General features: G+C 35.5%; 3 protein-coding genes and 1 long non-coding RNA gene across 4 annotated transcripts; 3 read left to right on the top strand and 1 right to left on the bottom strand.

Annotated features, from left to right (window-relative positions):
- Window positions 1-6,032: 6,032 nt before the first annotated feature.
- On the top strand, window positions 6,033-6,575 carry LOC130590571 (uncharacterized). Its single transcript, XR_008968421.1, has 3 exons — window positions 6,033-6,117; window positions 6,219-6,317; window positions 6,480-6,575. It is a non-coding gene; the product is annotated as an uncharacterized LOC130590571 (long non-coding RNA).
- Window positions 6,576-15,374: 8,799 nt separating this feature from the next.
- On the bottom strand, window positions 15,375-18,352 carry LOC130590331 (uncharacterized). Its single transcript, XM_057392502.1, has 3 exons — window positions 18,160-18,352; window positions 17,978-18,091; window positions 15,375-16,062 (listed from the first exon to the last, which is right to left on the bottom strand). The coding sequence occupies exons 1-3, from the start codon at window positions 18,301-18,303 to the stop codon at window positions 15,607-15,609; spliced, it is 714 nt and encodes a 237-aa protein (XP_057248485.1). The 5' UTR covers window positions 18,304-18,352; the 3' UTR covers window positions 15,375-15,606.
- A 10,072-nt stretch (window positions 18,353-28,424) lies between these two features.
- LOC130590570 (uncharacterized) lies at window positions 28,425-29,127 on the top strand. The gene is made up of 2 exons (XM_057393075.1): window positions 28,425-28,763; window positions 28,853-29,127. The coding sequence occupies exons 1-2, from the start codon at window positions 28,442-28,444 to the stop codon at window positions 28,867-28,869; spliced, it is 339 nt and encodes a 112-aa protein (XP_057249058.1). The 5' UTR covers window positions 28,425-28,441; the 3' UTR covers window positions 28,870-29,127.
- Window positions 29,128-36,798: 7,671 nt separating this feature from the next.
- On the top strand, window positions 36,799-40,843 carry LOC104887300 (jasmonate-induced protein homolog). The gene is made up of 3 exons (XM_048639845.1): window positions 36,799-36,860; window positions 39,515-39,911; window positions 40,314-40,843. The coding sequence occupies exons 2-3, from the start codon at window positions 39,519-39,521 to the stop codon at window positions 40,509-40,511; spliced, it is 591 nt and encodes a 196-aa protein (XP_048495802.1). The 5' UTR covers window positions 36,799-36,860; window positions 39,515-39,518; the 3' UTR covers window positions 40,512-40,843.
- The last annotated feature ends 31,246 nt before the right edge of the window (window positions 40,844-72,089 follow it).

The raw sequence follows: 72,089 nt of genomic DNA, 5'->3' as shown, positions 1-72,089 counted from the left end.
TTCCTCGACCTCCAATGACCTGAACTTCGGGTCGTCTACTATCATCAACACAAACTAAACACTAAATATCTTACACAAAGTTGCCTATCTTTTGCACACAACACCACAAATTTGCCATATCTACACCTAATAGCTACTTTGGCAGATCCGAAATTTAGTTATCACATTATGTGGCTGAAATTCAGATATTGAGTGTCCAACAAGGGTTCAGATCCGAGTGTCAGGTTGAAGAAATCTCAAAGTCAAGGACTAGGGTAAGTTGTACAAGGTTCCAAATTTTGAAATTGGACTTAGTGACCACAGCAATTTTCGAAGTTTTATTAGTAAGTTTCCAGATTACTAGTCAATTAATTAAGCTTTTTCCAAAGTCTTAGGGGGTGTTTGGTTGGGGTATTTTTAATGGAATGGAATGGAATGACATCCATTACATTGTTTGGTTGGGCATATTTAGGGTAGAGTCTCATACCTTAGGGTGTCTATCTCCACCCCATCCCCCTAGAATCCCAATCTCCCCTCCCCCCCTAAGTTTCTAACTCCATTCCACCCAAGTTTCAAACCCTAATTTTTGTGGAAGGGGAGAGAGAGGATAAACCCTAGACAAGAGAACCTAGCAGTCGCCGACCACCCATTTCCGACCACCACCGTCGCCGACCACCCTTTTCCGACCACCGACCGACCGACGAACATCTTATTTGCAGAAGGTATGTCCTCTTTTCGTCTCCAATTTCTTGTCAATTACAGTAATGTTGTTCTTCAATTTCGTAAAGATTTCTTGATAATTACAGTGTTTGCATCTTTCATCTTTTTATCATCTTTCATCTTTTTGCATCTGTTTGTCCGAGTGTTTCAATGGTTTGGTGTAATTTTCATCTGTTTGCATCTGTAATTGAAAACCATATTTTTTTTCAAGCATCTTTTTGCATTTTTTTGCATTAATAACACTGATAAATGATTTTAGGAACTTTCTTTAGAAATTTCGATGATCCAATATAGGATGTAGAATTCTTTTATATCACTTATAACTTTTTCTATTTCAAAAGTTCTATCAATGGCTTGTGCTTGGTGCTGCTACCATGAATCTTTTTCTATTTTGCATTATCTTTCAAGTTTCACAATCTTGCATCTTTTTCTATTTTATCCTTCATATTTATATGTGTGCTCAACTGCTACCAATAATATACTTTGCTTTGGTCGAACACTGATCTGAAATTTCCTAAAGGTTTTTCTTCCTGCTTTCTTGGACAGGTCAGATGTATTCAGTTTTGGTGTCATCCTATGGGATCATAAATTGTTATATATTTATATATTTCTATAATAACTAGTATGAGTTCAAGTATAGTTGTATTAATATAAATTGTATGTTATTGTCTACAGAAATGGCTCCATCTCAATTGACCATAGTAAGGAGATTGAAGAAAAAACAAATAGAATTGTTGTTACTTTTCATGGTAGTTAACAATATTAACACAATAATGTATTTGGTGATGTGTATGATGGGTGTAGTTACCCATCAAATTGAGCGACCAAGATATAGTAAGAGTGAGAAGAAATTTCTAAGACAAGAGCATTTGAATACATTAATCAAGCATAGTGATATAGCTTGTAAAAGTGAACTTCGCGTCAATAGAAAAACCTTTTATGTCCTTTGTGAAATGGTTAGAGATATTGGAGGTTTAAACGGTACTCGAAATATGTCTTTAGAGGAAATTGTGGCCATGTTTTTGTACACATTGGCTCATCATTTAAAAAATAGGACAATTGAAAGTCATTTTTTTCGAAGTGGAGAAAGTGTGAGTAGAAATTTTCATCGATGTCTTCTGGCTATTCTGAAGCTACATACACACTTGCTTAAAAAACCGACACCTATAACGCAAGAATGCGAAGAGAATAGATGGAAATGTTTTGAGGTAATAAAATTACTTTTTTTTATCATTCTTTAAAAAATACATCATGTTGTTGATTGTGAACTTATTCCTCTTAATTTGTTGTTATGTAGAATTGTTTAGGAGCTTTAGATGGAACTCACATTAGTGTTCAAGTGCCAAGTGAGGATAGACCAAAATATCAAACGAGGAAAGGTTATATTGCTATGAATGTTTTAGGTGTATGTAATCCTAATTTGGAATTTATATATGTGCAACCTGGTTGGGAAGGATCTGCTCATGATGGACGTGTCCTTCGAGATGCTATTAGTAGGCCTAATGGTTTGAAAGTGTCACAAGGTATTCATATCTAGACCTAAGATTTTATGTTGTAGTATCCGAATAACCAATGTCATGACTAATATTTTTGTCGTATGTCAAGGTGCCTACTATTTGGTAGATGCGGGATACACAAACTTTGAAGGGTTTTTAGCACCATATAGAGGTCATCGATATCACCTTAAAGAGTGGGGGGACCGACAACCAATTAGTGCAGAGAATACTTCAACATGAAACATTCTAAGGCCAGAAATGTTATTGAGAGATGTTTTGGACTTTTGAAAGGAAGATGGGGTATTCTAAGGGCCCCTTCCTTTTTTCCAATACGTACTCATGGGCGTATAGTTCAAGCATGCCTTGCTACACAATCTTATTCGAAGCATATGCCAACAGATTACACTATGTATTTTGATTCTGATAGTGATGAAGAAAGTGATGATGAGGATGATCTTGATGATGAAGTTGAGTATATTACTCATATAGCGACTTCAGATGCTTGGACTAATTCTAGGAACAACTTAGCACAAAATTTGTTTAACAATTGGAGAGCTAGGCGTAGTAATCAAGCATAAGTTGTTTGTTTGTTTCCAACTTTTGTTTAGCATCGATTTGGTTGTATTGTTATGGTGTAATTTTTTCCTTATGTTGTAAAAGAATTATTCTAGTATCTTTTTTTTGTATGACAATATTTGTTTCTGTCATTAGTATGCAAATACTTTTTCTATTTTTCTTAAGCTTATTTTTATATTTATCTTGTTTGTTCATATATGACATTATTGAATAGGATGGATGTTGGTCAAATTATTCAAAGTGGAAGGGGAAAAAATAAGCGATCATGGACTAAACCCGAGGAAGAATGTTTAATCAATGAATTGGTAGAAATGAGTGCAGACCCATCATGGAAAGCAGATGGGAGTTTCAAGAGTGGTTTCAAAAATAAGTTGGAAGAGAAAATGAATGAAAAATTCCCTGGATGTGGGTTGAAAGTCGTTCCTCATATTGAATCGAAAATCAAATGGTTCAAGGATAAGTACAATGTGCTCACTGAAATGTTTCGTACTTCTGGTTTTTCTTGGGATAATGAGAAGAATATGATTGTATGTGAGAGACAATCATATGAAGATTTCTGCAGGGTACTATTATATCCTAGTTACTTCAATATGTGTAGTTTTAATTTCATCAAATATTAATAATTTTTTGTTCTTGTTTCAGCAACACAAAAATGCTCAAGGATTGTGGAATGTTCCTTTTCCATTCTTTGAACAGTTGGCGGTTGTTTTCGGTGTTGATCGAGCTACTGGACTACAATCTGAGACTTTTGTCGAAGCTATTGACAATCAGGAAAAAGAGACTATGAACTAGATAAAGATGGTAGTGATGAAGATGATGAAGCTGATGATAATGAGTCTGTAAATCAATCAAAGCAATCAACTCCAAGTGAACCTTCTTCAAAAAAACGAAAGAAAGAAAAGACTCCAAAGGGACAAGGAAATAAGAGAAAGACTCCTGAGGTTGTGGACTTGACTTCTTCTTTTAACAATATGTCTTCTAGCTTTTCAGGTTATATGAATGAAATGAACGTGCACATGTCGACTATTGCAAGTGCCTTCTCACTACACAACAACATGAGCAAGCCATAATGGCTCGTGAACAAGTTAAGAAAATCAAAAGAGTAATTTGATAAATGAATTGCTTAGCATTCCTGGGTTGACAAGATTTGAAGTAATGGAAGCTTCCAAAAGATTGGCCTCTAATTCAAGTTAACTATCCCTCTTGTACCAATGCCCAGATGATCAATGGAGAAAAGATTTTATTGTCAACCTTATTCATCCTAACTTGGGAACATGAAGACACAAAGATGCTTGGTTTAACCCTTGTTTAGATTTCATGTTGGATTTTTACTGTTGGACTATTATGTTTTGTGGTGCTTTTATCTTGGTTTGGACACTTTATATTGATGTTTTAAATGCTCTTGTAGAACTTTGATGTATTGAATTTGAGCATGATTTAGGGATTTTGGACACTATATTGATATGGCTACTTGGATGCAAGTTGTGAAGTATATATATATGTATATATATATATATATATATATATATATATATATATATATATATATATATATATATATATATATATATATATATATATATATATATATATATATATATACATATAGCTGGTACAATTATATTAAAATAAAAACTGGATGTAGAATCCATTCCAAAAGTGAACCAAACAGCAGAAATGGACATTGAATCCATTACAGGATTGAACCAAACAGTTTGAAACTGGTATGGAGTTCTGGATCCATACCACCCTGGTATGGATATCCATACCATTCCATTCCAGTTCACTGAACCAAACAGGCCCTTAATGCTTTGTGGTTGAATTATTAAATATATGCTTTCCTTTGAGAAAAGAAAGAGCTATAAAAAGGTTTAGTTACTATACATGTACAATAGAATTTTCCGATATCCATACCATTCCATTCCAGTTGACTGAACCAAATAGGCCCTTAATGCTTTGTGGTTGAATTATTAAATATATGCTTTCCTTTGAGAAAAGAAAGAGCTATAAAAAGGTTTAGTTATTGTACATGTACAATAGAATTTTCCGATTTAAAAATACTTCCTCCTCAGTGGTCAGTTCAACCAATGCAAAGCTGCATTGAATTCCTTGATTGGCTTCATCATTATCAATATCTAGGATTCTTTAATTCTTGAAGAAAATTAATTTAGATACATTATGTTATTGAAATGAACATGCATTTCTTGCTGCGGTAGTAGGGGATTCAAAGCATCCCCTTCTATTTAAGATGTTAAGCAAAACACAAAATTCAATTAGGTGATCCAAGGTTTGGGTTAATTACACTAATGTATTATTTAATAAACGTATTTGGCCTATCTAGAAGCTTAACTAAAAATATGTATATTCTTCCATCGACTTAAGAATTGATGGTAATGTATTATTTGATGAACGTATTTGGTCTATCTAGAAGCTTAACTAAAAACATGTATATTCTTTTATGGACTTAAGAATTGATGCTAATCTTGTATGGGGTACATTGTGAAACCAAATCTGCAAAATTCCACGAACCGGTCAAACTTTAATCATAATAAAAAATATATGCTTGTGATTTTTAATAAAGATGAACGTGTATGTCATGTTAATAATGTTATTACTTCAATCAAAACAACCGTGTGTTGAGAACTCTTAATCCCTACTTAATAATTTTTATGTTATTTTCAAGATCAGAGTGACTCACTTGTCCATTTTCATGAAGTAAGTTAAGTTCAGTTGTGTTTTTAGTTGTTCTTTCCTAATTTCATTATAATATAGAACTTATTATATATATATATATCCAAATTAATGTGCAAGATAGTTGAGCGAAAACAAGGTGGTGTATGTGGGATGTATGGATTTTGTGATTCAAATTATTTATCTCCTATGACACAAACCAATAAAGAAGAGCAATTCGACTATCTAGCTCGTATCTTTGGCCAAAATGAAGGGAATAATGTAAATCAACTATTCTTTGCACATTATCATGAGAAGTAAGTATGAATTATTAAATTAATTATTAAAAGGATGGGAAGATGTTAACTGGATATGCACACACTAACATTTACGGATGTGCAGTTGACATTGGATGCTAACGGTCATTAGTCCGTGGAATGGAGTGGTGTTTTGGCTTGATCCTGCTGGGGCGGAAAATGATATTACTGAGTTTGCTCAAAGGACCATAAACGAGTATGTATACAAAGTACATTATATATTTAACTCATAATATTGAAGTAATCATCTAATTTTTACTTGACAATATTTTAGGGGAATCATAAAATTTAGTCTCGTATATCGAAAGGACATTAAGAAAGTGAAAAAGAATCCGACAATTAAGTGGAAAAAACCTGAGGTATGTTATTCTAATTTTTTATTATTTTGATGCATTTATATTGATACTTATTAAAATTAATATGTAATATGAGTAATTGTACAATTACCTTTATGAACAAGTGTCCTCGTCAATCCCAAGAATATCTGGACTGTGGATATTATATACGTCGATATATGCTCGAGACTATAGAGAAAAGGCGACAAGTGATTCCTGATAAGGTATCAATTCTTTCAAAACACCATTCACTTGATTATTTCTCATATCTATTATTAGTGCTTGAAGTTAACCAAGATTTATACTTATCAAAAATACTTACTTTTATGATTAACAACATATTTCATATCAAATTATTTTTAAATAAATTTATTAATGTTTTGTAGTACTTTGGCGGAGTTACAACTGAATTTCCTCAAAACAAGCCTGACGAGTTGAGAGACTTATGGATCAAATACGTGGAGGAATATAAACAAGCGGAAGAAGTGAAATCTAAAGAAAGTGTCGATTTTGATTAGGTGCTAAGCAGGATTAGATAGGTAATTAGTTAGAACAATGAGTTGATTAATTTACTCTGCATATGAGTTAAAAGAAATAATGGCTGCTTTAGGTATCTTTTGAGAAGTTGATTTTTTGAATCTTCATATATCGATATTATTTTGTAATGAATTATGGTATTGCATCAATGAAATTTTTGTCAAGTTATATAATAATTCGAATTTTGTCAATGCAAGTGGCACGCGATTTTGTAGGAAATATATATCAAAAAAAAATTATAGGTAAATTAAATAAAGCCAGAAGCTAGAATTTTGTCGTTAAAAAAAATGAGGCAAAGACACCATCTGTTCTAATGTATGGCCTCTTATATCAAATTAAATTTAGTACTTAGGAAGACGAAAGAGACCACCTTTCCATCTAAGTGATTTTTTTAAGAAAGATAAAGAGACCACCTATAAATAATAAGTGGTTTTTTAGTACGATGAAAGAGACCACATTTGTTTTTTATGTGGTTCCTTATCCTTCTTATTTTTTCCTACTACAATACATAAAAAAACCACTTATTTAAAAAAAGTGGTCTCTTCTTTCAATATAAAAAACCACCCATAATAAGTGGTCTTTTACCTTGAGAGACCACTGAGCTAGAGACCACCTCTAAAGTGGTCTCTAAGGTGTTTTTTAGGGGGTCTCTTTATGCATTTTTGTAGTAGTGTCAATTCGAAAATAAAACATAATTGCTGAAAATCAGAATCAAAACACAACTTACTCGGATGAACCCGTTTGAGAGTTGGAAGTAGATGATTCTTGAAAGTTTTCTCCTTTATATAGACCTCTCAAAAATTAGCCGTTTGATATGAAGAAATTAGGAGAAATTAAAATTATTTGTTGCTTGCCATTGATAATCAATGAAAATCTAAAATTGGGTAAAAATAATTTTTTTCCCGTTAGAAAGAGAAAAAACCCCCAAATTTCCATAGATAATAGAGAGAGTTGATAAAGAGCCGAAAAAATTGATGAAGAATCAAAGAAGATTGAAAGACTTGAAAATTAAGGAAGGTGAATCATGAGTAATGGAGTGAATCAAGATAGAGAAAGGAGTTTGAGGAAAGTTGCTGAATTAGTGGCTTGAATAATGAAGTGTTATTCTAAGGAAGAAGCGTGAATAGTGAAGCGTGGGTAGGAAAAAAAAATAGTGGGCTAGACTTTCTTTTGGGCCCTCCAAAGTAAACCATTTTTTTAAAAAAATTGGGGCCTTGTGCAAAGGAGCACCTTGCACACCCCTCCCTACGGGCCTGTATAGACACGAAGGAAGTTTGTGTTCCCAGATCATAAACTTTATATCCCTTCTTTAAATAGGGATAGCCTATAAAAATGCATCTCCTACTTCTTGCATCAAGTTTATTTCTCCCTCTATCCTTGTTATAAGCATCACAAAGACACCCAATAAATCTTAAATGCTCATATCTGCATTTATATTGATACATGATTTTAGATTGAATTTTCCATCTTAGAATAGAACTAGGAAACTTGTTAATCAAATAAGTTGCTGCCAAAACACATTCTCCCAAAATCTCTTAGGAAGACCAGCTTGAATTTGTACAGCTCTACCAACTTTCATTAAGTGCCTATGCTTCTTTTTCACTCTCCCATTTTGTTTAGGTGTCCCTAAATAATTCCTTTCTCCTTGAACAAAGGGTCACAATCTTCATCCATAATCTCAGATCCATTATCTGGTCTAATAATTTTAACTTTCACTTCAAACTGGTTTTCTACCATTTGAAGAAAATCCTTCACAATCTTGTGCACCTGCCCCTTGTTATGCAACAAATAGGTCCAAGTGCACTTGCTATAATCATCTATAATTGTTAGGAAGTAAGAAGCTACATTCAATCTTTTGGTCCTATATGGACCCCACAAATCTATATGCACTACTTCAAAACATGTTTTCGCTAGACTTGTGCTCTTGTTAAAAGGGAATTTATGATGCTTTGCTATAATACATACATCACAGTCATATTTATGCATACCAGAGCAATCACATGATTCAATATGTTTCAATTTAGATAGAGAAGCATGCCCTAACCTAGCATGTAAGATGTCAAAATTGAACTTAGTACAATTTGTTTGGCTCGAGGGCATAATTTTGTCACTATCAATACTATCATAAATGTTTTCAATAAGCATCACATTCTTCCCATCAACTTTCACAACATCAATCTTCTCTTCTTTATTCAAGTAGTAAGGACCTCCATTTTTCTTCCCACTTCCAATCACCTCATCAGATTTGAGGTCCTGAAAAACACACTTAGCTTTATGAAACTTCACATATAAATTACCACTCTCCTGTAATTTTCCTACTGATAGCAAATTGTATCTGAAACCTTTTACTTCTAGGACATCATGAAGTATTATTTTGCCATTAATATCTATTATATAAGTCAAGGGTGAGCTATGGTGTCCCGCCTTGAAAAGACTTATATACCGGCCTTAATCTCTAAAGAAATAATAAATTAAAGATTTTTTTAACTCTTTCCTCATTTACAAATAAATATGAATAATAAGGAAAGTTCTACATTATCAAAAAAAAATACATAAAAATGTGTAAAAAGAGAAAACTCACAATTGAAAATAAGCTGATGACAAAATCAGTTTTTAAAGGACTATAAAAGCAAAAATTTACAGAGATTTTTACTATCTAAACTCTTGATTGCAATAAAAATTTCAAATCACATACATTAACAACCCACAAAAAAATTAACGAACTTAGACAATATCATTTTTTTTATTATTTTTGGGGCTCACAATCAGTTAGAATAATAAATAACTAAAGAAATAAACATAAAGCATTAGATAATATCAATTTCTAATTTATTTTTTTCAATTGAAGCACTACTCACCATAGTATGTCTAAATTAACCAATGGAATTAAATTGAACTACAAATAAAATACGCCTCTAAAAAAATATGTATTTTTAAATAAATAAAAAAATAATTACATCATTGTTTAAAAGGAGAGTTGTTGAATTATCTACCAAATAAGATAACATATCATAGCTCGACATGATCCTTTCTGGAAAACATTACTCTTTTACACTAGAGCAATGCAAATAAAAAATCATAAAGCTCATCAATGTTCACCATAAGTATTACATTCTTAAGTTAGTTTTTAACACTTTTTGATGTTACTATTAATATTAATATATTTTCGCACACATCGCGTGTATATAATGCTAGTTATAATAGTGCCAATTGTGTTAATCCATTTTTTAACTTCCATCAGGCAACCTTACCGAGACTGCCTTTTTAAGTCTTTTTCTTTCATACAAAAGAGACTCATCACCAGTCATGTGGTCAATGGCTCCAGTATCTAGTATCCAATCCACTTTCTCCATAATATTACATTTAACATTATGGTCTAAATCATCATAGAGATTATCTGCAGAACTGCTAAAAGCAATGGTTTTTCCTCCTCCAGACAAGCTATCTCCTATTTCTTTTCCCTTCAACATCCTCATTACTTGGTAAACCGCCTTCACCATTTTTGGATCTGTCTTCCCAGTGCCTTTCCTCCCAATGGATGGCAGTCATCATCATCATCACTCATCTCTGCTTGCACATTACCTGCAATCCTCTTTCCTCCATTTTCAGTCTTTTCATTTTTCAGGTCCTCAAACCAATCTGGTTCTCCATTCAACTTGAAACATTGTTCCATTGTATGCTCTCTCTTCTTGCAGTATTCATTTTTTTTCATACTTCTCCTTCTCCCAGTCTTTCTTACTCGCTTGCCCTGAATACTTTGTTGCCAACCTTGCCCACTCTTACCACCCCTTTGCACAACCATTACACTTGCTTCTTGTGAACTCTCCTACATACCACTTATTTCCTTCTTTTTCTCTATTTGCGTAGCAATGGCATAAGCTCTATTTATGGCAGATTTTAGACCTACTCTGATACCATGTAAATCAGTGACGGGTCTCGTAATGCTTCTCACTTATTCACTCAAAATACTCAAGGAAGAGTTTTCTCCCAAAGATGGCGTCTTTATATTTCATACACTCTTAAATTACAAGAAAGCGGTTGTACAAATATTTATATGCCCACAATCTCTAGGGTCTGAAGTAAAAATTAGACACGTGTACAAAATTTAAAAGAGGATAAAAGGACAGCGCTACATGACTTAATAAACCACAAATAAAGAAGTGATAAAGAGATAAATAACTGTATAATTTTACAGAAATTTATGTAAATTCTTGTGTCTAGGTTTCACTTTAACAACTTATGTGTTCATAGCACAAGATTTTACTACTCAGTGGTTTAGAATCAAATATCTCATAGAATTAATGGTTGCTTATGTTTTCCAATTGATATGTCATGATTACCACACGATTTAATACGACATTATAGCATAACGACAACAATAAAAGTCGAACTTATTGTATATATAATATACTAGTTTTTGATCCGTGCATAATGTACAAGAAGTTTTTTTGTTGAATAAGAATGTTGATCTCACTACTACATAATTGACATTATGTAACACCCAAAAAGTGTTACTTAAAGTGCTAAAAGTGTTATATTAGATAATAGGTAACACTTTTTTGAATGTTACATATGCATGTGTTACCTATGCTTTTAGTTAACACTTTTAAAAGCCTATAGTAACACTTTAACACTTTTATCTACCTTTTACATAAGGTATTATATGTCATTCACTTAGTGACATGGGCTAGTTATATCTAGAGTTGTCAGATTAGTCTACGAGTGATCTTGTTTAATCTTTTATGTTTAAATTAAAATATTATCCGTTTTTTAACCTATTTTTTTACCTTTAGGCTAATACTCCCTCTGTTTTTTTTTATCTTTCTCACTTTTATATGCGCATCTGCAATGCACATCTTTGAACTTAAATATCTTTCATTATACATTATTAAAAATTATGACGATTGAATATTAATAATGTACTAATTGAGACGAATCAAACAAGAGTCCACATGACTATATTTTAACTTATAAATTAAACGAAAATTGAGAAGGTTCTCTCTAATATTGAATATTGTCAAGATTCTAAGTGAGAACGATAAAAAACAGAGGGAGTGTGTTTAAATAAAAAAAGTATATGATACAATTGATAGCAATTTGAATATAATATATTAAATAATTTTATGATTTGGCCATTATGGTGCTACCAATATAATTCTTCTAAAAAAGCCGTGTCTTTAGTGTGACATGACATTTCTATGTTGTGCTCTCAATAATATAATGAAATGGTTATTTTAAAGTATGTTTAAGTATTATTATTTTTTAATTGTATATTTGAAGTTACATCTAGTTTATATAATACAATAAACGACTATGGTGATTTATTCAAAACTAAACACTATTAAAGACGCTAATTATCTAATTTTATAACTCTAAATTATAATTTAAAATATATATTGTTACAAAACGATCCTACATGACACTTTTTTTTTGTAAATAAGTAAATTTTACTACCAAAAGAGGATAATACATGGAAAAACTAAGCTCACAACCAACAAATCATAAAATACAAGCAAAGAGAATCACAAACGTAATTCTCTTGTTTTAAACACACCCAATACATAATCTTTATAAGACCTTCGTCGGATGTTAGTTGCTTGGTTGTAAATCTCCTAGCATTACGTTCCCGCCACAATAAGTACATAGTAACAAAGAAACTAATTCTATAATTCTTATGAAGATTGGAATTCCCATTATATTGTCTAAGACAAACCGAAAGCTCCTCACTCCAAGGCCTGACATACCTTTGTAAACCCACCTACTTCAAGATTTTACCCCAAATCTGCCTGGAAAAAGGACACATGAAAAACAAATGATCTAGTGTCTCATCATCACCAATACATTAAACCTAATTTTTGCAAATAATCACAAGTCATCATCCTCTTATGTAGGGCAAGCCAAGTGGTAAACACACACTTTGGAGGAAAAAGATTATTACAAATCATTTCTTCCAAGGTACTCTATCATGTGTAACTCTAAACAGAGCATACATTTTCCTGATTGAGAAATTTGGCTAACGAAGAAGCTCAATCCCACCTTGAACCTTAGAACAATGCCGAACAACTCCAAAAAATTTCCATACAACCAAAAAAAACCTTTTATAAAGTTCTTTTACTTTTTTAGTTATTGAAGGATTTATGTCCTCGACTTAAATGCAATTACTAATGTATAATGGATCATATTATAGAGATAATAAGTTCATTATATTGGGTCGTCTATACGTCTTGCTAGAGAAAGCTATAGAACTTCGGATTAGTAAATAAATAAACCCGAAGCCCAATGTAACGGATCCTACAAGGTCACACATTAAACTTGGATCAACAAAAGAAACCTAGAGCCCAAGAGGGCCCTAGGGTGGCCGGCTAAGAGATGGGAAAAGGGGAGAGAAATCTGACCTAAATACTATTATATATTTGGGTTAGGCAGAAAAATAAACAGTCAGTTAATTCTATTATTATTTTTTTCTCTCTTATTATCTCTCTTCAAAAGTCACGTTATACTCCAAGAAACCAAAGAAGAAGTTTTCTTCCTTTCCAACTAGCATTGGTGGAGTGTTGATCTGGGTTGGTGGACTAAGTAGAGGAATCACATCTGAGATTCTTAATCCAGGTTCTTCAAGCTTTGTGGAAATCACGCTACAAAGGTTATTTCTAAACTTGTATGTGATCCTTAATTGTATATGCATGTGATCCTGATTTAAGTGCTTATGAATTTGATTCATGAAATTCCGCTTTATAGTACTTACATATTCCTACAGTGGTATCAGTTTTAGCCTCTTGCATATAGAGTTTTGGTCATAAAGCTTAGTTTATGTATGATTAATTTTAATTTGATTAAGGGGAGGAATTAAATTATGGATTGAATAACTAATTGAAATTGATTAAAAATAGTTTTAATAACTTGCTTTCTCAATCTATATTAGCCAAAAATTCACCCTAAAAACCCTATATTCGAAATTTTAAAATCTGATTTTGAATACCTAAATTTCGAAAAATAAATTCATGTCATTAATTTAATTTTCATGTTTAAAATAGTTTATGCATGAAGATAAATTCATATAAAAGTAAGGTGTTTTGTATGAATTAGTGATTAATTATATGAATAATCTGAAAATTAATTAAAATAGAGATTTTAAATCTAATTTTCTGTATTAAGCATAAAGAGTTATGTTTAATTTAATCAAGATCACCTAATTAAATTTACAAAAGGTTGTAATTTTAATATCCTTTAAGAAAAGAAAAGAAAAAGATTTGAAAAACAGAAAATTGAAGGAAGAAAGAACAGGAGCAGTGGCTGCTCCGGTGTCTGTGGTCTGCCGGCGAGATCTCGGGGAAGTGCGACGCGAGGCTGGCCACCAGCAGTCGCGTCGGATAAGGGTCGTGGCGGCAGCACGACGCACGTTTGACGTGCGAAGCAGTGCTGCTCGCTGCAGTTGCTGGATGCGCGCCGGCGTCTGGGTCGGTTCGCGAAAGAACGGCGAGTCGCCGGTGAGGTGGCCTGAAGGTCGCCAGTGTGGCTGCCTGAAGGTCGCCGGTAGTCGCTGGGTTTTGCGTTGTTGGCTAATAAGGTGAACTAAGTTCACGGTTCTTCAAGTTTTAAAATAAAATAAAAAAAAAAATAATAAAAATTTTGATAAAAGAACGTGACTAAAAGACTGGGCAGCAGCCAATTTTTTTTATTTTATCTTTTGGAAGTTTTATTTTGAAAACAGATTTTGAGAAAGATAAGTATATTTCAATTATGTTAATTATTGACTTGGTCATAAATTTCAATCCATAATCTGATTTTTTAATCTAATTAAAATTAATTAGGCTAGTTTTAAGGGATAGAATCTTTAGGTGATTAGATATTACTTAAAATTTTATCTTCTTGCTTTAATTAAGAATATTTGATATTTTAATTGATTGGCAAGTATAATATATGATATTATTATGTGGCTTTTATATTATGATATATTTGCTATGTATGACTAGTATGGCCCAAATTAAGATAGAAAATACGATCTGCGTGTCGTTATGTATTCTTGTAATTTTAAATACGATCTGCGTATCGTTAAGTATTTTTGTAATTTATTTAATTTAGTTATTATTTAAATTATTCTTGATACTTATGTAATCCAAAGAAGAGTCCATCAAGAGAAGGCCCATGGAAAAGTGGATGGAGATCCATGAAGAGTCCAAGAAGGAGCCTTTGATGCTTAGTTCTTAGGATTAGGGGCCATACTAGATCATTTTATTTTCGCATTTTATTATTCTTTAAAATGCTTATAAGTTTATTGTATCACAACAAGAATGTTAGGGTTTAACGTCCGAAAAAATCGGACGGTAAAAATGCGGAGTCGGACGCTAAACAGATTAGCGTCCGATAACGGACGCTAAACAACTGATGCAAAACACCTGGTCGCTAATGGCTAGCTTAGCGTCCGATAAACGGACGCTAAAATATAGCGACCGCTTTTCGACATGTAACGTCCGATTTGGTAGCTGACGCCAACTAGCGTCCGTCTGTGGCAGCGGACGGTATTTAGCGTCCGTTTTTAGAAGCGGACGCTAGTTAGCGTCGGCTTCAGCGGACGGTAATTTGCGTCCTCTGCCACAGACGGACGCTAGTTGGCGTCGGATAATCGGACGCTAGTTGTCCAGACGGATGCTAATTCCTCGCCCTTTTCTGTAGGTCCAATGACTTTTAGCGGACGTTAATCTCCAAATGGCGGACGCTAATTCCTTTTTTTTTTTTTTTAATAATTGTAATTTAATAGTTTTTAACCTGTTTCGTTTTCCAATCAAATATATACTCAAGCTGTCCGCTAATGCGCCAAATTCTGCACTAATGACCTGTTTGCATTAAATATAAATTCATAAATACACTAATATAAATTCATACATACATAAAAATAAGTTAACGGTTTTAACTAAATTATATGTTTTCACGTTCCGAAATATAAACAAGATAGATAGTGCAAGCTAATGTAGGATCCTAAGTCGCACACGCATCACCACCGCCGGTGGGGGGGTCTCGAGGCCCGGGAGGGGGGAATGAACCACCACACTGGCTCATCATCTGGCTGTATGTCTCCATAGTGGCCCTCATCTGCGTCAGGTACTCATCATACACCCTGCGATCCTCCTCTCTCTCCTTTTGCCTGGCGATGCGTTCCTCTTCTATCACCTTCTGCATCCGCTCACGTTCTCTTTGCATCTCGGCTCTCTCTTCCTCAAACTTCGCAGACAACTGAGAATACATGGAAGGAGTGCAACTGGAGGACGAACTACCTCCTCCCCTCGAAGACCTCTCAAAATAGAGGTCTGCACTCGTCCCCAAACCAGGAACCCACCCTTTCTTTCTGCCACCAACAGTCTCAAAGAAAATCTGGTTCGGGGCCTTGGTTTCACCTCTTTCTTCACATTGAGCAAGAGTTTTGTCATAACTTTCCTGCAAGAATGGATTAAGCAAGTTTAAGACACTTAACCAATCAATATGAGAAAAACTAAGCCATTTCGAGTCCTTTTTGGGTTTCATGTTCCTATAATCCTACCTCTATGTCTATCTCAAGTTCTTATTGCTTATGCAAGTCCTAGAATAATCATTTAAACTTTCTACTACTTGGTTGTATGATTCTAAGCAAGTTTAAGACACTTAGCCAATTAATATGAGAAAAACTAAGCCATTTCGAGCCTTTTTTGGGTTTCATGTTCCTATAATCCTACCTCTATGCCTATTCCAAGTTCTAATGGCTCATGCAAGTCCTAGAATACTCATTTAAACTTTCTACTACTTGGTTGTATGATTCTAAGCAAGTTTAATACACTTAGCCAATGAAAATGATAGAAACTAAGCCATTTCGAGCCCTTTTTTGGGTTTCATGTTCCTATATATAATCCTACCTCTATGCCTATTCCAAGTTCTTATTGCTTATGCAAGTCCTAGAATACTCATTTAAACTTTCTACTACTTGGTTGTATGATTCTAAGCAAGTTTAATACACTTAGCCAATGAAAATGATAGAAACTAAGCCATTTCGAGCCCTTTTTTGGGTTTCATGTTCCTATAATCCTACCTCTATGCTATTCCAAGTTCTTATTGCTTATGCAAGTCTAGAATACTCATTTAAACTTTCTACTACTTAGTTGTATGATTCTAAGCAAGTTTAAGCACTTAGCCAATCAATATGAGAAAAACTAAGCCATTTCGAGCCTTTTTTGGTTTCATGTTCCTATAATCCTACCTCTATGCCTATTCCAAGTTCTAATGGCTCATGCAAGTCCTAAATACTCATTTAAACTTCTACTACTTGGTTGTATGATTCTAAGCAAGTTTAATACACTAGCCAATGAAAATGAGAGAAACTAAGCCATTTCGAGCCCTTTTTTGGGTTTCATGTTCCTATAATCCTATCTATTCTATTTCAAGTTCTAATGGCTCATGCAAGTCCTAAATACTCATTTAAACTTTCTACTACTTGGTTGTATGATTCTAAGCAAGTTTAATACACTTACCAATGAAAATGAGAAACTAAGCCATTTCGAGCCTTTTTTGGGTTTCATGTTCCTATAATCCTACCTCTATGCCTATTCAAGTTCTAATGGCTCATGCAAGTCCTAGAATACTCATTTAAACTTTCTACTACTTGGTTGTATGATTCTAAGCAAGTTTAATACACTTAGCCAATGAAAATGAGAGAAACTAAGCCATTTCGAGCCCTTTTTTGGGTTTCATGTTCCTATAATCCTACTCTATGTCTATTTCAAGTTTAATGGCTCATGCAAGTCCTAAATACTCATTTAAACTTTCTACTACTTGGTTGTATGATTCTAAGCAAGTTTAATACACTTATCCAATGAAAATGAGAAAAACTAAGCCATTTCGAGCCCTTTTTTGGGTTTCATGTTCCTATAATCCTACCTCTATGCCTATTCCAAGTTCTAATGCTCATGCAAGTCCTAGAATACTCATTTAAACTTTCTACTACTTGGTTGTATGATTCTAAGCAAGTTTAATACACTTAGCCAATGAAAATGATAGAAACTAAGCATTTCGAGCCTTTTTTGGGTTTCATGTTCCTATAATCCTACCTCTATTCTATTTCAAGTTCTTATTGCTTATGCAAGTCCTAGAATACTATTTAAACTTTCTACTACTTGGTTGTATGATTCTAAGCAAGTTTAAGACACTTAGCCAATCAATATGAGAAAAACTAAGCCATTTCGAGCCTTTTTTGGGTTTCATGTTCCTATAATCCTACCTCAATGCCTATTCCAAGTTCTTATTGCTTATGCAAGTCCTACAATACTCATTTAAACTTTCTACTACTTAGTTGTATGATTCTAAGCAAGTTTAAGACACTTACCTTGATTTTTTGGACTTTGTCGTTGATCGGAACCTTCTTTCCAGACTCATCCCTCATGTGTGTGTCCATGAACAAGTCCACAGCGGAAGGCAGCATCCCTCCACGCTGTGCGGCCTACACGTTCAAAGACATTAATTAAATCAAGTTTTTGTATTAAATGTATTCAAACAAGTTACACTTACCAATCTCTTGGCGCGCTCTGCTGAGGAAATAGAACCCTGGACATGAGAAGGAGGTACGCTGCTGGTCAAGTCACCTCCTCGCCGGTTCTTGCTAGCCTTCTGAGATCGTGCTTTGAAATCCTTGTCTTGAGCATTCTTCATCATCTGCTCGTGAATGCTCAGAGACAACCATGTCGGACAAACACCACCCTTCTTCTTTACTATCGATGGTGATTATCTTTCAATCGTTTGGCCATTTTCCTGTCGTATGTAGACCTCACTTGGGATTGAAGTCCTCCCTCCATTTATATGAGCCCTACATGCATATAAGAAACCAATCATAAGGGTTAGTTTACATATTATAAACTTAAGTATAAAGGGTTAGTTTACATATATAAGAAAACTAAGCACAACGAGTTAATATTTTTACATATTATAAACTTAACAAATATGATTTCACCTTGAAAATAGAGAACCAAATTTTTTGTATCGTCATCAACCTGCGAATAGTTCCTCCATGGATGATGGAAATGTTGCTTGAAGCATTTAGTCATGTTGCGAATGACTCCATTGTCTTCAAACCTGATAAAAAGCAATTAAAACCAAGTGAATAACACCAATAAAATCTATTAAAAGTAATAAAGTATTACGCTCATAATATAACTTACCAAAGTCCATTGGGATCCAACTCCTTTTTTTGTCACCTACCCCAGCCTCATGATTATCCTCGTCTCTCTCCAACTCGCCATCACGCTCAGGCTGAGGCTCACTACCCCCATCACGAGGACCACCTCCGGATCCGGTACCTGATGACATCTGCAAAAGCTTGAAAGTAATCACATATTATAATCAATAAACTATGAAATTAATCATAAACAATTATAAAACCGTAGTACAAAATATTGAAAATCACATAATTAATCAATTTGGAAAAAGCTTCAAATTAAAAACATATTAAATGACTAAAACACATATAATAAAAATAAATAATATGTCTTACACATAGAGGTCTGCACTAGCGATAAAATGACAAACATATTGTCTTACAACAAAAGCAAACTACATAAGGTAACAAAATACACTAAACGTCATCAAACAAATCATCCTCGTCATCATCTCGTCACTCAAATCACCAGCCTCGTCGCTGCTTTCAATCACTTGGTTCTCCTTGTTCATTCGGCGCCTCAAATTCCATGATCTCATCATTATTGTTGTCGTCACCAGCATCATAATCTGGTATCTCATTCGGAGCACAAAGAACTGCAGCGGTATCAACTCTTTCCTCCTGGAGAACATCCAAATCAACCGGGGCATCAACTTCGGACCTTGCCTTCGTTTTAAACACAGCCCACCATTGCAGTTTATCCCTCCTAAGACTGGGATACGGCGCGTAGTATACTTGGCTAACTTGGTACGACAATACAAACGGATCATATTTTGGGTATTTCTTGGTGTGATTGACTTCCACAAGTTTGTATTGTTCATGAATGTTCATACCCTTGTCCGAGTCCATCCAATTGCACTTGAACAAAATTGTCTTATAAACAGCCAAATTACCATGGTACACCAGTTCAATAACCTCCTCCAAAATGCCAAAGTAATCAGCTCTATCAGCAGCTTGTACACATACACCATAGTTCATAGTTGACTTATTCTTGCCATATTCCTGTGTATGAAAGTTATATCCATTCACAAAGAACTGATTCCACTTCTCACTTGTCTGGAAGGACCCATAGCAAGAGCTCGAGTGACATCGTCACTTGTCATGGCACCAAGGACCTGATTTTAGGAACTAAGTTAGTTCATGAAGGAATCTCAATGGTACAAATAATGTACGAAACTCACATTTGTCTTGAACCAACTAGGGAACTCGGCTTCGCATTTGCTCCACACATCATCCTTAGCAATGTTCGGTCTTGAATTGACAATATAATCCTCGAATCGCCTTGAGTAAGTAATGTCACACACGTTAGGCAAAGGACAAGTAGAATTAACACAATGGGTCTACAACTTCACAAAATTACCTTTCATAATCACTTAAGATGCCACTGTTTGCAAGTACGTAAAGATGTGCTCGATCGTACTCCTTGTCTTGCAACCATCGCAAACGTCCATCTGTTCCCGGTCGACCGCAGTCTTCCCTGAACAACTGGGGACACCAAGACCATGTGTGCTAGCGACATCAGGATTAACATTTCTTCCTAAGTCCCTTGATTTTGTGTCAACCCCGGGCTGAAAGTAGTTGGAGCAGAAGTTCGCTATCTCCTCAGTTACGTAGGCATTGCATATTGAACCTTCAACACGTGCTTTGTTTCCCACTTTACGTTTTAAATGGTTAAGCAACCTGTCCGTAAGGTGAGGATTAGCATTTTATGTATGAATTCAGTATTGTATGACACTTAAAACAAATTCAATTACCTTTCGAAAGGGTACATCCATCTATACTGGACGGGACCACCAACTTTTGCTTCATAAGGCAAGTGAACCGGCAAGTGCTCCATTGAATTAAAAAATGATGGAGGAAAGTTTTTTCCAACTTGCATAAGATCTCAGCGATGTTGTTCTCTAAGCGCTTCATCTCACTGACTTTGATTGTGGACGCACACAAGTCTCGAAAGAATTGACTTATTTCGGTTATCGCCTTCCAAACATGCAAAGGAAGCAATTCTTTTAGACCAACCGGCAACAGCCTCTCCATGAATACATGACAGTCATGGCTCTTCAATCCTTGCAATTTACTGCAACTAAGATCCACGCATCTACTCAAGTTCGATGCAAAGCCATCTGGAAACTTCAATCACGTACCCACTCACAAAATACCTTTTTCTGAGCCTTGTCGAGTGTGTAAGGTGCTTTAGGCTTGGCCAAATTCCCCACACCATCATCAACAAGCTCCAGTTCCCGGCGTTTGCAAACATTAGCCATATCCTTTCTTGCACTAAGGGTGTCTGAAGTTTGACCCTTCACATCCATCACTGTAACAGCCCGTTTTCCCGAGCTGCTAGGTAAATACACTTAAGATCCACTAATCACAATTATTGCTGAATAAGCCTCGAATTAAACATTTACTCGCAGCGGAAACATAACCTAGAAAACGATCCTGGACTTGTGGTTATTGGCCACAAACAAAATCCTTTATATAAGACTTCAATTACACTGATATCTCGACTAATATTTCCAAATATTGTATACAACAATATATCAGAAACTATTCCTTAATTGACTATCTAAAATACAAACTCAATCCATAAGCTAACGACATCTTTATCTTGCTTCCTTCAGATCCTGAGTCACAACACCAAACCTGCAACAATGTTTGACTCTGCCACCACCAAGTGACAGCCACAGAAATGAAACACCATCAGCAAAGCTGAGTACACACTGGTAATAGAAAATACAAGTTTAGGTGTATTTTGAAAACTAACACATAGTTATAGTAACAGATAATCACACTCAACTTAGTTGATATATTTTCACAAAATCAAATCGTTTGGCATGAACGCGAGTGGAGAGGGGTACCCACGCAGTACCAGCTGTCTCCAAACTATTGAGGGTCGTCACCCAGCCTTTTATTGTTATGCTTGCAAGACTTACCCGGACATGTCCTATAACGCCAGGAATTTGCCCCTCCTGGAAGGCAACAGCTAGGGACTCTACCCGCCCTAACTCGGGGTGCCTATTCATGCCTCACTTTCATATTTATAAAATAAGATATTTAATGATTCATACTTGAATCCTCAATACTCATAACATAACACCATATTCGACCTTATCTGGTCTTAACTCATATCTGAATCATTTCCTCATTATCATACCAAATCATATTTTGAGAAATATAGTATTTTCGAACGATTTCGATAATTGAACAAAATGATACTTTTATAACAATCCAATAGCAATTCACAACTAACTCACAGAGATGTATCTATAATCATGGCCATTACCACAAACGATATATGATATCCAAAATTCAATATAACGCCCAGGGAGCATTTAAATATATTTTGCTGAACCCAAAGGTTACCTCAACTCTATAACAATTATACGAAACCTCCAAGCATCATAACTTGATTTCCCATATCATCTTGAATTATATACGTCTACATAGCCATTCTCCAACAACCATCTCACGATAACATCAATAATCAATAACCAAACTTAAACTAATTCCCAATTCACAAATTATCAACCTTTAACATTCTAATTTCCTTAATCCTTAATTAATATCTATAACTTCGATGATATTAGCTACATCGACTTGCATCCCAATTCATAATCAAATTCCAAATTATATAACTAAACAAACTAAACATAACTCACAACTGTACCTAAATCAAGCACCTAATTGTGCTACCAACAATTATATTGAGAATATAAAGCTAGCTCGACTCGTAAATAAACCTCAATAAACTGATTTCTATGTTGCACTCAAATCCTTAACCAATATATCAATTCCAACATTATAATCTCCTTCATAATTCCGAATGATACTCCATTCCAAAATCATCCTCCAATAATCACCTCATAACAATAACAATAATCAACAACCAATCTTAACTATTCTAATTATCTTCTTCTAACGCAACCATTATGCTAATAAAACTGAATCCCGCAAATAGAAATTAATGAAGTCATTCCCATAACTCATAACTCGACTTCATACATATCAACTCCAACTACAATAATTATAACAGTTTCCCAATTCTAAGATTAGGACTTCCCTCGCATCATCAACAACGACTATCCAATAAGAACGATACAACAACAACAATAGGCAACAGCTTCACAGCAACTCCACCACAACCACAATGACAGAACAACAATAACCCAACAACACTACTACAACAGAGCAACAACAACAATAACAACTCCACAACAACTTAACCAACCACCACAACAACTCAACAACAACAATAACATAACAACTCCACCTTAATCATCATAATTACTCCACAAGTCCATGTACTAAACACATTCCATTAAGAATCATAATCGTAATACTTAGTGTATAAGTGTTGTTTAGGTCAAATGAAACATCTCTAATGAACCTTAGCATGTTATACTCATGTAATATACTCAATATACACATAATAAAATACACATCATAAGTAAATTCATTTCATAGACATGCTTTACACTAGAAAGAAACAATCACCTAACTATAGGTATGGAAATCTCTAGGGTAAAACCAAACTAAGTGTGTACCTTAACTAAGGATGCTTAAAGCCACGAAATTCCTTAATCCACTTGGTTAACTACTCCTACAGCTTCCCCTGAATGTATAAAATGCTAAAGATTAGTTTCAACAAGCTTATAGATATGAAAAACTAAGCTTAAATACAAGAGGTGTAAACTGTTGAACTTACAGCAACTTATGTGATCTTTCAGCAAGGTTTTCTATATGAGTTTAAGGTCTAAAGATTGGAACCAAAGCTTGAACTCTTTGTATGGATGTTTAGAAGAGTTCTATGTAAAGAAAAGTGGGTGTCCAAGAGGAAGAAATAAGAGAAAAGAGACGAAAATCCAGAACAGCTTTTATAGGCTGTTCTGGCGGTACCCCCAGAGGAGGGAAACCTCTTCTGGGCAAGGTCGGTTTCTTGGAGTTTTTGGGTGATTCTTGCTTGAGGTGTTAGCCTAAGGTGTTGGCTTTCATGCATAAAAAGGTCTTTGAGAGATCGACATTTAAGTAGCTGCTAAGCAGCTTTCTTTGAGGATAGGTCTGAGCTGTAATTTCAGCTGGCCAGGTTTTACTATGTAAGCAATTTACCTTATTAAGCCACGTAATTCTTGGGGATAAATGACCATTTTAACCTTAAGACATCCCAAGCATGTCATATATCAAGTTTGGTTGGGTTCGAGCTCGGATTCAATCCCAAATGGCTCTTTAACTGGAAGTTCATCGCTACCCGATAAAACAATCTCCAAACGATTTTCATAATCTTAATGTTTAAGGCTCTCAAGGACTTTCTAACTTATCTATTAGTTTTCAAAGCCTTCTTAGCTAATAAGAATGATGGTTCTTATCCTCTTTGACCTTTCTTAACCACTAAGAATAATAATGCTTATCCACAAGCTTTCTTAACCACTAAGAATGATGATGCTTATCCACAAGCTTTCTTAACCATTAAGAATGGTAATGCTTATCCACAAGCTTTCTTAACCATTAAGAATGATGATGCTTATCCACAAGCTTTCTTAACCATTAAGAATGATGATGCTTATCCACAAGCTTTCTTAACCATTAAGAATGATGATGCTTATCCACTTCTAGCTTTTAAATAAAGGTTCTTAAAAACAGGGCTATTACAATCACAGTGTTAATGAGTTGGTCGAAAAAATTCTTCTCAACATGCATGACATCTAAGTTGTGACGGATAATCAAATCTTTCCAATATGGAAGCTCCCACAAAATATTCTGTTTCAACCAACCTTTTTTATCCTTCTTCAATCGGTTCAGCGCCTCGGGACCATCAGTTGCTTTAGGTAAGTCCTTCACGCACTGCCACAGTTTCTCTCCAGACATTATGTGAGGAGCTACGCCATTCTCAACCATATTCTTACAAAAATCAGTCTTATTCCTTCGAAATGGGTGGTCAGAATGAAGAAATTGTCGATGACAATCAAACCATGTCACTTTACCCCCATGTTCAAGCCAGAATGCCTTGCTTTTCTCCATGCAATAAGGACATGCCTTCTTTCCAGCAGTAGACCATCCGGACAACATACCATACGCAGGAAAGTCACTAATTGTCCAAAGCAACGATGCTCGAAGGTTGAAATTTTGCTTCCTTGAAACATCATAGGTCGTAGCCCCAATATGCCACAACTGCTTCAACTCTTCAACTAGAGGCTGCATAAACACATCCAAGTTTCCTTTGGGATTTTTAGGTCCCGGAACGAGCAAAGAAAGAAACATGAATGGTTTCTTCATGCACATGGATGGAGGCAAATTGTATGGTGTGAGGATAACTGGCCAGCATGAATATTGCCCTCCAAACTTACCATATGGAGAAAATTATCGGTGCACAGCCCGAGTCTAACATTTCGAGCCTCGGCGGCGAAATCGGGAAAGGTTCTATCAAAGTGTTTCCATGCTTCACTGTCACTTGGATGTGCTAAGGTACCCTGCATTCGAGGATTGTCGGCATGCCATGTCATTTTCTCAGAGATATTCTTAGTTGCAAACAACCTCTGCAACCTCGGTGTGATTGGAAAGTACATTAACACTTTTGCAGGAATAAGTTTGCCCTTAGAAGTTTTCTTGTCCGATCACTACCGCATACACTACATTTATCTAAGTGAGCATCGCCCTTCCAAAACAACATACAACCTTTAGGACATGCATGTATCCTCTCATGAGGAAGCTCCAAACCCTTTAGAACTTTCTTTGTGTCGTAGAAAGTTCTTCCCATGTTGTTGTTCTGGGGTATCACCTCATTCAATAAACTAAGAAAACCATCAACACACCTGTGTGGTAGGTTATACTCACACTTTAAACTTATGATTCTAGAAGCCATCTCCAGCACGGACATCTTGCTCCCATCATACAAGGGATTCTCGGCCGCCTTAAGAAGGTCAAAAAACTTCTTTGCTTCACCATTTGGTTATTCTTCAACTGAGTTTGAACCGGCAAGCATGGCATGATCTTCAGTATTCCCTAAAGCATCCACAACCATATCCACATATGGATTTGACTGAGCAGAAGATGAGGAGGACCCCGTAGCACGTTCACCATGACATAACCACTCAAAGTAATTCGGTTTAAAACCCTTACTGTACAAATGTACTTTGACCGTGTCCACATCAAATAACGCAAGTTATTACACCTCATGCATGGACATTTTATCTTATCACCGTCATTTAAATGAGGATGTTGTAAACAAAACTCAATGAACTTATCAACTCCTTTCACATACTCAGTTCTAAGGGCACGCCCATCAAGTCTTTCATACATCCAGCTACGTTCCTTCCTTTTCATAATTTAAAACTCTACATACAACTAGCAAGTATCAATTCACTATATTCACTACTTGTTAATGGAAGTACGTAAGATATGTAGTGGACAAATAGTAGATAATTTATGAATAATTAAGAATTACTAAACAAATCCAAAAGATTAACAACACTATATAATAAATAAATTCACAAATATATAGTGCACATATACTAAATATACACTAAGTTTATTATACTAAACAATCAATTCAATTCGATACAACTAAATATAAGTGTAATAAATTAATCACTCAATTTATCTAAAGCATGTAACATTAATAACATTACTTCACTAATTATTATGAATAAATTAAACAAGTTGATGAACAACACCAATACTAAACATGTTCTTTTATCAACAACACTTAACATATTCAATTATCAACAACAACACTTAACATATTTAATTATCAACAACAACAACACTTAACATGTTCAATTATCAACAACAAATTCACTAAACAACAACAACAATACAATTAAAAACAACAACAAATTCACTAAACAACAACAATACAATTAAAAACAACAACAAATTCATTAAACAACAACAACAATACAATTAAAAACAACAACAATCATCACACACAACAACAACAACTATCAACAACAACTATGAACAACAACTATACATCAAAAATACCCAAAACCCTAATTAACAACAAGAAATTCAAGCAAAAAATCAACAAAATTAAAGTATAAATCCATACCTTAAACAACTGTAGAAGGGAGAGAAAAGGAGGCGGCGGCTCGGCGGCGGCTCCGCGGCAGCTCGGCGGCGGCTCGGCGGCGGCAAATCAGACCTATAAGAGAGATGCGGCGCCACGTGAAGAGAGAGCCACGCGAAGAGAGAGAGAAATCAGCGGTAGGGGTACGATTGTCCGGCGGCAAAGTCGCGAGTCGCCGGCGAAGAGAGAGAGAAAGCGGTGGCCGGCGAAAATGAAAGAGAGAGAGAAAGCAGTTTTCGTAGATTTGAAAAGTGCGGTCGAAAATTTCTGGGGAGGGGTCGATGAGTGTTTGGTATATCCGCCCAAATAGCGTCCGCCTATGGCCTTTACCGTCCGCCAGACGGACGCTATTTTGCGTCTGGCGTAAAATCATACGCTGACAGCACGTGGCGGACGCTATTTTGCGTCTGCTGAAAAATCGGACGCTAGATCGGACGCTATTTACCGTCTGACTGTATTTCGGACGCTATTTTCTCGGATATCGTCTAATTTTGTTAGACGGACGCGAAGGTCAGACGCTAAAGACGCGGATTGTTGTTGTGTATGTTGGTTATTGATGCGCTAGCGTTCACTAATTCATAACAACATAATAAACTTAGGCCCCGTAAATATTAAGGTTTGCTTTTCCAAACATAAAGTACTTATAAAACCCTTAATTAATAGTAATAGGTCATGCCTCCGCAGGGTGTTATCATTAATTTTGGGATATAAGGTAAAATTGCGAATTTTACAACTTAGTTTGGTTGTCCTTAACAAAATTATCAAAAGCGTTTTGAATTTTGAAGCAAGAGATAGTTAAACATGCGATGTTTATCCATCTAAACAAGAGTTATAAAGTGTTATAATTAGTAAAAGAGTTTACTTACCTTGATAATGTAACGTTAAGATAAGGCCTCCGTCTGCTTAGTGTTACATGTTGATAGGATCTTGTAAAACACTTATTCATAGGGGACTTTAATTTTGAATAGGTGGTCAACCTAGAAACCTTTTACATGTTTTAGGTTGCTTTATAAACATAAAATTGAACTTTGCCTTATTTTTCTGTCTGTAGATATCATGTCTAATAACAACAACAACAACTCCGGTTTCAACATTCGTCCTTTTCTGGAAAAGGACAGACTGAATGGTGAAAATTTCCTTAATTGGGAAAGGACCTTAAGACTCGTTCTGAGGTTTGAGGGTCGAGAGGACGTCTTAGATACCCCGCTTCCTGTAATAACTGATGAATCAACTGACGCTGAGAAACGTCGTGCAAAACAGGCTAGTGATAAGTCTATACCAATCACTTGTTTGATGGTAGCAGCCATGGAGCCGAACCTCCAAAAGAGGTTCGAAACCAAGGATGCCTACACGATCATGCAAGAGCTGCGGGCCATGTTTAAAACTCAGGCCCGAGTTGAGCGGTATGAGACTAACAGGGAGATCCTTGAATGTCACTTGAAGCCGGGTCAAGCTGTTGGCCCCCATGTTTCGAAATGATGGGTCTTTTCGAAAACATGGAAAGACTTGGGTTCCTTATAGGCTCGAGTTGGCTACTGACTTATTCTCCACTCACTCCTGATAGTTTCAATCAGTTCAGAATGACCTACAATATGAATGAGTCTGAAAAGACTTTGCAAGAGCTGCATGGATTGTTGGTCAATGCTGAAAGGAACATCCCTAAGGTTGAACCAAAGAAAGAGGTTCTGTTGGTTCAAAAGGGAAAGGGTTTCAAAAAGAAATGGGCAGGAAAGAAGGACAAAGGCAAGCAAGTTGCCACTGTCGCTGAAAAACCTAAGCCAACCGCCAAGCCCAAGGTTGCTGCGGAAAGCAAGTGCTTCCACTGTCACAAGATTGGACACTGGAAGAGGAACTGCCCGATATACTTGGAGGAAATAAAGAAGTCTGGGGCTTCTACTTCAGGTATATATGTTATAGAAATCAATTTGACTTCTACTTCTTTATGGGTATTTGATACCGGTTGTGGTTCTCACATAGTTAATGATGTGCAGGGACTAAAAAGAAGTAGGAAGTTGGCAAAAGGCGAGGTAGAGCTACGCGTTGGAAATGGAGCACGAGTTGCTGCACTTGCCGTCGGGAGCTATAGTCTACACTTGCCATCTGGGCTTATTTTAGAATTAAATAATTGTTATTTCGTTCCTACAATAACTAAGAACATAATTTCGGTTTCAGTTTTGGATTCTGAAGGTTTTTGCTTTGAAATAAAGAACAAATGTTGTTCCATTTCTTACAATAATATGTTCTATGCCAGAGCTAATTTGATAAATGGTTTATATGTGCTTGATAAATCATTACAAGTCTATAACATAGATAGCAAGAAAAAGAAATCAAATGATTCTAACCTAACCTATATTTGGCATTGCCGAATGGGTCATATAAACCAAAAGCGCATTCACAAGTTACAAAAGGACGGTATAATTCCATCATTTGATTTCGAATCATTTGATGTATGTGAATCATGCTTAATGGGTAAGATGACAAAATCACCATTTACTGGAAAAGGTGAAAGGGCCAGCGATCTTTTAGGACTCATACATACAGATGTATGTGGTCCTATGAGCACAAAGGCAAGGGGAGGGTTTAATTACTTCATCACCTTCACTGATGATTTGAGTAGATATGGCTATATTACTTAATGAAACATAAGTCGGAATCTTTTGATAGATTCAAAGAGTTCCAAAATGAAGTACAGAATCAACTTGGTAAGACAATAAAAGCACTACGATCCGATCGTGGTGGTGAATATTTGAGCCAAGAGTTTGATGATCATCTAAAGGATTGTGGAATTCTTTCACAATTAACTCCACCAGGAACACCACAGTTAAATGGTGTATCTGAAAGGAGGAATCGAACATTACTAGATATGGTTCGATCTATGATGAGTCTTGCTGATCTTCCGATTTCTTTTTGGGGATACGCTCTCGAAACTGCTGCACACACACTAAATAGGAGCCCGTCAAAGGCTGTAGAAAAGACTCCATATGAGTTATGGAATGGAAAACCTCCAAACTTGTCTTTTCTAAAATCTGGGGATGCGAGGTCTATGTAAAGCGGTTACTATCAGACAAACTCGCACCCAAGTCAGATAAATGTCTCTTTGTGGGATATCCAAAAGAGACAAGGGGTTATTACTTCTATAACCGTCAAGAGAACAAAGTGTTTGTTGCTCGTGATGGTGTCTTTCTTGAAAAGGAATTTGTTTCTAGAAAGACAAGTGGGAGTAAAATAACACTCGAAGAAATTCGAGATGAGCAACAACTGGACGTGGCTCACACCATGTCAGAGACGGCCCAACAAGACGAAAGTCATGTTGAGGAGTAACGTATTCAACGCGTGAACCTCCTACCGTCCCATTCGAAGTTGAATCAAGCGAAAATCTTCAAACTGTTGAAGAGAACGTTTCACTTGATGCTCAGACCCCGCGTAGGTCAGTAGACCAAGGATTCCAAACAAAAGGTTGGTTGATTTCCTAATGACTGAAAATTCTGAAATTATGATTTTGGAAAATTCAGAACCTACTACCTACAAACAAGCTTTGACGAGCCCAGACTCTGAGAAATGGCTTGAGGCCATGAAATCCGAGTTAGACTCCATGTCTGAGAATAAAGTTTGGACACTGGTTGACTTGCCTGGTGGGGTTAACCCTATTGGATGCAAGTGGGTGTTCAAATTGAAAACAGACAAAGATGGAAATGTCTATGTCTACAAAGCAAGACTGGTTGCAAAAGGATTCAGACAAGTTCATGGTATAGACTATGATGAGACCTTTTCTCCAGTAGCAATGCTTAAATCAATTCGGATACTTTTAGCGATTGCTGCATTTTTCGATTACGAAATTTGGCAGATGGATGTCAAAACCGCATTCTTGAATGGGTTCTTGAATGAGGATGTGTACATGACACAACCTGAAGGTTTTGAAGATCCAGAAAATCCTAAAAGGGTTTGCAAGCTTCAAAGATCCATTTATGGATTGAAGCAGGCATCTCGGAGCTGGAATCTTCGGTTTGATGAGGCAATCAAACAATTTGGTTTCATCAAAAGCGAAGAAGAGTCTTGTGTTTACAAGAAGTTTAGTGGGAGCAGCTTAGTCTTCTTGGTTCTGTATGTAGATGACATACTAATCATGGGAAACGACATACCAATGCTTGAGTCAGTCAAGGAATGGTTAAAGAGTTGTTTCTCTATGAAGGACCTTGGAGAAGCTGAGTACATACTGGGAATAAAATCCATAGAGATAGGTCTCGAAGGATGATTGGGCTAGTCAAGAAACTTATATTGATAAGGTTCTTACAAGGTTCAACATGGAAAACTCGAAGAGAGGTTTCGTTCCCATGTCACATGGCATATCGCTTAGCAAGAGTCAGTGCCCGACTGAGCCTGATGAGTTAAAGCGAATGAGTAGCATTCCTTATGCTTCGGCTATAGGGTCATTATGTATGCCATGATAAGTACTCGACCTGATGTTGCATATGCCTTGAGCATGTGTAGCAGGTTCCAAGCAAATCCAGGAGAAGCACACTGGACTGCAGCTAAGAGCATCCTTAAGTACTTAAGGAGGACTAAAGGCATGTTCTTAGTATATGGGGGACAAAGTGAGTTGGTTGTTGAAGGTTACACGGATGCAAGCTTCCAAACCGACAGAGATGACTACCGCTCTCAGTCAGGGTATGTCTTTCGTCTGAATGGAGGAGCAGTGAGCTGGAAGAGCTCAAAGCAAAGCACTGTAGCAGACTCTACGACAGAATCAGAATATTTAGCAGCAGTTGAAGCAGCTAAGGAAGCAGTTTGGATAAAGAAATTCTTGACAGAGCTGGATATCGTACCTAGTGTTCTGGAAGGAATTGAGTTATTTTGTGACAACAATGGTGCTATTGCGCAAGCAAAAGAACCAAGGTCACATAACAAATCCAAACATGTGATGAGGAAGTATCACCTTATTCGAGAGATAGTTGACAGGAAGGATGTCAGAATCTGCAAAGTTCATACGGATGAGAACGTGGCTGATCCGCTAACTAAACCGCTACCTCAACCAAGCATGAGTGTCACGCTAGGGCTATAGGCTTGAAGCAAATGTTAGAATGGCTTTAGATTGTACTAGGTTTAGAGAAACTTATTGCAATGTAAAGACATGGTTTTGCTATTTATGTTTATGATAATAAATTTTGTCTTATTTAATTTTGGTTTGGTATTAAATAAAATGTCCAAAATATATCTTGAATTCTATGGTTTTGTCAAATATGTGATTTGATGAATGAAACACCATAAAAACAGAGTTCATAGAATATTAAAGTTCCTAATCTAAGTCATTAAACTGGACATAAATGACTTATTAAAGGGATTAGCATATAAGATTGATTGATAGCGCCGTTTCATGGGCTATGGAAACATAGAGATGTTTAATCAATCATATGGACATGTATAGTTGATACATAGTCGAACTTGACCTACTTAGAAGTTTTATAACTTCGAAATTATATTAGTAGATTCCTGAGACATGAGTAGAACATTATTCAGCCCAATGATTAGTATAGCTTTGATACTGTCAAACGTCATGCCGTAAAAGGGGACTAAAAGGCAGCATTCAGGTTGTGCTAAAGTTGAGGGGAGTATTGGTTACTACAAGATTGGAAAAGTCCTCCTATATGAGATAGGATAGGTGTCTTGGCCCCTTGAAGAGTGAAAAATTGAAAATGCATGGCCGTGCTCAAATGGATCATTCGATGATCATTTGTTGACAATTTGAACTCGGATTTCAAGGAATAATTTGAAAGCTAGTATGGATGATATAGAAATATGATCATACTATCAAATTAAGACATTAAGAGACTTGAGGAATAAAAACATTGCACACTCGTCTCGGACAAGTGGGAGATTGAAGGATTTATGTCCTCGACTTAAATGCAATTACTAATTATAATGGATCTATTATAGAGATAATAAGTTCGTTATATTGGGTCGTCTATACGTCTTGCTAGAGAAAGCTATAGAACTTCGGATTAGTAAATAAATAAACCGAAGCCCAATGTAACGGATCCTACAAGGTCACACATTAAACTTGGATCAACAAAGAAACCTAGAGCCCAAGAGGGCCCTAGGGTGGCCGGCCAAGAGATGGGAAAAGGAGAGAAATCTGACCTAAATACTATATATATTTGGGTTAGGCAGAAAAATAAACAGTCAGTTATTCTATTATTATTTTTTCTCTCTATTCTCTCTCTTCAAAAGTCACGTTATACTCCAAGAAACCAAAGAAGAAGTTTTCTTCCTTTCCAACTAGCATTGGTGGAGTGTTGATCTGGGTTGGTGGACTAAGTAGAGGAATCACATCTGAGATTCTCAATCCGGTTCTTCAAGCTTTGTGGAAATCACGCTACAAAGGTTATTTCTAAACTTGTATGTGATCCTTAATTGTATATGCATGTGATCCTGATTTAAGTGCTTATGAATTTGATTCATGAAATTCCGCTTTATAGTACTTACATATTCCTACAGTTATAACATTTGATTTTTCACAAGACCGCCTACTTTTAAATTATAATTAGACAATGGTAAGCACAATATCAAAAAGAGAATTAGCCCAATAGTAACTAGGTTAATTTCTTTCGATGACTAGTTTATCCATTTATATTAAAATTAGACCGTCTTTTTTAATAATATTTGATGTAGAAATTATAAGAAGTTGTGATCCTCGCATTGAGACGAATTCAACAAGATCTTACCTGACTAAATTTTTTATTATATAACTGTGAGAAGAAGCTCCCCAAATTTTGTTGCTAAATAATTCCCAAATGTGAAATAGTGCAACTAAAATAAAAGGGGAAGTATAGTATCATATTAGATTAGATTACTTTTAAGGAAATTTTGCTATTGGTCACGTAATTAGAAAACTTCGGTTCCTTTAAAAAAAAAAAAAGAGTGGTATAGTTATAAAGCCAGAAGACATTTCGTTCTTATGCCAGCAACTTACATTTTCTTTATTATTAGGATGATGCCTCCAAACTTTCATACTATTAAAAGACTTCGCTAAAAGCCTTTTCGTCACCTTATTTTATTGGAACCGTTCGGGTAGGGACTACGTTATTCAACAAACGTATAATTATTTGTACTAGTTATATGTGTACGCGCGACAACAATGACCTTTGGATTTAATGGTATGACTTGCTACTATTTCGTATATGGAAGATTAAGGTTCAAATTTTGGTAGAAGCAAAATTTTAATATTGTGGACGGAGGAGTTGGGGCTTGTTGGGCCTATGGGTGAGTAACCCTGTGCGAGGGCACCCCAGAGGAATTTCATCTTAGTACAAGTTCCCAAAAGGGGGCCCCAAAACAAATGTTCATAGCGACGTCTGCGCTAATGCTATATGTGCATAGTGATACGTGCGCTAATTTTAAAACTTGTTATTCTATTATATACTTCATCCATATTATAGTTTTGTTGCACTTAAAATGTAAAAGATTAATATTTATCTGAATTTGGATATATTTACTCGCTAATGTAAAAAACTAACAAAGATTGTGAGTGATTTTTAATATTAATTTTTTATAAATGAATTCCAAACAGAAACAATATATATATATATATATATATATATATATATATATATATATATATATATATATATGTATGTATGTATATAAGAAAAACTTTATAAAAGGCTTTTTTGAAAGATTTAAAGTGTCATGTAGGATTGTCGAGTAGCAATATATATGTTAAATTATAATTTAGAGTTATAAAACCAGATAAATAATGTGGTATTTGGTTCTGAATAAACCACCACAATTGATTGTATTATATAAACTAGATGTAACTTCAAATATACAATTAACAAGATTATAATACTTAAACCATTGAATTCGGCTTAAATATACTTTTATTACCATTTCATTATATTTTTGAGAGTGCAATATAAGAATATCGTGTCACACTATAAGATAAGACTTTTTTAGGTGAATTATTATATTGGTAGCACCATGATTGCCAAGTAATAAAATCATTAAATACACGAAAACTTGACAATAAGGGTATGAAGTTTGGGTAATACTCTTGTAAAAAGTTTGAACTATTGATTAATGTGTGAACGTCCCTATTTTATGGGTCTTAACTTTTAGTGGCTTGAAACTAACAAACTTATTTTTAAAATCGCACCTACTTCCTATTTGTCTCCGTCAATTAACCCTTCTGATGGGAGGCACGTTATACAAGTTATGAACTATTAAGCCAGTTCTAAGTCATCGAGGCCCGCTAAAATTTAACAGTTAACACCCTCCTAACATAGCGACCTATATAAGTTAATCAATAATTCAGACCTTTTAAAAATTATCAACCTAAGTTTAGATCCATATTGTCAATTTATCCTTAAATATATTATTATTCAATTTACTATCAATTATAGTATATAATTTTTTACTAACATATTAGCCTAAGGGTAAAAAAAATAGGTTAACAAAGAACAATATTTTAACTTAAACATAAGAGATTGAACAAGGTCACTAATAGGCTAATCTGACAACTCTACATACAACCAGCCCAGGTCTCTAACTGAACTACATATAATACCAATCTTAGGCAAATAGAACATCTTATGTAGGTTATGGCAACTATTGCTGCTGCTGTATATTTGATATGGAGGAATAGGAATCTTGCATACTGGGGTAATGCTGTGATGATGCATGGTTGAGAAAACTGTATAGGAGGTGAAGTATAATGTAAAGCATAGGTGTTTACAGATTCTTAATTCTAAAAAAATCATATGTAAAAGATAGATAAAAAAGAGTGGACTTTGTAAAGACAAAAAAAATTACCCATTGATAAAAGAACATTAAAAAAAAAAAATCATATTCCCTGTATCCCAATTACTTGAATCCAAGGACCATGCTCAATATTTTCTAATCGGTGCCAACCAGGAATGATTGAGCGTGGGTGATTTGTGTGAAACTATGATATTAATAGCTAGCTAGGGATGGTAATAGTTTTTTAAAAAAAATTAGGGGTGGTTTTCTTTTAATAACAACGTCACTTATTACTTATTAGAGAGTGCTATTTTTTTAAATTTCCCAAAATCATAAATGATATGTTATATATATTCTTACAAAAAAAATTTTACTGTAGAGTTTGCTATTTTCTAATTTCCCAAAATCATAAAGGATTAGAGTTATATAAACCTATCAAAAATGTTATTGAGTGTGATACCAAATGACTTTCTCAGCATATCATCATCTCCTGACCTTTCTCTAGCATGCCATGCCCAAAGTTCATATACTCCTTCCCTCCTCAATTAATTGACCTACATACTATTTTGGAAAAATTGACAATAGAATTTGAATTTTTGGTCATAATTTTTAAAAGGTCTGAACTATTGATTAACCTATGTAGGTCATTACTTTAAGGGTTTAACTTTTAGCAGGCCTCACTGACTTGAAGATGGCCTCAATGTATTTCAAGGAAAGATTATAGTTGGTTTATGAGTTTGTAAGCTGATTTGAAGCCGATATGATGTATTGTGAAAATACTGTAAGTGGTGAATACTTGGTTAGCTTTCTCTTATGTCAAAGAGTCCAACCTAGTTTGGAATGTATGTTGAATAAATGAACGAATTGACTAATTTATTTAGCAAAAACAAATTGAATGAGACGTATACCAGATATCGTTTTCTAATAGAAACCATTAATCTCTACAATAAAATCATAATCAAGAAAAAATCTTCCTATACTCGTTTATTAGTGTAATTAAAAAATGAAATGAGTTTATCATTCACACCTAAAGGTCTACCAATTATTGTCAATGATTTTTGTCTAAGAAACGTAGGATATGATATTATTAAAATGGTGGCCGGTGCATCATCCAAGATGGCGTTGTTAGAGTTAATAGTTTCTTGCCCTCTAGTTGCTTGCTAATTTTTAGCCTATAAATAAGGAAGGAATGGGTTCACGGAATACCACATTCATCACACTAAAATAAGTTGATAACACCAAGCATATACTTATATACTTACATAGGTATTGTACTCTCTCTTATCTGTGTAAATAAACTGTAAGTACTGTAATATTGATGATGAGTTTGAGAAATTGCATGCAATCATATACTTGTTTATGGCTATGTTTAGTTCACCTGAACTTATCTGATCTGAACTTATTTTTTCTGATCTGATCTGATCTGAACTTATTTTTTCTGATATGATCTGAACTTATTTTTTCTGATCTGATCTGATTTGATCTGATTTGATCTGAACTGATCTGATTTACAAGATCTTATCTTTTATAAAATATATTATTACTATTATATTATTACTTTGTAAATTATTATTATGCAATACATTATAATATCTTCTTTATAGTATTACTATTATTATCATTTTATTTCTATTACAACTTTTACACAACTTTTATTATTGATAATAATTATTATTATCATTATTATAAGAACAACAATAATAATTATAATCATAATAATTATTATCATTACTAAAATTAATTATATAACTCAAGTCATTAATTTATAAGAGCACTTATACAATGTTTCACACTTTCTCTTAAAAAAAAGTTTCACACTTGAGAAGTCGGCAAACTCAACTCTTTTTTTCCATAGAAAATAAAATAAGATATACAAATAACTATGACTTGAGCCAAAAAGAAATAGATATATCGTGCAACTTCAAATAGCTAGAGAGATTTGGAATTCGGTAGAAAGAGGTATACCGAATCTAAATTTATAATTTGTATCTCACACTTAGCTTATTTTGAAATGTAATCCGAACTTAGTAGTTTCGTTGTCATGAATTTGAGATATCATATTTTATATATTTCTTATTTTTGCGTCAATCTTATGTTCTTAACACGTGGCTTTTAATTTTCTATTATTTAATAACAACAAAATAACTTAATATAATATAACAATGACATTTATAATGGTAACAACAAGATTAATAATAATTACCAATATTAATAATTAATAAGTACAACGACAACAACAATAATAATTCTTTTGAACAAATGTACTAGTAAATAATAATACTCCCTTTGTATTTTTTTTATCTTTCTCACTTAGAATTTTGACACTATTCACAATTAGAGAGAATCTTTTAGATTTTTCTCAATATATAAGAAAAAATATAGTAATGTGGTTTCTTGTTTGATTCGTCTCAATTAGTACTTTATTAATATTTAATTATTATAATTTTTACTAATATGTAATGAAAGATATTTAATAGGGAAATTCCCATTGGTAACCTTGTACTTTTGCTGATTCTCACTGGTAACCTTGAATCTTTTTAAATGTCATTGGTAACCCTGTACAATATAGACATTCTCAACCATGACTTTGATGAGGAATATTCCATTAAAAAGGAAATATTCTGTTAGATTAACCCCTTAAACCATAATTAATCATCATAATTAAACCCTAAACTCAATATAGGTAAATCAGATCGTTTTTTGCAAATTCCGACCTCAAAACCGGCCCTATCCAGGGCAAAATTGACCCCTAAAATATTTTAATACCACTTTTTCTTTAATTTTTTTCATTTTTTCGTTTCTGCACGCAAATCGAGGTACGTTTGGTATGTAAATACAGGAAAATCCGATCATTTTTGCAAATTCCGGCCTCGAAACCGACCCTATAAAGGGCCAAATTGACCCCTAAAATATTTGAATATCACTTTTTTTTAAAAAATTTCATCATTTCTTTTTTGCACGTAAATCGAGGTACTTTTCAGTATGTGAATACAGGAAAATCAGATCGTTTTTTGCAGATCCCAACCTTGAAACCGATTTTATCAAGGGAAAAACTGACCCCTAAAATATTTGAACACCATTTTTTTTAATTTTTTTCATCATTTCATTTTTGCACGCAAATCGAGGTACTTTCGGTATGTAAATACACGAAATCGGATCTTTATTTTTTTTGCAAATTTCAGCCTCGAAACCGACCCTAACAAGGGTATAACTAACCCCTAAAATATTTGAATACCACTTTTTAAATTTTTTTTACATCATTTCGTTTTTGCACGCAAATCGAGGTACTTTCGATATGCAAATACATGCAAATTTTAAAAATTATTCATTAGTTAAAAACAAAATAAATTGTTAAAAATTGATATTAAAATATTTTAGGGGTATTTTTGCCTGTATTTACATACCGAAAGTCCCTCGATTTGCATGCAAAAACGAAATAATGAAAAACAAATTAAAAAATGGTATTCAAATATTTTAGGGGTCATTTTTGCCATTAATAGGGTCGTTTTCAAGGTCGGAATTTGCAAAAAACGATCCGATTGGCGTGTATTTGCGTACCGAAAGTGCCTTTTTAAATGGAATATTCCTCATCAAAGTCATGGTTGAGAATGTTTATATTGTACAGGATTACCAATGGGATTTGAAAAAATTCGAGGTTACCAGTGAGAATCAGCAAAAGTACGAGGTTACCAATGGGAATTTCCCTATTTAATAATAATAATAATGAGTTTTTAAATATAAGCATGATTTGATCTGAACTGATCTGATCTGATCTGGTCTGATCTGAACTTATTTTTTCTGATCTGATTAGATCTGAAATAAGCAAAAATAAGGTGAACTGAACATAGCCTATGTATGAACTGAAGTATACTTATTTCTTTTTTTTGTGTGTTTTCTATTTCGGTTTCATGGAGGGGCAGACAAATGGCCTCATCATTAACTATAGATGAGAAGCATGCAGCGGCAATAATTGAAATGATGGCGGAGTTGGGGACAGGCGATGATGTGCCAAACTCGGGTGATAGCGGGACGAAAGGAAAATCAGAGGCAACCACAAGGGCCTTGATGATGAATAATGGCTTCGGAAACGCTACATTTCAAGAGAAGAAAGATTGGTCTGGTTCTGTTATTGGCGCTTACCCTCCAAGTCTTGGAATGAACCGTCCAGGTAAGTATACGCACCGTGGTGTCCCTCCTAAGGATTTGAAAGGGTCCAAGGGAGCTGTGGTGTATGTTGGCTCTAATGTACAAGCTGGGCCAATTAACTCTGCATGGATCCTTGCGTGGAACGTTCCTAGAGACGGCAGTCCAAATCAGGTGACTTTACTTATTATATAAGCAGCGGCCGTTTAATCTATACAAATATATTAAAAGGCGTGCAAAAACAAGAAACTGTGCCATGTGGCGCAGAAATTGCATAGTATAGGGTTTGATCTCAAGACCTCAAGTACATATATACTAAAGTCTTAACCACTAGGCTAAGTTATATTTAGTGTTATTATCATAAAGTATTATAAATTTTTTCTTACCCGGGGCATAGCTCGGGCCTAATCACTAGTTATTATAGAAATCTTGTTCATCGAAAATAAAATTTACCTGTCATTAATTGAATAAAAGGAAATATATACTCTAAAAAAAATTACCGTAAGATACTTCAAAAGTTATTTCATGTTAGGTTGTTACAATTAATTTATTTATGTCATTTAATTTCTATTTCAGATTTATGTTAAAACTGGGCCAAACACCAAGTATGGTCAAGGTAAGGTCGATTGGGATTCAATTGAAACTAGTCTGAATAGCTCTAAGGGCGAAAGTTATTATCGTGATGATGGTACGGGAGCCGAGGCGTCTGCGAAAATTAATGCAACCGGCAATTCTCCTGGAGCTTCTGCAGTCTTTGATGTGTCTATTAACTAATCTGGATTAGCGATATATCTGTATGTACGAGTAGATATCTGATCTGCTCCTATATCATGTATCATTTCAGAGCTAAGGGTCAGTAATGGAGTCTAATGTTACCCCATTTATATATCTATATACTAGTTTTATACCGTAGTATGATGGGATGCTGTCAGGCACCCAATGTCGCTACTATAATCAATACAACTACTAGCTTATATATAATTAATAAATACTCCTTAATACCCTTAGTTATGCCTAGTGTGCTTGTTTTCTTTTCTTGTATTTTGGGGACTTCTTTGAAATTGTGAGGCAACTTATATATATACAGCAAATTTGCATTTCCTTCTTCTTTGTGTATCATCCTCGATCTTCTATTTAACAATACTTTCCTTTATAAATCTGACATTCCTTCACTCTTTTCATTATTGTCAAACTAATAAGTAAATTACAATAGTGAATTCAATGAAATCGATTACTCGTACTTAAAAGCCAGGAAATTTATTCTAACTACGGACTGCACGTACCTTTTGGTTGGATAGAATATATGTTTCGGCCTGGTTGCAAACGAGTAGGGTCCAGTCAAATTTTGCCTTTTAAGTAAGTTTGATAACAATCATTAGTGTTCGAGCTAGCACGGGTACGAACGAGCTAGTTCAAAATTGTTGTTTGAGAATCGGCTTGACATTTGTCGGAGTTTTGTTATGGTATGTGGTCATTTGTATTTTGAGATCAAAATCGAGCATCAACGAGCTAAAATTAAGCAATTTGTTAGTTTAAGTTAATTAGTAATAAGATCTACTTTACGATCGTAAGTTTGATGATTGAAACCTTTATTGGTGTCAGTTTGTTATACATTTTTTAGATTCAAATTTATCTTAGGATGTAGATGTTGTGCTAGTATAACACTCGTGTGATATACAATGTAGAAATCTCAAAATTTTAAATTTACACAAAATATAAAATATAGTTTTAATGAGTAATAGAAGACGGTTCTTGTAAAATATATATCAAAACAAAATTAATAATAGCATAATCTAATATCATAATTTTAAGATTTAGCAATTTTTTTTGACAGCCAACAAAGTTTACTCATTCAAGGCTTCCAAATCTTTCAATACATCACTATCAATTTCACTAGGAAATTCCAGTAACCATCCAATCATCTCATCCATCTGCATACACATTTTTGGCTAAAGAGTGCGCCAAATGATTCCCTTCTCTTTTGTGAAAAGAGAGAACACACAAGATATGCATGAGCTACTTAAAACAAAAAGGTTTTTAATGATTCACCCAAAATGCATAGTGTCACATTTTCCTTTCACCAAATGCTTGTACACCTGCATGTTTTCCACCTCAAGTTCCAGCACTCTAAACCAGCTTCAATTGTAGTAAGAAGAATATGTCGCACCGCTAAGGCCTCTGCCACTGCCACCTCAAACACCCATAGGACTGGTTTGCACGTTACCAGGACTACCTCCCCCATGTGGTATCTCACAACACCCCCCAGTCCAATGCTTTTGTGGTCGAAAAGTGCCGCGTTGAATTAATCTTATAGCCTCCCACAGCAGGAGCTTTCCACTTCATAGGCCATGGCGGATCATTCAAGCTCCCTTCACATCTCCTTCTCACTTCCCCCACTTCTCCTACAATAGTTAGAGCTTTCCTCCATACCTCATCTTCTCCCTATTTCTTTCTTGAAAAATTCATCAATTCCTTCACAGCCAAATCTCCCGTAGAAGAGCCTAAAAGATACTCCCCCAATGGTCTTCCTTTTACACTTTTTCCTACTTTATACACCACTCTCCAAGGGACTCTTCTACACTTTTGGTCACCTCTAAGCGTAATGGGGAGTAGCGCCAAATTCTCCTTACTTTTGGGCAGCAAACCAAAGCATGCTAAATATCCTCCATGGCATCACCACACATCGGGAAAGTAACATCAACATTCATTCCCTTTCTAGCTCGGCTCGCACGCACCGGGATCCCGTTGTTCAACACTCTCCACCCAAACATATTAACTTTCGAAAAAGCCCAACATTTGAAACTTTTTTCCATTTGAAAGCTTCGATTGAGCTTGAAGTGGAAGCACCCTCACGCTCTTTCACTATTATTAACATATTGTAGGCAAATTTCAGAGTATAACTGTCATCTTTCGAGTAACACCATGACCACTAATCGCCTACTTCATACACACTTGTCAAGATAGCCTCCACCTCTTCCCTTGAGTAGAGATTTCTCAGACGACTTTGATGCCACCTACCTTCAACAATTAATTCATTCACACTCATAGAGACACCGTCTTCGACATTTGGTCTACTAATTAATCTTTCATGAGGTAATTTTGGATCCCAGGAGTCCCTTCATACTTGTGTTGAAACCTCATTCCTAATGACACGTCGCAACCTTTTTAATAAAACTCCTCTTGCCTTAAGTATGGATTTGCAGGTTTAACTCCCCGGCACATTCTCCTTTTCCTCCAAACAAGATGTCTTAGGGAAATATTTTCCCTTCAGAACCTTTGCCATGAGTGACTCACTATTATTCAAAATTCTCCAGCCTTGTTTTGCAAGGGCCTCATCGGAAGTTTGCATAATGCGAAAGCCAAGACCCCCATCTTTTTTAGGACGGTACATTTTATCCCATACCACCCACGAAGTTTTCCTCTCTTCACCTTTTTGTCCGCAATAACCTAACCACATAATTTTTTTCAATCTCACTAAGAATCCTACTCGGAATAGAAAAATACTGCATTGCATAAGGTGGGATTGCTTGGGCAATAACTTTGATAAGAACTTCTGGATCCGCTTATGATAGGCATTTTTCCTTCTAACCTTTCCGCTTCTTCTAAACTCGATCTTGAATAATTTGAAAAATCTTCTTTTTGGAGCTCCCTATGTACCTAGGCAGCCTTAAAAGATAATATCATCTAAAGCAAATTCATCTTTGCACAATCTACATTTCGGCTAAAAGACACCTAAGATTTCTCCATATTTAATTTTTGTACGGAAGCAACTTCATAGGCACAAAGCCACTCTAAGATTCATGAATGATATAAGGAAGGACTGTTTAAGAAGATTTTCCACCACTTTCAAAATTATTTTTATACAATATATTACATATGCTTATCGTCCTAAAATCAGCTGAAAACTCACATTTTTCTTTCTTTGGGATAAGAGCAACATATACATGGTTGATGTAATCCACCTCCTCTCCTGAATTTAGAACATCTAGAGCTTTGTCAATGAAATCATGTGCCACGGTACTCCATAATTTTTGAAAAAGATTACAGACACACCATTGGATCCTGGAGCTTTTGTTGGGTGCATCTGAGCAAGCGCATCTTTGACCTCCTCCCCGCAAAAAGGTGTTACTAATATATTCACCATCTCCTCTGACATCAACTTTTCTACTTTGTTAATTAACAGAATCGGTTCAGTTTGAACCCCCGTTTGGAACAAATTTTGATAATACCCTGCCAAGACTTCAGATATCTGATCCTCATCTACATACAAATTGCCAGCTTAATCTCTAAGGCTCTGAATGTGATTCCTTGTTTTACGTTGTTTTTCCTTTGTGTGAAATAAGGAAGTGTTTGTCTCCCCACTACTAAGCCATTCCTACCGGCTTTTCTTTCTCCAATACATCTTCTCACCTTGCTTTAACTTATCTAATCGTACACCGATAGATGTCATTTGAGCTAAAGTTTCATCTGTTTGCTCGTCCCCACACAAGTTTCTCCTTCAGAGTCGTGCACGCTTTGTATTGTGCAAAATCTTCAAAATTATTTTCCCCACGAGCCTAATTATATCTATATATTTGAAATTTTTGCTGCACTATCACCTCCCAAGCCCTACGCATTTTTTCTTGGTGTTGGCCGTGACCTTATCTTTCATACACAAAAGAAGTGGGAGGTGATCGGATCTCCTTTAAGTGAGATGAGTGAAAAAGAAGCCCGCAAAAACATATTTACACTGTTGAGTAGCTAAAAGCGATTCACCTTTATTGGAGGTTATTTTTCCCTCCTCTACTGTTGTTCCAAGTGAAGGCATGACTCACATGACCTAAGTCTATGAACTGGCACTTCCTCACAACTTCCCTAAAGATCTTCATATCATGTACATTGAAGTCTTTCCCCCCTTGTTTCTCATTCACTAGAGGAAAAAACTTGAAGGGCCGCGCTTTTAGGGATACGTTTTTTAGAAAACACAACCCTTAAGTATGAAGGGTTGCAGTATCAGAAAATACATCCCTTTTGATACGAAAGGCTGCGGTTTTAAGGCCATCCGTAACCCTTTATGTGAAGGGTTGCAGTTTTGCAATTAACTGCAACCCTTTTGAAACGAATGGTTGCGGTTTTTTGACGCTCGCAACCCTTCACTAACGTGAAAGGCTACGTTTATCCAAACACCGCAACCCTTCACTTTAAGAAGGATGCGGTGAAGGGCTAAACGCAACCCTTCCTTGAATAAAAACATGCGCGCACAAGTTTTACTAAAAACTACACGAATTTCCCTCATTCACTCACTCACTAAGGCTCCGTTTGGTAGGGCGTAAAACGTTTTCCCGGAAAACTGTTTTCCTCTATTTTCAGTTTTACATTGGTTGGTTGGCAAAACAGTGTAAAAACATTTTCCCTTGGGGTAAAATTACTCTCCCAATGATGGAAAACCATTTTCCTTTCAAATTGAAGGGAAAACTATTTTCCTTCTCTCTCTTGTACACTCCTCTCACTACCTCCTTACTTTCCCTTTCATTTTAATTTCATTTCATCATTTTTTTTACATCGAACGAAACAACGGAAAACTAATTTTGGAATTGTGTTTTCCATTGTAAATTGTTTTCCATGAAAATCATTTTACACTGAAAATGTTTTACGCCCTACCAAACGGAGCCTAACTCCCACTCACTCCTCACTCACTACTTATGCTAAAATTTATCACTTACGACGAAATTAAAGTTTGGGATGATTTAACCAGATTATGTTTAAGACAATGCAACAAACGAATGCAATGGGGATCAAAGGGGATGAACACACAAAAATGGTGACGCGGAAAACCCCAATGAAGATGGGTAAAAACCGCGGGTGGATGGAGATCCACCAATCTACTATGGTTCACTGTCTCTCTTAGTGAGTGACTGACATTACAAAGATATCTATCTCTCGAGTGTTCTTCTAGTTATGTTACGTAAAAAATGACTAATGATCCTCTACTCCCTTTTGTATGCCTTTTTCTTTCCTTGGCTTTTTCTCAACGAATACATAATAAATTCACTAATTATTAAATTAATTTTGGTCCTTCAATCATGGGAGATCTTCCCCATTTATGCTCCAACGTCACAATCTATGCTCTTTAACGGTTGATTTTATGCCTCATTATGCTCCTTCCTTATTTAGAGAAACCGTTACTTCTTAGTGCTTAGCTCTAATCTTGCGTTCTCTGCTGCGTCTTTAAGTCATAGTCACTTCACCATGTCATCACGTCATCATGTCGTTGCGCCAATGTCATCCTGTCAAAAAATTCAGCCATAACAGTTTGCCCCCAATTGTTGAATCGGGGTAACACAAAGTCCATGAAACAATTGTTAAAAGACATCAGTAAATCAAATGTAATTCCTTCTAAGTTACCATGATATCAAAAATTACAATAAGAATCTTGCTTTTGTCAATTATAGAAAAAATGCTCCAAAGAAACACAAGGAAGGAAGGAAAAATATTTTTAAGCGGTTATAACAGGTAGCCCAATGGTCTCGAAGCTTAAAAGGTAGTTTTCTTTTCTAAATAGCCGTTTTAATTATAACCGTTGGCACAATCTCATGATTGCTCTTGATGACATAAATAACTCGGGCGGTTAAGGATTCTAACTTTCACTCCAACTTCATCAAATCTTTCTCTCTCCTTAAGTAAGATAGTTTCCTTAACTTCCATTATTCTCTCCACCGGGAAATCGATCACTGACACCAGGTAATTTCGCACTTTCCGTTCGTTATTTCCTTTAATTCGTGCTATTTTCCTTTCTTCTCCTACTGCTCTCATGGCGCGTAGCAGACGTAGCATTAGGACTTTTGTAAAAAATCAAGAAAAATCGAGAGGGAAAGAGAAGGTCGTAGAACAAAGGGTAGAGAATGAAGATGAACTGTCAACGATGTCAGAAGAGGACTTATTAACATTTTTAGACTTAGGGAATTTGCTCGAAAGTACTGTCATTAGGAATGCTGAGTCTGACGAACCACCGAGTCATGTCCCCCGAAATGGGTGGTGCTCTACGAGTACCCTTTTAAAATAGGCCTGAGACTTCCCTTCACCCCCCTAGCAAGGGATCTGATGCAAATTTACCAGATCAGCCCTGGACAAATTATGCCCCAAGTCTGGCGAATTCTAAGCGTCATCGACAGGGTGACGACGTCATGGGAAGAAGCCTTCACCCTCCACGACCTACTGTTACACTATGAAATTAGGGTCAAGGCGAAAAATAGAATAGCCATACATGCAAAGGCGAGGTTAGAACCTCTGGTCGGGGGAATTCAGTCAAATGACAGAGGTTGGAAAAACAGATTTGTATTTGTGAGGAGGTTGTCGCTACGGGAAGCTGGGGCATCATTGGTTAGCGGCTGGAATACCGAAGGTGTGTTTGTTTTCAATCTTTTTATGTTCACGCCATGTTGTTAACACTACTCTTACATCGTTTCTATTGCAGGTCTTAACCCTAAACTACTGTCGCATCGTGACGAGTCTCAGAGTCTTTGCGACAAATTTTTGAAAGTTTCAGAAGAAGACAGGCAGTTCAGAAGGATTCTATTTGCTTCTCAAGACAGTTGTTCATCTATGGCATCTGGTTAGTCTGTCTATTTTCTCTGATGATGATTTTTTTTATTTTTGGGTAGGACTTTACCAGGAAGAATTTCACACTAATGACTCAAACACTACTGGACAGGTTCATCTCAATCGCGTCCTAGGGGGAGTCTGGACGGGCAAGCGCTAACTGAGATGCTGCGCAAACGTAAGAGGGAGTCCTCTGCTGACGCTGCGTCCCTGTCGTCAGCGTCGACGAAGAGGGACATAGCGGTCGTCGTCCACTTGGACGATGAACATGACGTCGCGTTTAAGACGCGCAAAACTGACTTCCTGGCCCCTCCAGACAAGAGCGGGCCTTCTTATACTATGATCGTCCCCAACGACTTCATGTCGTTGGAGAGGTCCATATGGCCTGAGGCTGACAGGTTCCTTTTTCCCAGCACAATGGAAAGGATCAAGGGCCATACTCTTCCCCGCATGATGTCAGATGGGATAAAACTCCTATTCCAGGTATAGACACTCGGTTTATTTTTTGAGACACTATGCTACTATGACAATGACTTATATCTTTTAAATGACACGCATCCTCTTTTTCCTATGCAGTCGTCTCAACATCTCCAAATGGCTAAGAGAGAGATCTCGTCTCTGCTGAAGGGTAAACTATCTATGAGGCAGAGAATGGAGAAGGCGGAATCGGATGTGAAGTCCAAAGGCGCTGAGGTGGAGTCTTGGAAGAAGGCTATGGAGGATATGGGGGAAACCCTGAAGAAGAATGGAGAGGAGCTAGAAGAGATTAGGCAGAAGGCGACTAAGCTGGAAGAATATTTGCGTCGGGGGATCGCGACTCTCCAGGCAAGCGTTGACGCACAGAAGAATGAGCTGGACCTTCTCGAGGCTGAGGTGACGACTAGGGTCAGGGCTAAACTAATGTATTAGTTCTTAATGAAATAGACGGCGTCGTGGACACCACAGAAGGACATTGACCTATTCCTCTAATACATGGGGTCCATAAAGGATCTGATGGACGAGGAAGACCTGGGTGCGACGGCGGACTCTTCATCAAAAGTTGATGAGAACGCTCCGTCCTTTGCTGGGTTCATAGCGTCAGATGTGCCGCCTGACCCTGAAACTGAGAAGGAAGCCCCAGCCACTGCATTGCCAGCTGTAGCGTCAGAGGAGAAGGAAGCTGAGGAGTTAACTTTTAATCATTTTATACTCCGCCCCTTTCACTTGAACTTTTTAATCAAACTTTGTTCTAGGTCACTCAAGGGAGTGACTCTTTGTTTTGTACTTTTGGGTCATCTACGGGGGTGACCATAACTTTTATCGTTTGAACTTTTGGGTCACCTATGGGGGTGACCATTACTTTGATGCTTTTGAATTTTAACAAAGTTACTCTTGTGTCCTTACTTTGTGTCATATGCATGTGTATCAGTCGTTATTCTGACGTTCCTAGAGGATGGTCAGGCGCTTAGTAAGCCATCTTTGGTCGTTCAGACGTAACGTTTGGACTTAATAAAAGCCATCTTTGGTCGTTCAGACGTAACGTTTGGACTTAATAAAAGCCATCTTTGGTCGTTCAGACGTAACGTTTGGACTAAGTGACTTTAGAATACACATAGGAAATACATAGATACTTACGTGTGTTTGTCAGAGAGATAGATGAAATGTCGCAAGCAGTTATGACTTTGAAATGACTGTGCCCCTGTTGCAGCGTTAGCTGAGGTAATAGAGGATCATAGGACTTTATATGGTTGTAAGATGCAAGTCTGACTGTTGTCTCAAAAATCGTGGCAACGTTATTAAGATTGACGGGGGCGAGTTCCCTGAAATTCAACAACACCCAGTGAGAGAACACTATGGTCGCTAGCGACTAGCGACACAGATACAATAGTACTATCGTTTACTTCCTACATAATGAAGGAAAATAAGACGCATTACTTACCTTAAAAGAAGTATTGTTTGAGGTGTGTAGCGTTCCAGCTACGTGGCACGGAGCTTCCGTCACGTCGGACCAATTGGTAGGCTCCGTTGCCTACCACCTTACTAATTTGGTATGGACCTTCCCATTTCTGTCCTAGCTTACCAGCGTTAGCCTCTTGTATGTTCTGAAATACTTTTCTTAGGACCTAATCACCTTCGATGAAGGACTTGGCTTAGACATTTTTATTGAAACTCCTTGCGACTATTTGCTGCTGGGCCTCCATGTGTACCAATGCTGTGTCGCACAACTCTTCAATGGTATCTAGGTCGTTCAAAAGTTCATCGCAGTTCTGTCGCTCCGTCGCTAAACTACATCTTGCAGTCGGGACGCTCATTTCTGAAGGCAGGACATCCTCGTAGCCATATACTAGTGAGAACGATGTTTGTCCAGTCGCAGTGCGCGGTGTCGTGCGATTAGCCCATAAGATGGAAGGCAACGCCTCCGCCCATTTACCGTTCTTGGCTGTGAGTCGTTTCTTCAAGGAGTCAATGATCGTCTTAAGACTGGACTCAGCCTGTCCATTGGCTTGCGGATATCTTGGTGTTGACGTTAACAACGTTATGCTCCATTCGTCGCAGATACGTCTTGTCTCATTGCTAATGACTTGCGACCCATTGTCGCATACTATCTCGGACGGAACACCAAAACTGCAAATAATGTTAGTATATATAAAAGAAATCACTTCCTTGTCGCGGACCTGTTGAAAGGAACCTGCTTCAATCCACTTAGAAAAGTAGTCAGTTAGAGCCAACATAAAGACCTTCTGGCCTGGGGCTGGAGGTAACTTGCCAACTATGTCCATGCCCCATTTCATGAAAGGCCAAGGTGTTAGAGTAGCATGTAGAATCTCACAAGGTTTATGCGTCATACCTGCATGTCGCTGACAGCTATCTTATTTGGTGACATACCTTATTGCGTCTTTCTTCATCGTGGGCCAATAGTATCCCATGCGTAACACTCTATTGGACAAGCTGCGTCCTCCTGAATGATTTCCACAAGTGCCTTCATGCATGCCCTTCAGGACTTGCCCCCACTGATCCTTTTCCAACAATGCAGGTAGGGGCCTGCGGCAGATTTTTTGAACAATACTCCTTGAATGAGTATGTACCGCGACGCTTTAAACCGAATTCTGCGCGCCTCTGCCTTATTTGTTGGAAGTACATCGTTAGCAAGAAAATCATAAAGCGGTTTCGTCCAACTGACACTTACGTCCTCGACGTCAGGGTCGGTCGCAGTTGCGAGGTTACCGATATTACTGACAACCTCATGGTTGTCTTGAAGCCGTTCGGCCGTCGTCGCGACATCATCCCCGACGTTCCTAGCAACAACAAGATTAACCTGGTGAACTATAGGGACGGACGTAAACGAAATGTCCCTTAAAGAAGATCCGAGATTGGCCAATGCATCTGCCTGGGTACTCTGGTCCCTTGGTATCTGCAACATGTCAAACGAATTAAATACTTTACTTTTACGCTGAGCTATTTCTAGGTACATGGCCATTTTAGAGTCTTTTGCCGCGAATTCGCCCTTAACTTGGCTGACTATCAGCAATGAATCGATTATTTTTTTTTGTAGAAAAAAGTAATATTGCTGTGGTTTCTGGCCAAGAACCGCATCAATATTACTTTTTATTTACAGAAAAGGTAATATTGCTGCGGTTTCTGGCCCAGAACCGCAACAATATTGCCTTCTCTGTAAATAAAAAGTACATTTTCTGTAAATAAAAAGTAATATTGCTGCGGTTATGGGCCAGAAACCGCAGCAATATTACATGCCAGCAATGTTACGTGTAACCAAAAAATTATTTCCTAATACTACTACTCACTACTAAGCTTGTACACTACCGACATTATTATGGCTCCACTTTCTCACTATTTCAGTTTCAGAAAATTCCTCCTTTTCCACTTACTATTTGCTTCTACTATGTTTGCCTCTTCTACAATTCAACTAAAACCTCAAATCTTTCTTGCAAGAAGAACCTTGAAAAAACGCAGCAGCAACAAAATGATGATACTAATCTTCCTCAAATTTCACCCAAAAAAAAATCATCAACTCAATACCGAACTAAACTTATCAAACCTTCTTCCTCCATTTCTTCTTAAGTTCTAATTCATCCTCTAAAAAAAACCAAACCAAATTAATTCAATCAACCTTAACTTCTCCTAATAATAAAACCAATTCTTCTTCTAAAAATGTCGGTGCCCCAAGCTCCACTCAAATTCAACAAAATCCTCGAGTCTAGTCAAACCCAACTCTTCCCCAAAAAATAAAACCAAATTTACATCTACCCTAGTTAAGGAAATTACCAAAGTGTAATAATTCAAAAGGTACACCAGAAGTCAATTTAATCAACGACTTTTAATTTTGAAAGTTCATAGAGAATCTATCTAGCTTGCATCTCAAAACTAAGATGGAAGTATCTGTTGCTTCAAATTGGGATAGCCAAACAGTAAAGTCTGCATAAAGATGCTGCCATTTATTCGAAATCATCCAGCAGCACCATGCTTGGCACCTAATGTTGCAACAACAGCTCAAATATGGCTGAGAAACAAGAATTCATAAGAAATGGTTGATTCTCACATACATAACCAAAGCATGTCTTGCTTATGTTAGAAGATTACCAACTAAGACCCTCTAAAACTGCTTCTACTATGTTTGCCTCTTCTACAATTCAACTAAAACCTCAAATCTTTCTTGCAAGAAGAACCTTACTTGAAAAAACGCAGCAGCAACAAAATGATGATACTAATCTTCCTCAAATTTCACCCAAACTGTAGATTGTTTCATCTACTTTCTTACCATTTTCGTCCATATCTAACTTAATTGCAGGAGGTACAGGTGTAGGATAAGTTTTTGAGTCCTCCATACCATACTTTTTCAATAGCTCCTTCACATATTTCTGTTGATGTATCATTATTCCATTCTCAAGTTGTTTGATTTGTAGATCTAGGAAGAAACTTAATTACCCCATCATAGACATTTCAAATTCACTTTTCATTAGTTCAGCAAAATAATGACATAATCATTCCGTAGTTGCCCCAAAGATAATATCATCAACATAAATTTGCACAACCAATAATTATTCCCCCTTACTTTTCAGAAATAGTGTTCTATCTACTGAACCTCGTTTAAAACCATTTTCCATTAAAAATATAGATAAGCGTTCATACCAAGCTCTAGGAGCTTGCTTTAAACCATAAAGTGCTTTATCAAGTTTGAAAACATGGTTAGGAAAATTTTGATCAATGAAGCCAGGAGGTTGTTCAACATACATTGTTTCCTTCAAGTAGCCATTTAAGAAGGCAGTTTTGACATCCATCCGAAATAGTTTAATATTTTTAAAGGCTGCAAAGGATATCAAAATTCTAATACCTTCTAAACGGGCCACAAGGGCAAAGGTTTCATCATAATCAATTCCCTCTTGTTGGTTGAAGCCTTGGCACATTAGTCTAGCTTTATTTTGAACAATCATCCCACTATCATCCAACTTGTTTCAAAAAACCCATTTTGTTCCAATAACAGATTGATGAGTGGGATGAGGTTCTAAATGCCAAACTTTGTTTCTCTTAAACTGATTCAGCTCATCCTGCATGGCCAAAATCCAATCAGGGTCAGTCAATGCAATTTTATAATTAGTCGGTTCAATTTTAGATATAAAAGCATTGAAAGCACAAAAGTTATAAATAGATGAACGACTTTGAACTCCCTTTGATATGTCCGTGAGTATTAAGTCAGTAGAATGTAATCCTTGATGTTTCCATTTCTTTGGAGTGAAAGTTGCGTTCGAGGGCACAGTGCCATGCTCTGAGCGATCGTTAGTATTGTCGATTATTGGATTGCCTTCATCTTTAGTTGGTTCTTCTAAGGTTTGACCTTCGTCAATTTCAGTCATTCCTTATGTATTTTGTTCACGCTCGTCACAATCATTGATTTGTTCCTCGGACTGTGCCACGCACTGTGCTCCAGAAGCTGTCTAAGTTTGTTTTTCAATATTTTGGTTGTCTAGTGACTGCAATAGAGAAGTCTTCATCATCATCTAACTGCACATCTTGAGAGTTTTTATCAGTTTCATCAAATATGACATGAACACTCTCCTCCATACGCATTGTTCTTTTATTTTATACTTTATATGCTTTACTATGAGGAGAGTATCCTCTAAACACTGCTTCATCACTCCTTGGATCAAACTTACCCAAATTATCCTTGCCATTGTTGTGAACATAACAAGTACATCCAAAACATCTCAAGTGAGATATATTTGGTTTCCTACCTTTAACAAGTTCATATGGAGTTTTATTCAAGATGGATCATACTTTAGTTCTATTATATATGTAGCATGCATTACTTACTGCCTCGGCCCAAAAATTTCTAGGTAAGCCACTATATAATAGCATAGTTCAAGACATGTCTTCTAGAGTACGATTCATCCTTTATACAACTCTATTCTGTTGTGGTGTTCTTGGAGTAGAGAAGTTATGATCAATTCCATTGTCATTAAACTCATCTACATCAATTAAAAAGATTTTTTTTTGCGCCAACGATTCTCTCGCGGTGTACGACAAGAACACCCTCTCTTATCCTACGTCGTCCGCCATGGCAGGATGATCAAAGGCAAAAGCGAAGAAATCAGGAGGTAAGACCAGTAATAAAGACAAGAAGAAAGGTCCCGTAAGCCCAATTACAGGACAAAAACACAAATCGATGGTTGAATTGTACGAAATTGAATCTTTGATGATTCAAACCCTCGAATTTGAAAAATCGTTATCCCCTGAAAGTTCATTGAAGGAGTTGCAAAATCAATCTAGGTAGAAGGTAATGCTATCAGAATGGCTTACGATCATGAAGAAGAGTCAAGGTCGAATGGACGCCATTAATGGAGGTAAACCTCCAGCTCGAACTCTGTTGAATGATTTTGAGAAAGTTTAATCCGATGATTCAGTTATTATTAAAGAACCATCTGCAATTAAAATTGAGTTTGATGATGTTAAGGAGGAAATAGAATATTGGGAATTTGCAGTAGTGTGCTATGTTGTGGGCGCAAATCCACCTTTCCCTGTTATGGAAGGTTATCTTCGCAGAATCTAGGCAAAAAAAGGGATAGAGAAAATTGTGGCTGTTAATAAGGGGGTTTTTATTGTGAGATTTCATAATATAGAACAACGAGATGTGGTGTAAAATTCTGGTTTTCAATTTTTTGACAAGAAACCTTTCATTGTTAAACAATGGCATTCTGAGATGGATTTTCAAAAAGAGGACCTCAAAACTGTGCCGATTTGGGTTCAATTACCAGCACTAGATTTGAAATATTGGAGTGAGAGATGTTTTTTCAAATTAGTGGCTGGTATTGGAAGGCCTATCAAATTGGACCAATCCACCATTAATAAGGATAGATTACAATTTGCTCGAATTATGATTGAAACAAGGATAAATTAGGATTTTCTAGATGAAATAGTGTTTGAAATGAGAAGGGGATGGTGAGGAAGCAATGTGTGCACTATGAGTGGTGGCCTGTCAGATGTGATAAATGTGATGGTATTGGACATTCTGCTAAGCAATGTATACATAAGAAGCGGAAGAAACTAGGGGAGAAAGTGTGGGTTCAAAAGGGGAAATTTGCTCAGAAGGATGGAGATGGCTTTCAGAAGGTTGTGGGGCACATCACAAAAGTCTCTCATGTAGTAGAACCAGTTAACATAACCAATACTTTTGCTGTATTAAGCAATGAAGAGGAAGGAAGACTACAGGAGATACAGGAGGGAAAACTAATAGGGGTTGAACATGGTGAAGGGGGAGGGAGAGCCCCCTACCATGGATGGATAACATCCTATGCTGGAATGTGAGAGGGCAAAATAATAATAAAAAAAAAGCAATTAGAGGTGAGGAACTTTATTGTGAATCACAATATTAGATTGTTTAGCCTTCTAGAAACAAATATAAAAGCTCCATCTTTGGGGAACTTTTATCTAAAGGTGTGTCCTAGATGGTGTATTACCACAAATAATATGTGGCATGGTAGTGGGATAATAATACTAGGTTGGCATCCAACTGCAGTTCATGTAAATGTCCTTTTTAGCTCAAGTCAGATTATTCATGCTGAATCCAGATCATAAATGGTTGCAAAAAGTTCTTTTGCTCTTTTGTTTATGGATTGAATGATAGAAAAGGAAGAGAAAGTCTATGGAAGGACTTAGTGGCTCTTGATATAAGTGATAAGCCTTGGCTAATCATGGGTGAGTTTAATGCCATCATGAGTACAGATTGTATAGGACTTCCTATTAGGGTAAAGGAAATTGCAGATAAGAAGGGTTGTATGGATAGATGTAGAATGGTGGAAGTGAAGTCTTGTGGATAGTATTATACATGGAATAATAAACAAGAGGACATGAGTAGGGTCTTTTGTAAACTTGATAGGGTGATGGGGAATGATGCCTGGCTCACAGATTGGCCTCTATCAGAAGTTACAATATTTCCAGTAGGGGAGTATGACCATTATCCCTTGATTATTAGATCCTTTCTAGACAGTGGCAAGAAAAAACCTTTTAGGTTTTTTAATATGTGGTGCTTGGCTGAGGAATTCACCACAATTGTGAATAATGTCTGGTAGCAGCAAGTTCAGGGGACTAAAATGTTCCAAGTGGTGAGCAAACTGAAATTACTGAAGAAAGAATTAAAGCTCTTGAATAAGGCTCAGTATGGTGATGTATCAGAACAATATGCACTGATATATAACACTATGATTGATGCACAAAGAGACAAGCATAATCATCCAGAAGATCTGAGATTGAGAAGTCAAGAAAAGGAGGCAAGGGAAGCTTATCATGTGGCTCATAGAAACTATACAAGTTTCTTAAGTCAAAAAGCTAAAGTGAGATGGCTTACAGAAGGTGATGACGACACAAAGCTATTTCATCAGAGTATCAAACTCAAGCGCATTCATAATAGAATAAACACAATAAGGAAGGAAGATGGAACCTGGGCAAATACATCTGTTGAAGTAGTGGATGCTTTTGTGGAATTCTATCAATCTGTGTTGGGCAGTAGGAATGCAGTGAAGAAAATTGAACCAGCTATCATAGCAAAAGGTAGTGCCTTGTCTACTCAGCAGCAAATGGATCTCACTTTGAAGCTCTTGAAAGAGATTAATGTGACTGCCATCACTTTAATCCCTAAAATAAAGTGTCCAGCTGCAGTGGGGGATTTTCGACCTATTGCTTGGTTTTCTGTATTGTATAAAACAATCACTAAGATGATTTGCACAAAGTTGAGCAGAGTCCTCCTTGAGGTAATTTCTCCTAGTCAAGGGGCTTTTATTAAGAAGTATAATAAGCAACATTCTTCTTTGTCAAGATCTGGTTAAGAGATTTGGCAATAGAAGGAGCCAAGTCAAAGGGCTCATGATGAAGGTAGACTTGAGAAAAGCTTATGACTCCATTGAGTGGGAGTTTGTAAAAGATCTGTTAGTGGCTTTGAAGTTTCCTGAACACTTCATTCAATGCAGAATGGAGTGTATTTCTACTCCCAAATTCACTCTTTCAATCAATGGGAGTCCTGAAGGTTACTTTGAAGCAAAGAGGGGGCTAAGACAAGGGGACCCAATGTTTCCCTTGCTCTTTGTTCTATATATGGACTACTTGACTAGAATTCTGACATACATTGGAGAGCTGCAGGAGTTCAAGTTTTCTACTGGCTGTTCAGCAATGAAGATGAATCATCTATGCTTTGCAGATGATTTACTTCTCTTTTGCAAAGGTGAAGCCAAATCAGCTTATTTACTACTCCAAGGCATTAAGCTGTTCACTGAGTCATCTGGTTTGCAAGCAAATAAAAGCAAATAAGCTTTGTACATCACAGCCATAGCAGAAGATGTGATGATGAGAATTTCTCAATTTTCTAGGTTTGCAAGGGAAAGCTTGCCTTTCAGATATCTTGGGGTTCCCATAAGCTCCAAGAAGATCAAAGCATGAGATTGTGAAGCCTTGATTGAAAAAATGACACAAAGAATTAGAGTGTGGAGTACAAGGAACTTGTCCTTTGCTGGGAGAGCTCAACTGGTTAATTCAGTTCTCATGAGTATCCATTGTTATTGGGCTCAAATTTTTGTTTTACCTGGATTAGTATTAAACAAGATCAATGAATGTTGTAGACACTTCTTGTGGAGTGGAAAAGCTATAAGTGAGAAGATTGGGCATGTCAGATGGGATAAGATATGCTCTCCTAAAAAGAATGGGGGCCTGGGGATGAGAAACATTAAACTCTGGAATATAGCAGCAGTAGGGAAGCTAGTATGGCATATTGGGGTTCAGAAAGATGAATTGTGGGTTAGGTGGGTGCATTCAGTATATATTAAGAATGCTAATTGGTGGTCCTATCAACCACCAACTGGAGCTAGCTGGATAATGAAATGCCTATGCAAAACCAAAACTGAATTGCAGTCACTAGGTATGCATCAATGGAGTAATGATAGAAGCTATTCTATAAGTAAAGTTATGAAGAGCTCATTGCTTATGACCCCAGGTGCCATGGGCAAAAGGCATATGGAATAGAAAGTCTCTTCCCAAGCATAGATTCATTGCTTGGTTAGGCATTATGTCCAGATTAAGAACAAAGGAGAAGTTGTTCCAATATCATATCAGTCAAGATAACAAGTGTTATATATGTGGGAATGCAGTGGAGTCACATGACCATCTCTTCTTTAACTGTGTGTTTAGTAAGAGATTGTTGGCTGGTTTGCTTTAGTGGATAGGTAGCTGACAGAAGAAAGACTTTAAGTCAGTGGATAAGGTGGATTAGAAGTGGTTATTCTGGGACTAAGATGAGGAAGCAGGTCCTATATGCTACAATTGTTGCTGCTGTGTACCAGATATGGAAGGCTAATAATGAATCTTACTGGTTAGATAAAGTTCCTAAAAGAGAATGTATAGTTAAACTCATTCAATATACTGTAAAGCAACGAATATATCTCTGTAAATCTGTAAAGTGGAGTAGTAGGGATATAGATTGGATTGAAGCATTGTAATTAGAGGAGATAATATGGGCCAGGAATGGCCCTGTTGGTGTCCCAGTCCTTATGAGGATGTAGGGTGTACTTTGGTGCTTTATTGGTGATATAAACTTACTCATTTACCAAAAACAAAAATTCCATTGTCATTGCAAAATTTCTCGAAATATGTATTTTCAAACTCAGTGCCATGATCAGTTCGAACAGATAATAATTTACAGTTTGTTTGATTCTGAACTTTTCGAATATAAACTAGAAACACATCAAACGTTTCATCTTTGCCACCAAGATATAAATTCCATACAAATCTAGAAAAATCATCAACAAATACTAATACATATTTGCTACCACCTCTACTCCTTACACGCATTGGACCACACAGATCCATATGAATTAATTACAGTGGCTTAAAGGTGCTAACAAATGTTTTTGACTTAAAAGATGATCGAACATGTTTGCATCTAGCACAAGCATTACAAATTGCTTCGCAATCAATGTTTATAGATGGTAGGCCATCAACTAAATCCATTTTTCTGAATTTGTTAAGCAGTCTAGCACTAACATGTCCAAGTCTTTTATGCCAAAGTAGAGGGTTTTCTTGTAAAGCACTCATGTATGAAATTTTATCATTAGGTAAGGTGTTTAGACAAGTTATGTAAATATTATTTAACCTCTTACCTTCCAAGATTAATTCCAGAGTGTCCTTCTTAATGATTTTGCACATATTAGCTTGAAACTCAACAAGATTACCTCGAACACACAACTGTGATATGCTTAACAAATTGTGTTTTAGACCATTTATCAGCATTACATTTTCGATGGAGTGTGTTAGGGATTTTCCAACATTTCCTATTCCAATTATTTCTCCCTTTTTGTTATCGCCAAATGTAACATACCCTCTGTTGTGGGCTACTAGTGAGAGGAATTGAGATTTATCACCAGTCATGTGTCTTGAGCAACCACTGTCGAGATACCGTAGACTGCTTCCTCTCACGCTTACCTGCAAAAGAATCACTTGTTAGTTTTAGGAACCCAGATTTGCTTGGGTCCCTTTTTCTTTCATTGAGCGTCTAATATGTCTTTCCTAACCCATATTTGAGTAACATGTCTAACATTCTTTGCAATTCATTTTTTCTTTATGCTACAGTCATCAATTAGGTCACCATTATTTCCACAAAAGGTGCAAATTAGATATTCAGGTAGATCCATGTATTTTCTCTTTCGAAAGTCTATTTCAAAGGTTCTGGCACAGTGCCATACACTGTGTTGCTGACCAGTATATCCTAATCCAGTTTTGCTCATGTTTGTTTCTGGTGCTTGTTAAGTAATTTAGAGCATTCATTCCATTAGTCCACTTTTCATGCATCTTTCGAGCAATGGATAGTTGTGATTCCAAGAATTTGACTGAGATATTTAAATCACTACTTCTTTTTCTAGAAATTTCTAAATCTTTTTTAACTTTGTCCAGTTCTTCACTTATTTTAGCATCACTAGGCAGCATTAGTGGAACAATCCTAGATTTCTTGTCTTGAATTCTTAAGTTCAACTAACTCATGATTTAATGTTTCAATTTTTTTTTCAAGACTCGATTTTTTAGCTTCGAATACAGTGGATGGCACTGTGTCATTTACGATGTTATTAGCAAGAGATTTCTCTTGTTTTAGTTTATTTATCTCTATGTCTTTCTCATCCAACCTTTTCATCAGTTCTTATTTTCTTTCAATAATTCCTTATATTCTTGTTCTAGTCCAGTCTTTTGCTTGGTCAAGTTTTTTATTTCCCTTTTCATGATATCAAAATTATCATTCATGTTTTGGCAATCATCAATCACGTTTCCAAGCAAGGTGACAAGTTGATTTTTTGAAAGAAGATGAATTGAGGGTTTTAAGGATGTTAGGCTTACCTCACTGTCTTCCACTTCTTCTAGAGAGTTCGAATATTTAGCCATCAAGCATAGCTGTAAGTCATCCTGGCCCAGTGTCGTCTTCAGTGTTGTCTGCACATCATTCAGACATAGTTTGGCCTCGTGGCACTAAGCTACGCTCTGTTCTTCATCAGAATCCGAATATCCCCAAACTGCAGCAATCATAGTTCTCTTGAATTCTTTCTTAGACTGCTCTCGTTTTTCATTAGGCTTTTCATCATCCCATAGGGGACATTCTTTAAGCCTGTGATCTAACTCACCACACTTGAAACAACCAAAGTTAGTAGCACTTTTCTTAGGGTTGGAAGTAGTACCCTTAGCTTTAAAGTTTCCACTTCTTCTGAAATTGTTGTTCCTGTTCTTTTTGATAAAATTTGAAACTTTCTAGTGAAGAACGCTACCTCATCATCACTATCACTATCTTCAGTTTCTACTTCAGTTTTCAAGGCTAACCCTTTATTCTTAGGTTCATTAGTTTTAGAATCTAAAATCAATTCATTAGTCATTAATAAGCCAATTAGTTGTTCTAGTGAGAGTTTAGTTAAGTCTTTAGCCTCTTGATAGCAGTTATTTTAGGAAGCCATCTATTTGTTAAACTCCTTAACACTTTTCCTAGAGAACGCAATTCATTAGTGATTAAAGTGAATCTAGTGAACATCTCCATAATAGATTCGTCCTTATTCATAGTAAACAGTTCATATTGTTGGACAAGCAAATCTATTCTTGATTGTTTTTACTCATTCGTACATTCATGGGCCAACTCGAGTGTGTCCCATATTTCCTTAGTAGTAGTACAAGCCGAGATTATTGAATATTCATTAGGTCCAATTCCATATTCGATAATACTCATGGCTTTGAAATTTTTTTCGGCTTTTGCATAATCGACCGAATTGTAGTCATCTTCATCCTTGTCGACCATTTTTCTTTCAGCATCTTTGACTTGGATAAGAATAGGTCATGCTCTTATGATTCTCCAGCACTCATAACCTGAACCTTGAATGTAGATTCTCATCCTTGTCTTCCACCATCCATAATCCTTTCCATTGAAAGTAGGACACTTGGAGTGCCTATCCCGAGAGTCATCTTGTGTATTCATGATTTCTATTCTCTAGAGATTAGTCTTACGAGAATAGCCTTCTCTGATACCACTTGTTGGAACACAAGGTGACACTCAAGAAGGGTGGGTTGAATTGAGTGACGAAATTTAATCGATTTTCGCAAAATCTCTGTTATGGCACAGTGCCCGGCACTGTGCGAAATAATCGTAAATCTCTGATTCGAGTTTTTGCGAAAACTAAAACTAAAACTAAAAATATGTGAAATTGATACGCAAACACAAGATATAACGTGATTCAATCTCACCTCTGAGATCTACGTCCACACGAAACAAAACTCTTTATTTCTTTGAATCTTAAAATATCAACCTCTTGATACAATAAGACTCCCCCACTACTAACCCTAGTAGTGCTAACCAACCCTTAACTCTAAGCGTTGTCACTCTCTATAATAATGAAATTACAGAAAGAAAAGATCCTCAAACGTGTGCTTCTTATTCAAGTAATTTTGAGGACAATTACAATCGTATAATAGTTATTCAAAACTGACTCGAACAAGTGCTATAATCTGTGCCTTAGGAAATTGTTTTCAGCTCTTAATATCTTCGATTTTTCTCTCTGAAAACGTGAGTTATGAGAATGAATTATAAACCCTCTTATAGTACATAGATTGGAAGAAAAATCCTTCAAAACATATTTATCTTTTACTCATTAATTTAAGGGATAAGCCTTTTCTTTTTAGAAAATAAACTTTATCCTTTTTCATCTTTATCTTCAATTCTAAAAAGATAACTTTTCCTTAAATCAATGTTTATCTATATTTTAAATAACCAATATATTTTCTTTATATCTCACACTCTTTTATTATCTTAAATTATTTTTCTAAAAGTAATTTTCAAAATCTTATTCTTTAAAAAACTGTTTTACACGTTTTTATCAAAAACACGTTTTAATGAAAAATTCTTTTATATAAAACGTTTTTATTAAAACTTTGTCATTTTTCATAAACTTGTTTTTCGAATGTTAATTTCCTATTATATAGGCATATAATATTAACATAATTATTTATTTCCTTAACTCTAAGAAAATAATAATTATACTAATTTTATATTTCTATATTTAGCACATAGTATATCACCTAGTTCAAGTACATTACACTTTGCATAAAGTAACTATACTTAGGAATATAAACTTGGACTTCAATCTTGATTCTTCATTTCTTCAAAGTCTTCATTTATTTATTCCTTTCTCAATCATCTGTTGCAAACTTTCATACTATAACATATTATATTATTTTTCATCATCAAAACTCAACATGCATATGCACAACAAGTAAGAAACACCCTGTTGTGGAATCAAGCAGCTCTTGGTAGATATGTGTGGGCTATTGCCACAAAAAAAGATAATTTATGGATAAGATGGATTCATGAAATTTATGTTAAAGAAGAAGAATGGTGGGATTATAACCCTCCTCAACATAGCACTTGGTATTGGAGAATGATTTGCTTGACAAAGGAGAAGATGAAAATGAAGTTTTCATATCAACAGCTCATTAACATGACAGAATACTCCATTCAGGAGGTTTATAAAAAGCTGATTGATGATCATCATGTAGTCTCTTAGCATGAATTTGTATGGAGTAGAGTGAATCTTCCAAAGCACAAGTTTCTGTGTTGGCTAATAATGTTGGGCAAACTGCAAACTGCTTATCGGTTAAACAATATGGGAGTGATAGATGACCCTTCTTGCCTGTTATGTGGGACTGATAGAGAAACACGCCATCACTTATTCTTCACATGTCCATTTAGTGAAGTGGTAATCAGAAGCTGCTTGAGATGGCTGGATCTGAGGTCTTAGGACAACTCAATTCAAGGATTGATAAAGTTGGTGAGCAACAATGGTGGCTCCAGGTTCAGGCGCCAAGTGAAAAATGTTGTAATATGTGCTGCTGCATATTAGATTTGGTGGGAATGATGTTCTTTGGAACAGTAAGATGGATATGGTGTCTAAACAAGTATATAGGATCAAGCACACATGTATAGATAGAATTTATAGTGTGCTACCAAAGAAAATATCTAGGAGTGACAGAATGTGGTCAAGAGAACTCACACTTACAATGTAATTAGGTTCTCTTGGTGTTGGTTGTAAAGTTTTTTTCATATGAATATAACTCTTAATTACTTAGCAAAAAAAGAACTTTTTGATCATCCAAAACGAGTATATATATGAGTGTTAATTTCAGATAATCTGATCCGAAATTTCATATATATGGAAATTCTAGATCAGAAAAAATTTGATCCGAATCCAATATAAAAAATCAGATCTCTGAAATTTCGAACTGGCTCAGATAGGATATCCATAAAAAAATTGAATTTATCAAAGGAAAAAGTTCATAAGTTTCGGATCGGATCTAAATTATCAGATATTTTTTTAATAAATCCAGTCTTATAAATGGATGTTCTCGGATATTTCGGATTTGATATATGAAAATTCCGGAAAAAAAAAGTGTAGGATATTTTCATACATCCAAATATTATTTAATATCCGAAAACCGAAAAATTAGACCGGATCAATCGAATTGGATATATATGCACACCCGTGTGCAACTTTTATCGTTGTAAAACTATATTTTAAAAAAATACATAATCTACTTGTATGTAGTTAATATCATATTCATATAGATGAAGTCAGGAGATCATGATGGTATTCATATACTAATGTGATCATATTCTTTTTTCAAGGTAACTACTATAAGATTTTGTATATTTTTGTAATATGTAGCAAAACTTCTATACTCATTCAGTCATTTGTGTTATTGATTTTTTAGATAATTTTGTGCAGCGAACTCTATTCCTCTTAATAATTCTAAAATTTCTATTCTTAACATATTTTCCTTATTGATGTATACTTCTTATTATACAGAATTCGTACTCTTCTTATCAATTTTTTTATTGTTGTGTGATCCGACGCTTAAGTTAAATATAAAATATGTCATATGTTGCCATTCATCTAAATATTCATAATTTTTATTGGCTATCTTATATAGTGGACTTGATGCTTAAATGCTATACTAATATATAATATGATATTATTATAGCTATTTTTATATGTATCTAAAATAAAGAATAAATAATATGTTAATGTACCTCCAAATATATATATTTTAATAAGTTGTAAAACTATATTGTAATAAATGAATTTTATTTTGAAGCTTATTTCAAGCTCTCTTCAAAGGCACAAAATTATGATATTTCATATTATGCAGCAAAAGTTATATTTAAATTACATAAATAAGAATAGAGGTTCTTTATTCAAAATAACTCTATTATTCCCTTATCCAATGCTCCTTATATTTATTTATGTCTATTTAGATCTATTTTTTTAAGAGAAATTAAAATTTAGAATAATTACATGACATGCTTATGTGACACTCTCTATCCTGCAAAAACCTTGAAAAGCTTCCTATACTCTCGAAAAGTTCCGTCATTTATAAACTAATTTTTGAAACATCACATACAATGCACATGTTTTTTTATATGGTAGAATTATAACCATATGGTATTAGGTATAGTAATAGATAATATATATTAGATGTTTCTCCATTTTATTTTGTTATGTACACTTTCTTTTTTGTAATCTATTTGAGACGTTTACCGACATAAAGTATATATAGTTGACATTGAAACTAACAAAATTGTTTTTGTCAAGATTATCAAATGCTTAGGTATTTTAGTACATCCAAACTCTAACTTTATTTTAGCTTTCACATTTACAACTTAAATCTATTTTATATTATTTTTAAATTTCAAATTAAAATTTAAAATTTTATTTGAAGATAAAATAAACATATTATCTCCACTAATATTATAGATATATATAGTTATATTATAGTCCTACTAATATTATAATATTTTATGATTATTATTATTACTCCAATAATATAATGAAGGGATATTCTCTTATATTCATATTATGGTTCATATTTCTTATATCCTACACTTTTATAATTCATATTTTATTATTTATAAGTCGTTGTATACATACTTCATTGTCTAACATCTAATAGTTTACATGATATTAGGTTGTACAATTATATGATAAAAAAATCTTATTATGAAAAGTCTATTTTGCGAAATTTCTAATCGTATAATAAAAATAACAATAATTTAGATGAAGCAGAATTTTTACTCAACTTTCATGAATATAATATTCTTAATTCTAAGGTTGTTTATTTAAAGTCAAATCTGTTTTTTTAAATCATCAAAAACTCTAATATATATGTAATTTTATCATTATGTAACTTTATTTTAAAACCATATACTTCCTCCGTTCCGTTTTAAATGAAACGTTTGCTTTTTCACGCAACCCAACACGCTTCTTTAGTCATTAATATCTTTAGTTGTGTACACGTAAAAAATATAAAAAAGTTATAATTTGATAGTATGCATCGAGACGAATCTAACAAGATCCCACTTGACTATGTTTTTCTTTATATAATAGCGATAAATTGGAGTTAAAATTGGTCAATGAATAGTGTCATTTCATCCAATGTTTCATTTAAAACAGAACGGAGGAAGTATGATACTTCTACTTCAAGCATGTTCTCTTCTGCATAAAATAAGTGACATGAATTGAACTAAACTGATTGCAACTGAACTGAACTAAAATGAACATATTGTAACTGAACTAAATCGAATTATAACTAATACTACTGATAATAATTTAGGAACTGAACTTATTGGAACTGAACTGAAGTGGACTTATTGCAACTGAATTGAACTGAATTGAACTAAACTGAACTGAACTAAAAATAAGCCAGGGAGAACGGATCGTTCCTCCGATACTCAAAGATTTTCCTATTTCTATTTTTCACATTTGCCAATGCACGATATTATAATTAATATATTTAATTGCATATTAGTAAAAACTATAAAAAAAATTGTTTGAGCCTATTTTCTGGACCAGATAATCTACGGTGAAATTACTAAAATACCCTACCTCTGGGGAACATAATCCTCCACCAGTTGGAGCTAATAAAATGACCTCATTTATTATAGGTCTTATCCTCTATAAATAACCTCATTTATTATAGGTCTTATCCTCTATAAATAGGGTTTGTCTCATCAAACAAAGAGATTAAATTATCACCTACAAAAACAAGAGCATCTCTCTCTACATTTACTCACTTTCTCTCTCTACCTCAATCTCAACAGATTTTAGGGTCGGAGGAGCTTTTTCGGGAACACCCCTAGGCCAGTTTTTCATTATATTTTGCAAGATTGTCGGAGACCTCTTCCTCGACTATTTGGACCTTCTCGGGATTTCAAGACTCTCAACACTACAATCATTCTTGACAGTTTTTAGGGAGAAACAAAAATCATAATCTTAATGTACTCACTTATATGTTCTTTTTGGGTGAGTAAATAATATGTAACGAAGGCTAATTAAATAAGACAAAACATATTACAGACCCAAGCAGACTACTAGTATTACGAGGAGAAGGTACCTTCTAATAAAGCACTGCCTCCAACTCGTGACACTACTCAAAGCAAATCAAACCACTCCTTTTCCCCTTGTCTAACACAATATTATATTATTGCTCATAATACAACCAATTCTAGTTTTCAAGACAAACTTAATACACTTTACAACAAATTAAGGAGTGGGGAGTTTCTGCTTCCAAATAACAGAGTTTGTAGCCTACCAGGTAGAGTAAGCAACAACAGTAATGGCAACCATCCTCACTTCATATCTCATTTTGTTTCTCCTGGATTTGTTGAACACATCTTCCAACATAAAATGCGTGTTTGGATCCTTTACAGTTGTAAAATAACTCTACAAGGTGAAATTTGAACAATATCAACCATTGAATACAAAATTAGTGGTTCATATATTCTCTTTCCAAAATCCTCCTATTTTTCTCATTAAAATCCACCCCCTAATTTCTCCCTCCTACCAATCTACATGGTAGAGTTTCATTAAAAATCTAGAGAATCCAGACTTATAAAATGCATATCCCTCGAAAGATGAGTATGTAGAAAATCAAAGACAAGAGTTACACATTTCCAGCCGATTTTTTAGTTTTTAGTTTGACTTCTAATTATGTACTACTACTATATATCCGAATAAATTCCCAAGGGGATCAAGATTTGGCACCTTCTTTGAATGCCAAAGGTCCACTTGTATGTTGAGATTTAGACCGAGCAAAGACTAATTAATTGCCATTAACATTAATTAACAATTTCACTACATTGAAGAGTCATCGACATGAATTTCTAAAGTTTATATTAAAGAATTCTTATGTGGGCAGATGTTGAATGTTTACATTATACAAGCTTTCATGAGGTAATACATATTACTTTAGATATATATAAGTGCATAAATATATACATATATGTGAAATTAGTTGTCAACTTCCATAATAAGTAAGTTAACCTTTTATTATTATGCTTTCTCGGTTTTTTTTTCTTTTGCTAAGTAAGATGTATATTGAACCATAATAATTTACATCCTAGTTAACCAAAGAGAAGGCAAACCAGCTAGTGTAAACTACTAAACCAATCAAAATCTCTTCGAGTAATTTTCTTAGGCAACACAACAAGAATTCTACTTCTAATAATCTGTTTAAGCTTTTGGACCATAAAGCTAATAATAGGAACTAGATGTTCCCAGTAAGCTCGATTTCTTTCTTTCCAAACCTTATAAATGACTGCACATAAGAATGCAGACCCTACATGCTTCATGAACTTAGAACACCTTTGCAAAGTTAATCCACCTTAATAATCTTTGAAGGTTGTAGCTAATTGAATCAATACTCAGCCAAACCTTGATCTACTACAAACATTTCTTTCTGAAGTGACACAAAAAGAATAAGTGCTCATGGTTCTTAATACTACCAGAACACTATAAACAAGTAGATTGATCAGTTAACCAAGTAACATAACGATACTTTGAAGTACAAACTTTAATCCAAACCACATTCTCCATAACAGAATAATAACTAATATTCTGCAAATCTGCTGCTGTGTAATATTGCTTCATGAATTCTTTTGTGTTGGAAACCTTTCTACATTACTAGCTTACCCCTTGTTTAGGAGTATAAGTCCACCAATCAGAGTCTTTAAGATAAACGGAAGAAATCCATTTAATCAAGGCATTATCTTGCTTGGTGGAGATAACACAAACATATTTACCCATTGTGGCCATATTCCGAAGAGTAATATTACGACATCCAAACTTATCCCATGCAATACATCCAAGCTTGTGATTGTGTTAAAAGTAGGTAGTACAACAATACTAGTACAACGGTACTGTGTGTGCACTACCTTGAGTGCAGCCACCTCTATCTAGGAGGATTCTCCCCGGCTTTCAGTGCCAATCATTATGTTTTTTGTCTTTTTCTAATGTTGGCCTTTGTGCCATTATTTCTAGCACCTTCCTAGGAAGTTTCTTGCTGATTTTTAGTCTATAAAAGACTAAGTTGTAAGCCGGTTTAGGCACCACAAAAATTTGAATGAATGAGAGAAGAAATGGAGAAATAGAAATAGCTTGTGTCTGAGAAAAACGTTCTCATGGTATCAGAGCTTAGGCTCAAAAATTAGTAATATCTCTCATTCTTCTGCCAATTTTTCTCTAAAACACATCCAAAAAATTTAACTTTCTCTTAAAATAGCTAGAAACACATCCACCTGATGGAAACAACTTCCTGGTTATAGAAAAACTTCAAGGGTCTGCCAATTACAGATCTTGGAAAAGATCAATGGAGATTGGTCTGGCCTCTAAAAGAAAATAACAAGCGTGGTAAAGAGGGTTGAGAAAGATGTTGTTAAAGGAGAAGCCTGGGACACATGTAACAATATGATTATATCTTGGATACAGGGTTCTGTGAGTGAATCCATTAAGAAATCTGTGACATTTGTGAGCAATGCTCATCAGATATGGAAGCAGATGGAGAAAAGATTCTCTTCACAAATGGTTCATGGAAGTATAAACTGAACAAGGAACTATATGAAGCAAAACAGCCAGGTAGGAATGTGAGTGAGTATTACACTATGATAAAATGTTATTGGGAGGAACTAGACTCTCTAAATACTCTTCCACCTATCACTACTATAACAACTGAGATAACTCTAACGCCCCGACCACTAATTCACCATTTAAGACAACCTAATTAGCAGAGGAATACCTAATTAATTAGTCGAGGCATTACTGCCGCACCTTCGGTTAAGAGGGTGCAAGGCTACAATCATATAACATATTTAAACATTCCCCGACCACTAATTCACCATTTAAGACAACCTAATTAGCAGCGGAATACCTAATTAGTCGAGGCATTACTGTCGCACCTCCGGTTAAGAGGGTGCAAGGCTACAATCATATAACATATTTAAACATTAAGAGATATAATAGTGATAACTTAAACATCTTATATTATATTAAAGTAACCAACGTTAACGTTAATTCACATAACAACGATAACGTATATTGAAGTATATGGTCTTATATTCTAATTAAGTTAATCTTACAAGTTAGTAGCACTATTACTAGATGATTTAATAAGGTGGTAATCCTTGCCACTACGCAGTACCATCGTCCTCAACAGTACCTCAAACGTAAATACAAAACGTTATGAGCCGAGGCCCAGTAACAAGCTACTCCAGTAACGTAAAATCATTTCAATTCATTTTATTTGCAAAACCGGGGAAAAGAATAATTCAAACATTTACGAAATGAATATTCATTCAATTTCTCTTTAATATTCCATGATTCCATTTCATCAGTTTTTACTCTGGTTGATGTACATCAGTCAGTTCTGGGACGTCTGCCAGTATGTGTATGCACCACTGTGCAAGGGCCTTGGCCCCGGGCATTACCCTACACCAGTAAACAGTAGTGGGCCAATGCCCAAGTAAATAGTAGCGGGCCAGTGCCCCAGTAAACAGTATGGTACGTGCATGACCTTCAGTCAATCAGTAGGAACAACCAACCAGTTCTTTCACTTTACTTTATCGTGTTACATTTCTTTTACTTTAACAGTGATCAGTGTATTTCAGTAACTCAGTAACTTCCATTAATATTTCATAAACAATATCATTTCAGTGATCAGTATGCTTCGTAACTCAGTATCTTTCAATCATATAAATATTAGGATACGTAATCAAAACATGTAATAATAATCCCGCAACTCAAAATCACATGTTCATAAATCCTCATCTCAGTAGCATATTATAAAAACGCATTTCAAGGGAATTGCGGGTACTAGCAGTAGTTGTTACCTTGATTGCAGAATAATAATAATTCTTTTCTTATGTCCTTGATATCTTCTAATCAATAGAGCATATTAGTATAAGTGCTCTTTAAGTACGATTCAATATTATTTGTATAAGTTATAGTCTAACCTATTTAGCGATTACGTAATATGTTGATGTTATAATAGTTTATCCAAAACCTTTATACTTATTTCTAGTGATAGTACTTAGAAATTGAATTAAAAGTAGTATCCATCATTTAGTCATATTATTATGTTATAAGTTTAGAATTTAATAGTTGCACTTATAATAGTGAGTTATTTATTAAAATTATAAGTGATTATAACTTTTTAAACTAGTCTAGCTAGATGTATAAGTCAAAACATGTTATAACTTAAATATTATTTTGAAGCTTGATAACATAAGTTTTGTTATACCATAAACAACATTTACCAAACCATAAATTATTAAGTTACTTACTTAACTTATATACTAGTGATAAGCATGAATTGTAGGACTTATTTCCACTTAGTATTTAGGGGTCCATTAAACTTTGGACAAAGTCAACATTCAACACTAAAAAAAAAATGTAAACAATAAACTTACCCAGACCTAACACACACTCACGCAGGGGAGGAAGAACGTGGGTCTTTGAACCGCGACGGAGGACCTTTCGGTGGGCGAAAATTCGCGGTGGAGACAGTGACAAAACAATGACGAGTAGATAGGCGAGTGGTTGGGTTGTGGTGGTGTTGTGTAGCTCGCGAGGGAGGAGAGAGAATGGCGTGCATGGGGGGTTTGAGAGAGACGCGAGTGGGGAGGGAAATAGGGGGCGCTTGGTCGGTTGTCTGGTGGTGTTTCTTCTTCGGCGGTGGTTGAGAAGTGGGGCTGCAGTGGTGGTGGTGGAAGTTAGGCTCAATTAATGACTTGAGTATCTTTTACTTGTTTGGTCTTATAGACTTAGACAAGAGGGCCATCAGAATTTACTACTAACCTTAAGTCTTACATCCAAAATATTCTCAAGGTTGACTAAAGACTTTGTTAATCTAATTTATACACTTCGTTAACCGTAATTTATTAAACGAAAAACTTAGTGATTTTTAATTACTAAATTTGAATTAGTTTTTTGTTTAATAATTAGGATTAGTTATTAATTAAATAAAATTAAACTTAGGATATTACAATAACAAGCTTTGTTGAAGCACTTACTCAACACCAAGATAAACACAAGCTATTTCAGTTTTTGAATGGGCTTAATGAAATTTATGGAACTCGGAGAAGTAACCTTCTCATGATGTCACCACTTCCTAAAGAGGAAACTGCTTGCAGCTTCTTAGAACAAGAAGAAGCTCATAGAGAACTGTTGAGATCGCCAGGTGAAAGAAGAAGAAAAAAACCTTGGCTATGTTCAGTAAAGGGGAAGGGGGAGCCACAAGTAGTACTCCTCCTACTAGTCAATGCTGTGTGCGGCAAAAGTGGGCACACAAAGGAAGGTTGCTGGCTTGTAGTGGGGTTTCCTAAGAACAAGGCAAGGACTCGGACCTTCATAAAACAAGGGAAAGGGAAAGGGAAAGGGAAAGAACAATTATGGA

Source organism: Beta vulgaris, chromosome 2 (assembly GCF_026745355.1).
Source record: "Beta vulgaris subsp. vulgaris cultivar EL10 chromosome 2, EL10.2, whole genome shotgun sequence".
NCBI classification, from domain to species: Eukaryota; Viridiplantae; Streptophyta; class Magnoliopsida; order Caryophyllales; family Amaranthaceae; genus Beta; species Beta vulgaris.
The sequence above is the reverse complement of the archived record's forward strand: the minus strand, read 5'-3'. Positions and strand labels throughout refer to the sequence as shown.

Bases quoted from the DNA above. Each gene is read 5' to 3' on its own strand.
- LOC130590331 (XM_057392502.1), bottom strand. From the start codon at position 18,303: ATGATGAAGAATGCTCAAGACAAGGATTTCAAAGCACGATCTCAGAAG. The intron at 18,092-18,159 runs GTAAGTGTAACT...TTGAACGTGTAG, and splicing joins CAGAGCGCGCCAAGAGATTG to GCCGCACAGCGTGGAGGGAT. The intron at 16,063-17,977 runs GTAAGTGTCTTA...CCATTCTTGCAG, and splicing joins ACAAAGTCCAAAAAATCAAG to GAAAGTTATGACAAAACTCT.
- LOC130590570 (XM_057393075.1), top strand. From the start codon at position 28,442: ATGACCTACAATATGAATGAGTCTGAAAAGACTTTGCAAGAGCTGCAT.
- LOC104887300 (XM_048639845.1), top strand. From the start codon at position 39,519: ATGGCCTCATCATTAACTATAGATGAGAAGCATGCAGCGGCAATAATT. The intron at 39,912-40,313 runs GTGACTTTACTT...TTTCTATTTCAG, and splicing joins GAGACGGCAGTCCAAATCAG to ATTTATGTTAAAACTGGGCC.